The sequence below is a fragment of the Pimephales promelas genome, chromosome 2 (genome assembly GCF_988280905.1).
Source record: "Pimephales promelas chromosome 2, fPimPro1.hap1.1, whole genome shotgun sequence".
Classification (NCBI taxonomy): Eukaryota; Metazoa; Chordata; class Actinopteri; order Cypriniformes; family Leuciscidae; genus Pimephales; species Pimephales promelas.
Genome location: NC_142770.1, coordinates 23101436 through 23172533, shown reverse-complemented (window position 1 = coordinate 23172533; position 71098 = coordinate 23101436).

The window sequence follows — 71098 nt, the reverse complement described above, 5'->3', positions numbered from 1 at the left end:
TTAGTGGTGTTGTTCACACACTCTTAGCTCTTTTAGTGGTGTTGTTCACACACTCTTAGCTCTTTTAGTGGTGTTGTTCACACACTCTTAGCTCTTTTAGTGGTGTTGTTCACACACTCTTAGCTCTTTTAGTGGTGTTGTTCACACACTCTTAGCTCTTTTAGTGGTGTTGTTCACACACTCTTAGCTCTTTTAGTGGTGTTCACACACTCTTAGCTCTTTTAGTCGTGTTGTTCACACACTCTTAGCTCTTTTAGTGGTGTTGTTCACACACTCTTAGCTCTTTTAGTGGTGTTGTTCACACACTCTTAGCTCTTTTAGTGGTCTAGTTCACACACTCTTAGCTCTTTTAGTGGTGTTGTTCACACACTCTTAGCTCTTTTAGTGGTGTTGTTCACACACTCTTAGCTCTTTTAGTGGTCTAGTTCACACACTCTTAGCTCTTTTAGTGGTGTTGTTCACACACTCTTAGCTCTTTTAGTGGTCTAGTTCATACACTCTTAGCTCTTTTAGTGGTGTTGTTCACACACTCTTAGCTCTTTTAGTGGTGTTGTTCACACACTCTTAGCTCTTTTAGTGGTGTTGTTCACACACTCTTAGCTCTTTTAGTGGTGTTCACACACTCTTAGCTCTTTTAGTGGTGTTGTTCACACACTCTTAGCTCTTTTAGTGGTGTTGTTCACACACTCTTAGCTCTTTTAGTGGTCTAGTTCACACACTCTTAGCTCTTTTAGTGGTCTAGTTCACACACTCTTAGCTCTTTTAGTGGTCTAGTTCATACACTCTTAGCTCTTTTAGTGGTCTAGTTCACACACTCTTAGCTCTTTTAGTGGTGTTGTTCACACACTCTTAGCTCTTTTAGTGGTGTTGTTCACACACTCTTAGCTCTTTTAGTGGTGTTGTTCACACACTCTTAGCTCTTTTAGTGGTGTTGTTCACACACTCTTAGCTCTTTTAGTGGTGTTCACACACTCTTAGCTCTTTTAGTGGTGTTGTTCACACACTCTTAGCTCTTTTAGTGGTGTTGTTCACACACTCTTAGCTCTTTTAGTGGTGTTGTTCACACACTCTTAGCTCTTTTAGTGGTCTAGTTCACACACTCTTAGCTCTTTTAGTGGTGTTGTTCACACACTCTTAGCTCTTTTAGTGGTGTTGTTCACACACTCTTAGCTCTTTTAGTGGTCTAGTTCACACACTCTTAGCTCTTTTAGTGGTGTTGTTCACACACTCTTAGCTCTTTTAGTGGTGTTGTTCACACACTCTTAGCTCTTTTAGTGGTCTAGTTCACACACTCTTAGCTCTTTTAGTGGTGTTGTTCACACACTCTTAGCTCTTTTAGTGGTGTTGTTCACACACTCTTAGCTCTTTTAGTGGTGTTGTTCACACACTCTTAGCTCTTTTAGTGGTCTAGTTCACACACTCTTAGCTCTTTTAGTGGTGTTGTTCACACACTCTTAGCTCTTTTAGTGGTGTTGTTCACACACTCTTAGCTCTTTTAGTGGTCTAGTTCACACACTCTTAGCTCTTTTAGTGGTGTTGTTCACACACTCTTAGCTCTTTTAGTGGTGTTGTTCACACACTCTTAGCTCTTTTAGTGGTGTTGTTCACACACTCTTAGCTCTTTTAGTGGTCTAGTTCACACACTCTTAGCTCTTTTAGTGGTCTAGTTCATACACTCTTAGCTCTTTTAGTGGTCTAGTTCACACACTCTTAGCTCTTTTAGTGGTGTTGTTCACACACTCTTAGCTCTTTTAGTGGTGTTGTTCACACACTCTTAGCTCTTTTAGTGGTGTTGTTCACACACTCTTAGCTCTTTTAGTGGTGTTGTTCACACACTCTTAGCTCTTTTAGTGGTGTTGTTCACACACTCTTAGCTCTTTTAGTGGTGTTGTTCACACACTCTTAGCTCTTTTAGTGGTGTTGTTCACACACTCTTAGCTCTTTTAGTGGTGTTGTTCCCACACTCTTAGCTCTTTTAGTGGTCTAGTTCACACACTCTTAGCTCTTTTAGTGGTGTTGTTCACACACTCTTAGCTCTTTTAGTGGTGTTGTTCACACACTCTTAGCTCTTTTAGTGGTATTGTTCACACACTCTTAGCTCTTTTAGTGGTGTTGTTCACACACTCTTAGCTCTTTTAGTGGTCTAGTTCACACACTCTTAGCTCTTTTAGTGGTGTTCACACACTCTTAGCTCTTTTAGTGGTGTTGTTCCCACACTCTTAGCTCTTTTAGTGGTCTGGTTCACACACTCTTAGCTCTTTTAGTGGTCTAGTTCACACACTCTTAGCTCTTTTAGTGGTCTAGTTCATACACTCTTAGCTCTTTTAGTGGTCTAGTTCACACACTCTTAGCTCTTTTAGTGGTGTTGTTCACACACTCTTAGCTCTTTTAGTGGTGTTGTTCACACACTCTTAGCTCTTTTAGTGGTGTTGTTCACACACTCTTAGCTCTTTTAGTGGTGTTGTTCACACACTCTTAGCTCTTTTAGTGGTGTTGTTCACACACTCTTAGCTCTTTTAGTGGTGTTGTTCACACACTCTTAGCTCTTTTAGTGGTGTTCACACACTCTTAGCTCTTTTAGTCGTGTTGTTCACACACTCTTAGCTCTTTTAGTGGTGTTGTTCACACACTCTTAGCTCTTTTAGTGGTGTTGTTCACACACTCTTAGCTCTTTTAGTGGTCTAGTTCACACACTCTTAGCTCTTTTAGTGGTGTTGTTCACACACTCTTAGCTCTTTTAGTGGTGTTGTTCACACACTCTTAGCTCTTTTAGTGGTCTAGTTCACACACTCTTAGCTCTTTTAGTGGTGTTGTTCACACACTCTTAGCTCTTTTAGTGGTCTAGTTCATACACTCTTAGCTCTTTTAGTGGTGTTGTTCACACACTCTTAGCTCTTTTAGTGGTGTTGTTCACACACTCTTAGCTCTTTTAGTGGTGTTGTTCACACACTCTTAGCTCTTTTAGTGGTGTTCACACACTCTTAGCTCTTTTAGTGGTGTTGTTCACACACTCTTAGCTCTTTTAGTGGTGTTGTTCACACACTCTTAGCTCTTTTAGTGGTCTAGTTCACACACTCTTAGCTCTTTTAGTGGTCTAGTTCACACACTCTTAGCTCTTTTAGTGGTCTAGTTCATACACTCTTAGCTCTTTTAGTGGTCTAGTTCACACACTCTTAGCTCTTTTAGTGGTGTTGTTCACACACTCTTAGCTCTTTTAGTGGTGTTGTTCACACACTCTTAGCTCTTTTAGTGGTGTTGTTCACACACTCTTAGCTCTTTTAGTGGTGTTGTTCACACACTCTTAGCTCTTTTAGTGGTGTTCACACACTCTTAGCTCTTTTAGTGGTGTTGTTCACACACTCTTAGCTCTTTTAGTGGTGTTGTTCACACACTCTTAGCTCTTTTAGTGGTGTTGTTCACACACTCTTAGCTCTTTTAGTGGTCTAGTTCACACACTCTTAGCTCTTTTAGTGGTGTTGTTCACACACTCTTAGCTCTTTTAGTGGTGTTGTTCACACACTCTTAGCTCTTTTAGTGGTCTAGTTCACACACTCTTAGCTCTTTTAGTGGTGTTGTTCACACACTCTTAGCTCTTTTAGTGGTGTTGTTCACACACTCTTAGCTCTTTTAGTGGTCTAGTTCACACACTCTTAGCTCTTTTAGTGGTGTTGTTCACACACTCTTAGCTCTTTTAGTGGTGTTGTTCACACACTCTTAGCTCTTTTAGTGGTGTTGTTCACACACTCTTAGCTCTTTTAGTGGTCTAGTTCACACACTCTTAGCTCTTTTAGTGGTGTTGTTCACACACTCTTAGCTCTTTTAGTGGTGTTGTTCACACACTCTTAGCTCTTTTAGTGGTCTAGTTCACACACTCTTAGCTCTTTTAGTGGTGTTGTTCACACACTCTTAGCTCTTTTAGTGGTGTTGTTCACACACTCTTAGCTCTTTTAGTGGTCTAGTTCACACACTCTTAGCTCTTGTAGTGGTGTTGTTCACACACTCTTAGCTCTTTTAGTGGTCTAGTTCATACACTCTTAGCTCTTTTAGTGGTGTTGTTCACACACTCTTAGCTCTTTTAGTGGTGTTGTTCACACACTCTTAGCTCTTTTAGTGGTGTTGTTCACACACTCTTAGCTCTTTTAGTGGTGTTGTTCACACACTCTTAGCTCTTTTAGTGGTGTTCACACACTCTTAGCTCTTTTAGTGGTGTTGTTCACACACTCTTAGCTCTTTTAGTGGTGTTGTTCACACACTCTTAGCTCTTTTAGTGGTCTAGTTCACACACTCTTAGCTCTTTTAGTGGTGTTGTTCACACACTCTTAGCTCTTTTAGTGGTCTAGTTCATACACTCTTAGCTCTTTTAGTGGTGTTGTTCACACACTCTTAGCTCTTTTAGTGGTGTTGTTCACACACTCTTAGCTCTTTTAGTGGTGTTGTTCACACACTCTTAGCTCTTTTAGTGGTGTTGTTCACACACTCTTAGCTCTTTTACTGGTGTTGTTCACACACTCTTAGCTCTTTTAGTGGTGTTGGTCACACACTCTTAGCTCTTTTAGTGGTCTAGTTCACACACTCTTAGCTCTTTTAGTGGTGTTGTTCACACACTCTTAGCTCTTTTAGTGGTGTTGTTCACACACTCTTAGCTCTTTTAGTGGTGTTCACACACTCTTAGCTCTTTTAGTGGTCTAGTTCACACACTCTTAGCTCTTTTAGTGGTGTTGTTCACACACTCTTAGCTCTTTTAGTGGTGTTGTTCACACACTCTTAGCTCTTTTAGTGGTGTTCACACACTCTTAGCTCTTTTAGTGATGTTGTTCACACACTCTTAGCTCTTTTAGTGGTGTTGTTCACACACTCTTAGCTCTTTTAGTGGTCTAGTTCACACACTCTTAGCTCTTTTAGTGGTGTTGTTCATACACTCTTAGCTCTTTTAGTGGTCTAGTTCACACACTCTTAGCTCTTTTAGTGGTGTTGTTCACACACTCTTAGCTCTTTTAGTGGTCTAGTTCACACACTCTTAGCTCTTTTATTGGTGTTGTTCACACACTCTTAGCTCTTTTAGTGGTGTTGTTCACACACTCTTAGCTCTTTTAGTGGTCTAGTTCACACACTCTTAGCTCTTTTAGTGGTGTTGTTCACACACTCTTATCTCTTTTAGTGGTGTTGTTCACACACTCTTAGCTCTTTTAGTGGTGTTGTTCACACACTCTTAGCTCTTTTAGTGGTCTAGTTCACACACTCTTAGCTCTTTTAGTGGTGTTGTTCACACACTCTTAGCTCTTTTAGTGGTGTTCACACACTCTTAGCTCTTTTAGTGATGTTGTTCACACACTCTTAGCTCTTTTAGTGGTGTTGTTCACACACTCTTAGCTCTTTTAGTGGTCTAGTTCACACACTCTTAGCTCTTTTAGTGGTGTTGTTCATACACTCTTAGCTCTTTTAGTGGTCTAGTTCACACACTCTTAGCTCTTTTAGTGGTGTTGTTCACACACTCTTAGCTCTTTTAGTGGTCTAGTTCACACACTCTTAGCTCTTTTATTGGTGTTGTTCACACACTCTTAGCTCTTTTAGTGGTGTTGTTCCCACACTCTTAGCTCTTTTAGTGGTCTAGTTCACACACTCTTAGCTCTTTTAGTGGTGTTGTTCACACACTCTTATCTCTTTTAGTGGTGTTGTTCACACACTCTTAGCTCTTTTAGTGGTGTTGTTCACACACTCTTAGCTCTTTTAGTGGTCTAGTTCACACACTCTTAGCTCTTTTAGTGGTCTAGTTCATACACTCTTAGCTCTTTTAGTGGTCTAGTTCACACACTCTTAGCTCTTTTAGTGGTGTTGTTCACACACTCTTAGCTCTTTTAGTGGTGTTGTTCACACACTCTTAGCTCTTTTAGTGGTGTTGTTCACACACTCTTAGCTCTTTTAGTGGTGTTGTTCACACACTCTTAGCTCTTTTAGTGGTCTAGTTCACACACTCTTAGCTCTTTTAGTGGTCTAGTTCACACACTCTTAGCTCTTTTAGTGGTCTAGTTCATACACTCTTAGCTCTTTTAGTGGTCTAGTTCACACACTCTTAGCTCTTTTAGTGGTGTTGTTCACACACTCTTAGCTCTTTTAGTGGTGTTGTTCACACACTCTTAGCTCTTTTAGTGGTGTTGTTCACACACTCTTAGCTCTTTTAGTGGTGTTGTTCACACACTCTTAGCTCTTTTAGTGGTGTTGTTCACACACTCTTAGCTCTTTTAGTGGTGTTCACACACTCTTAGCTCTTTTAGTGGTGTTGTTCACACACTCTTAGCTCTTTTAGTGGTGTTGTTCACACACTCTTAGCTCTTTTAGTGGTGTTGTTCACACACTCTTAGCTCTTTTAGTGGTGTTGTTCACACACTCTTAGCTCTTTTAGTGGTCTAGTTCACACACTCTTAGCTCTTTTAGTGGTGTTGTTCACACACTCTTAGCTCTTTTAGTGGTGTTGTTCACACACTCTTAGCTCTTTTAGTGGTCTAGTTCACACACTCTTAGCTCTTTTAGTGGTGTTGTTGACACACTCTTAGCTCTTTTAGTGGTGTTGTTCACACACTCTTAGCTCTTTTAGTGGTCTAGTTCACACACTCTTAGCTCTTTTAGTGGTGTTGTTCACACACTCTTAGCTCTTTTAGTGGTCTAGTTCATACACTCTTAGCTCTTTTAGTGGTGTTGTTCACACACTCTTAGCTCTTTTAGTGGTGTTGTTCACACACTCTTAGCTCTTTTAGTGGTGTTGTTCACACACTCTTAGCTCTTTTAGTGGTGTTGTTCACACACTCTTAGCTCTTTTAGTGGTGTTGTTCACACACTCTTAGCTCTTTTAGTGGTGTTCACACACTCTTAGCTCTTTTAGTGGTGTTGTTCACACACTCTTAGCTCTTTTAGTGGTGTTGTTCACACACTCTTAGCTCTTTTAGTGGTCTAGTTCACACACTCAGCTCTTTTAGTGGTGTTGTTCACACACTCTTAGCTCTTTTAGTGGTCTAGTTCACACACTCTTAGCTCTTTTAGTGGTGTTGTTCACACACTCTTAGCTCTTTTAGTGGTCTAGTTCACACACTCTTAGCTCTTTTAGTGGTGTTGTTCACACACTCTTAGCTCTTTTAGTGGTCTAGTTCATACACTCTTAGCTCTTTTAGTGGTGTTGTTCACACACTCTTAGCTCTTTTAGTGGTGTTGTTCACACACTCTTAGCTCTTTTAGTGGTGTTGTTCACACACTCTTAGCTCTTTTAGTGGTGTTCACACACTCTTAGCTCTTTTAGTGGTGTTGTTCACACACTCTTAGCTCTTTTAGTGGTGTTGTTCACACACTCTTAGCTCTTTTAGTGGTCTAGTTCACACACTCTTAGCTCTTTTAGTGGTGTTGTTCACACACTCTTAGCTCTTTTAGTGGTGTTGTTCACACACTCTTAGCTCTTTTAGTGGTGTTCACACACTCTTAGCTCTTTTAGTGATGTTGTTCACACACTCTTAGCTCTTTTAGTGGTGTTGTTCACACACTCTTAGCTCTTTTAGTGGTCTAGTTCACACACTCTTAGCTCTTTTAGTGGTGTTGTTCACACACTCTTAGCTCTTTTAGTGGTGTTGTTCACACACTCTTAGCTCTTTTAGTGGTCTAGTTCACACACTCTTAGCTCTTTTAGTGGTGTTGTTCACACACTCTTAGCTCTTTTAGTGGTCTAGTTCATACACTCTTAGCTCTTTTAGTGGTGTTGTTCACACACTCTTAGCTCTTTTAGTGGTGTTGTTCACACACTCTTAGCTCTTTTAGTGGTGTTGTTCACACACTCTTAGCTCTTTTAGTGGTCTAGTTCACACACTCTTAGCTCTTTTAGTGGTGTTGTTCACACACTCTTAGCTCTTTTAGTGGTGTTGTTCCCACACTCTTAGCTCTTTTAGTGGTCTAGTTCACACACTCTTAGCTCTTTTAGTGGTGTTGTTCACACACTCTTAGCTCTTTTAGTGGTGTTGTTCACACACTCTTAGCTCTTTTAGTGGTGTTGTTCACACACTCTTAGCTCTTTTAGTGGTCTAGTTCACACACTCTTAGCTCTTTTAGTGGTGTTGTTCACACACTCTTAGCTCTTTTAGTGGTGTTGTTCACACACTCTTAGCTCTTTTAGTGGTGTTGTTCACACACTCTTAGCTCTTTTAGTGGTGTTGTTCACACACTCTTAGCTCTTTTAGTGGTCTAGTTCACACACTCTTAGCTCTTTTAGTGGTCTAGTTCACACACTCTTAGCTCTTTTAGTGGTGTTGTTCACACACTCTTAGCTCTTTTAGTGGTGTTGTTCACACACTCTTAGCTCTTTTAGTGGTGTTGTTCACACACTCTTAGCTCTTTTAGTGGTGTTGTTCACACACTCTTAGCTCTTTTAGTGGTGTTGTTCACACACTCTTAGCTCTTTTAGTGGTGTTGTTGACACACTCTTAGCTCTTTTAGTGGTGTTGTTCACACACTCTTAGCTCTTTTAGTGGTGTTGTTCACACACTCTTAGCTCTTTTAGTGGTGTTGTTCACACACTCTTAGCTCTTTTAGTGGTGTTGTTCACACACTCTTAGCTCTTTTAGTGGTGTTGTTGACACACTCTTAGCTCTTTTAGTGGTGTTGTTCACACACTCTTAGCTCTTTTAGTGGTCTAGTTCACACACTCTTAGCTCTTTTAGTGGTGTTGTTCACACACTCTTAGCTCTTTTAGTGGTCTAGTTCATACACTCTTAGCTCTTTTAGTGGTGTTGTTCACACACTCTTAGCTCTTTTAGTGGTGTTGTTCACACACTCTTAGCTCTTTTAGTGGTGTTGTTCACACACTCTTAGCTCTTTTAGTGGTGTTGTTCACACACTCTTAGCTCTTTTAGTGGTGTTGTTCACACACTCTTAGCTCTTTTAGTGGTGTTCACACACTCTTAGCTCTTTTAGTGGTGTTGTTCACACACTCTTAGCTCTTTTAGTGGTGTTGTTCACACACTCTTAGCTCTTTTAGTGGTGTTGTTCACACACTCTTAGCTCTTTTAGTGGTGTTGTTCACACACTCTTAGCTCTTTTAGTGGTGTTGTTCACACACTCTTAGCTCTTTTAGTGGTCTAGTTCACACACTCTTAGCTCTTTTAGTGGTGTTGTTCACACACTCTTAGCTCTTTTAGTGGTCTAGTTCACACACTCTTAGCTCTTTTAGTGGTGTTGTTCACACACTCTTAGCTCTTTTAGTGGTCTAGTTCATACACTCTTAGCTCTTTTAGTGGTGTTGTTCACACACTCTTAGCTCTTTTAGTGGTGTTGTTCACACACTCTTAGCTCTTTTAGTGGTGTTGTTCACACACTCTTAGCTCTTTTAGTGGTGTTCACACACTCTTAGCTCTTTTAGTGGTGTTGTTCACACACTCTTAGCTCTTTTAGTGGTGTTGTTCACACACTCTTAGCTCTTTTAGTGGTCTAGTTCACACACTCTTAGCTCTTTTAGTGGTGTTGTTCACACACTCTTAGCTCTTTTAGTGGTGTTGTTCACACACTCTTAGCTCTTTTAGTGGTCTAGTTCACACACTCTTAGCTCTTTTAGTGGTGTTGTTGACACACTCTTAGCTCTTTTAGTGGTGTTGTTCACACACTCTTAGCTCTTTTAGTGGTCTAGTTCACACACTCTTAGCTCTTTTAGTGGTGTTGTTCACACACTCTTAGCTCTTTTAGTGGTCTAGTTCATACACTCTTAGCTCTTTTAGTGGTGTTGTTCACACACTCTTAGCTCTTTTAGTGGTGTTGTTCACACACTCTTAGCTCTTTTAGTGGTGTTGTTCACACACTCTTAGCTCTTTTAGTGGTGTTGTTCACACACTCTTAGCTCTTTTAGTGGTGTTGTTCACACACTCTTAGCTCTTTTAGTGGTGTTCACACACTCTTAGCTCTTTTAGTGGTGTTGTTCACACACTCTTAGCTCTTTTAGTGGTGTTGTTCACACACTCTTAGCTCTTTTAGTGGTCTAGTTTACACACTCTTAGCTCTTTTAGTGGTGTTCACACACTCTTAGCTCTTTTAGTGGTGTTGTTCCCACACTCTTAGCTCTTTTAGTGGTCTAGTTCACACACTCTTAGCTCTTTTAGTGGTCTAGTTCACACACTCTTAGCTCTTTTAGTGGTCTAGTTCATACACTCTTAGCTCTTTTAGTGGTCTAGTTCACACACTCTTAGCTCTTTTAGTGGTGTTTTTCACACACTCTTAGCTCTTTTAGTGGTGTTGTTCACACACTCTTAGCTCTTTTAGTGGTGTTGTTCACACACTCTTAGCTCTTTTAGTGGTGTTGTTCACACACTCTTAGCTCTTTTAGTGGTGTTGTTCACACACTCTTAGCTCTTTTAGTGGTGTTCACACACTCTTAGCTCTTTTAGTCGTGTTGTTCACACACTCTTAGCTCTTTTAGTGGTGTTGTTCACACACTCTTAGCTCTTTTAGTGGTGTTGTTCACACACTCTTAGCTCTTTTAGTGGTCTAGTTCACACACTCTTAGCTCTTTTAGTGGTGTTGTTCACACACTCTTAGCTCTTTTAGTGGTGTTGTTCACACACTCTTAGCTCTTTTAGTGGTCTAGTTCACACACTCTTAGCTCTTTTAGTGGTGTTGTTCACACACTCTTAGCTCTTTTAGTGGTCTAGTTCATACACTCTTAGCTCTTTTAGTGGTGTTGTTCACACACTCTTAGCTCTTTTAGTGGTGTTGTTCACACACTCTTAGCTCTTTTAGTGGTGTTGTTCACACACTCTTAGCTCTTTTAGTGGTGTTCACACACTCTTAGCTCTTTTAGTGGTGTTGTTCACACACTCTTAGCTCTTTTAGTGGTGTTGTTCACACACTCTTAGCTCTTTTAGTGGTCTAGTTCACACACTCTTAGCTCTTTTAGTGGTCTAGTTCACACACTCTTAGCTCTTTTAGTGGTCTAGTTCATACACTCTTAGCTCTTTTAGTGGTCTAGTTCACACACTCTTAGCTCTTTTAGTGGTGTTGTTCACACACTCTTAGCTCTTTTAGTGGTGTTGTTCACACACTCTTAGCTCTTTTAGTGGTCTAGTTCATACACTCTTAGCTCTTTTAGTGGTGTTGTTCACACACTCTTAGCTCTTTTAGTGGTGTTGTTCACACACTCTTAGCTCTTTTAGTGGTGTTGTTCACACACTCTTAGCTCTTTTAGTGGTGTTGTTCACACACTCTTAGCTCTTTTAGTGGTGTTCACACACTCTTAGCTCTTTTAGTGGTGTTGTTCACACACTCTTAGCTCTTTTAGTGGTGTTGTTCACACACTCTTAGCTCTTTTAGTGGTGTTGTTCACACACTCTTAGCTCTTTTAGTGGTCTAGTTCACACACTCTTAGCTCTTTTAGTGGTGTTGTTCACACACTCTTAGCTCTTTTAGTGGTGTTGTTCACACACTCTTAGATCTTTTAGTGGTCTAGTTCACACACTCTTAGCTCTTTTAGTGGTGTTGTTCACACACTCTTAGCTCTTTTAGTGGTCTAGTTCATACACTCTTAGCTCTTTTAGTGGTGTTGTTCACACACTCTTAGCTCTTTTAGTGGTGTTGTTCACACACTCTTAGCTCTTTTAGTGGTGTTGTTCACACACTCTTAGCTCTTTTAGTGGTGTTGTTCACACACTCTTAGCTCTTTTAGTGGTGTTGTTCACACACTCTTAGCTCTTTTAGTGGTGTTGTTCACACACTCTTAGCTCTTTTAGTGGTCTAGTTCACACACTCTTAGCTCTTTTAGTGGTGTTGTTCACACACTCTTAGCTCTTTTAGTGGTCTAGTTCATACACTCTTAGCTCTTTTAGTGGTGTTGTTCACACACTCTTAGCTCTTTTAGTGGTCTAGTTCACACACTCTTAGCTCTTTTAGTGGTGTTGTTCACACACTCTTGGCTCTTTTAGTGGTGTTGTTCACACACTCTTAGCTCTTTTAGTGGTGTTGTTCACACACTCTTAGCTCTTTTAGTGGTGTTCACACACTCTTAGCTCTTTTAGTGGTGTTGTTCACACACTCTTAGCTCTTTTAGTGGTGTTGTTCACACACTCTTAGCTCTTTTAGTGGTGTTGTTCACACACTCTTAGCTCTTTTAGTGATCTAGTTCACACACTCTTAGCTCTTTTAGTGGTCTAGTTCACACACTCTTAGCTCTTTTAGTGGTGTTGTTCACACACTCTTAGCTCTTTTAGTGGTCTAGTTCACACACTCTTAGCTCTTTTAGTGGTGTTGTTCACACACTCTTAGCTCTTTTAGTGGTGTTGTTCCACTCTTAGCTCTTTTAGTGGTCTAGTTCACACACTCTTAGCTCTTTTAGTGGTGTTGTTCACACACTCTTAGCTCTTTTAGTGGTGTTGTTCACACACTCTTAGCTCTTTTAGTGGTGTTGTTCACACACTCTTAGCTCTTTTAGTGGTGTTGTTCACACACTCTTAGCTCTTTTAGTGGTCTAGTTCACACACTCTTAGCTCTTTTAGTGGTCTAGTTCACACACTCTTAGCTCTTTTAGTGGTGTTGTTCACACACTCTTAGCTCTTTTAGTGGTGTTGTTCACACACTCTTAGCTCTTTTAGTGGTGTTGTTCACACACTCTTAGCTCTTTTAGTGGTCTAGTTCACACACTCTTAGCTCTTTTAGTGGTCTAGTTCATACACTCTTAGCTCTTTTAGTGGTCTAGTTCACACACTCTTAGCTCTTTAGGTGGTGTTGTTCACACACTCTTAGCTCTTTTAGTGGTGTTGTTCCCACACTCTTAGCTCTTTTAGTGGTCTAGTTCACACACTCTTAGCTCTTTTAGTGGTGTTGTTCACACACTCTTAGCTCTTTTAGTGGTGTTGTTCACACACTCTTAGCTCTTTTAGTGGTGTTGTTCACACACTCTTAGCTCTTTTAGTGGTGTTGTTCACACACTCTTAGCTCTTTTAGTGGTCTAGTTCACACACTCTTAGCTCTTTTAGTGGTCTAGTTCATACACTCTTAGCTCTTTTAGTGGTCTAGTTCACACACTCTTAGCTCTTTTAGTGGTGTTGTTCACACACTCTTAGCTCTTTTAGTGGTGTTGTTCACACACTCTTAGCTCTTTTAGTGGTGTTGTTCACACACTCTTAGCTCTTTTAGTGGTGTTGTTCACACACTCTTAGCTCTTTTAGTGGTGTTGTTCACACACTCTTAGCTCTTTTAGTGGTGTTGTTCACACACTCTTAGCTCTTTTAGTGGTGTTGTTCCCACACTCTTAGCTCTTTTAGTGGTCTAGTTCACACACTCTTAGCTCTTTTAGTGGTGTTGTTCACACACTCTTAGCTCTTTTAGTGGTGTTGTTCACACACTCTTAGCTCTTTTAGTGGTATTGTTCACACACTCTTAGCTCTTTTAGTGGTGTTGTTCACACACTCTTAGCTCTTTTAGTGGTCTAGTTCACACACTCTTAGCTCTTTTAGTGGTGTTGTTCACACACTCTTAGCTCTTTTAGTGGTGTTGTTCACACACTCTTAGATCTTTTAGTGGTCTAGTTCACACACTCTTAGCTCTTTTAGTGGTGTTGTTCACACACTCTTAGCTCTTTTAGTGGTCTAGTTCATACACTCTTAGCTCTTTTAGTGGTCTAGTTCACACACTCTTAGCTCTTTTAGTGGTGTTGTTCACACACTCTTAGCTCTTTTAGTGGTGTTGTTCACACACTCTTAGCTCTTTTAGTGGTGTTGTTCACACACTCTTAGCTCTTTTAGTGGTGTTCACACACTCTTAGCTCTTTTAGTCGTGTTGTTCACACACTCTTAGCTCTTTTAGTGGTGTTGTTCACACACTCTTAGCTCTTTTAGTGGTGTTGTTCACACACTCTTAGCTCTTTTAGTGGTCTAGTTCACACACTCTTAGCTCTTTTAGTGGTGTTGTTCACACACTCTTAGCTCTTTTAGTGGTGTTGTTCACACACTCTTAGCTCTTTTAGTGGTCTAGTTCACACACTCTTAGCTCTTTTAGTGGTCTAGTTCACACACTCTTAGCTCTTTTAGTGGTCTAGTTCATACACTCTTAGCTCTTTTAGTGGTGTTGTTCACACACTCTTAGCTCTTTTAGTGGTGTTGTTCACACACTCTTAGCTCTTTTAGTGGTGTTGTTCACACACTCTTAGCTCTTTTAGTGGTGTTGTTCACACACTCTTAGCTCTTTTAGTGGTGTTGTTCACACACTCTTAGCTCTTTTAGTGGTCTAGTTCACACACTCTTAGCTCTTTTAGTGGTCTAGTTCACACACTCTTAGCTCTTTTAGTGGTCTAGTTCATACACTCTTAGCTCTTTTAGTGGTCTAGTTCACACACTCTTAGCTCTTTTAGTGGTGTTGTTCACACACTCTTAGCTCTTTTAGTGGTGTTGTTCACACACTCTTAGCTCTTTTAGTGGTGTTGTTCACACACTCTTAGCTCTTTTAGTGGTGTTGTTCACACACTCTTAGCTCTTTTAGTGGTGTTGTTCACACACTCTTAGCTCTTTTAGTGGTGTTCACACACTCTTAGCTCTTTTAGTGGTGTTGTTCACACACTCTTAGCTCTTTTAGTGGTGTTGTTCACACACTCTTAGCTCTTTTAGTGGTGTTGTTCACACACTCTTAGCTCTTTTAGTGGTCTAGTTCACACACTCTTAGCTCTTTTAGTGGTGTTGTTCACACACTCTTAGCTCTTTTAGTGGTGTTGTTCACACACTCTTAGCTCTTTTAGTGGTCTAGTTCACACACTCTTAGCTCTTTTAGTGGTGTTGTTGACACACTCTTAGCTCTTTTAGTGGTGTTGTTCACACACTCTTAGCTCTTTTAGTGGTCTAGTTCACACACTCTTAGCTCTTTTAGTGGTGTTGTTCACACACTCTTAGCTCTTTTAGTGGTCTAGTTCATACACTCTTAGCTCTTTTAGTGGTGTTGTTCACACACTCTTAGCTCTTTTAGTGGTGTTGTTCACACACTCTTAGCTCTTTTAGTGGTGTTGTTCACACACTCTTAGCTCTTTTAGTGGTGTTGTTCACACACTCTTAGCTCTTTTAGTGGTGTTGTTCACACACTCTTAGCTCTTTTAGTGGTGTTCACACACTCTTAGCTCTTTTAGTGGTGTTGTTCACACACTCTTAGCTCTTTTAGTGGTGTTGTTCACACACTCTTAGCTCTTTTAGTGGTCTAGTTCACACACTCTTAGCTCTTTTAGTGGTGTTGTTCACACACTCTTAGCTCTTTTAGTGGTCTAGTTCACACGCTCTTAACTCTTTTAGTGGTGTTGTTCACACACTCTTAGCTCTTTTAGTGGTCTAGTTCACACACTCTTAGCTCTTTTAGTGGTGTTGTTCACACACTCTTAGCTCTTTTAGTGGTCTAGTTCATACACTCTTAGCTCTTTTAGTGGTGTTGTTCACACACTCTTAGCTCTTTTAGTGGTGTTGTTCACACACTCTTAGCTCTTTTAGTGGTGTTGTTCACACACTCTTAGCTCTTTTAGTGGTGTTCACACACTCTTAGCTCTTTTAGTGGTGTTGTTCACACACTCTTAGCTCTTTTAGTGGTGTTGTTCACACACTCTTAGCTCTTTTAGTGGTCTAGTTCACACACTCTTAGCTCTTTTAGTGGTGTTGTTCACACACTCTTAGCTCTTTTAGTGGTGTTGTTCACACACTCTTAGCTCTTTTAGTGGTGTTCACACACTCTTAGCTCTTTTAGTGATGTTGTTCACACACTCTTAGCTCTTTTAGTGGTGTTGTTCACACACTCTTAGCTCTTTTAGTGGTCTAGTTCACACACTCTTAGCTCTTTTAGTGGTGTTGTTCACACACTCTTAGCTCTTTTAGTGGTGTTGTTCACACACTCTTAGCTCTTTTAGTGGTCTAGTTCACACACTCTTAGCTCTTTTAGTGGTGTTGTTCACACACTCTTAGCTCTTTTAGTGGTCTAGTTCATACACTCTTAGCTCTTTTAGTGGTGTTGTTCACACACTCTTAGCTCTTTTAGTGGTGTTGTTCACACACTCTTAGCTCTTTTAGTGGTGTTGTTCACACACTCTTAGCTCTTTTAGTGGTCTAGTTCACACACTCTTAGCTCTTTTAGTGGTCTAGTTCACACACTCTTAGCTCTTTTAGTGGTGTTGTTCACACACTCTTAGCTCTTTTAGTGGTGTTGTTCACACACTCTTAGCTCTTTTAGTGGTGTTGTTCACACATTCTTAGCTCTTTTAGTGGTCTAGTTCACACACTCTTAGCTCTTTTAGTGGTCTAGTTCATACACTCTTAGCTCTTTTAGTGGTCTAGTTCACACACTCTTAGCTCTTTTAGTGGTGTTGTTCACACACTCTTAGCTCTTTTAGTGGTGTTGTTCCCACACTCTTAGCTCTTTTAGTGGTCTAGTTCACACACTCTTAGCTCTTTTAGTGGTGTTGTTCACACACTCTTAGCTCTTTTAGTGGTGTTGTTCACACACTCTTAGCTCTTTTAGTGGTGTTGTTCACACACTCTTAGCTCTTTTAGTGGTCTAGTTCACACACTCTTAGCTCTTTTAGTGGTGTTGTTCACACACTCTTAGCTCTTTTAGTGGTGTTGTTCACACACTCTTAGCTCTTTTAGTGGTGTTGTTCACACACTCTTAGCTCTTTTAGTGGTGTTGTTCACACACTCTTAGCTCTTTTAGTGGTCTAGTTCACACACTCTTAGCTCTTTTAGTGGTGTTGTTCACACACTCTTAGCTCTTTTAGTGGTGTTGTTCACACACTCTTAGCTCTTTTAGTGGTGTTGTTGACACACTCTTAGCTCTTTTAGTGGTGTTGTTCACACACTCTTAGCTCTTTTAGTGGTGTTGTTCACACACTCTTAGCTCTTTTAGTGGTGTTGTTCACACACTCTTAGCTCTTTTAGTGGTGTTGTTCACACACTCTTAGCTCTTTTAGTGGTGTTGTTCACACACTCTTAGCTCTTTTAGTGGTGTTTGTTCACACACTCTTAGCTCTTTTAGTGGTCTAGTTCACACACTCTTAGCTCTTTTAGTGGTGTTGTTCACACACTCTTAGCTCTTTTAGTGGTCTAGTTCATACACTCTTAGCTCTTTTAGTGGTGTTGTTCACACACTCTTAGCTCTTTTAGTGGTGTTGTTCACACACTCTTAGCTCTTTTAGTGGTGTTGTTCACACACTCTTAGCTCTTTTAGTGGTGTTGTTCACACACTCTTAGCTCTTTTAGTGGTGTTCACACACTCTTAGCTCTTTTAGTGGTGTTGTTCACACACTCTTAGCTCTTTTAGTGGTGTTGTTCACACACTCTTAGCTCTTTTAGTGGTGTTGTTCACACACTCTTAGCTCTTTTAGTGGTCTAGTTCACACACTCTTAGCTCTTTTAGTGGTGTTGTTCACACACTCTTAGCTCTTTTAGTGGTCTAGTTCACACACTCTTAGCTCTTTTAGTGGTGTTGTTCACACACTCTTAGCTCTTTTAGTGGTCTAGTTCATACACTCTTAGCTCTTTTAGTGGTGTTGTTCACACACTCTTAGCTCTTTTAGTGGTGTTGTTCACACACTCTTAGCTCTTTTAGTGGTGTTGTTCACACACTCTTAGCTCTTTTAGTGGTGTTCACACACTCTTAGCTCTTTTAGTGGTGTTGTTCACACACTCTTAGCTCTTTTAGTGGTGTTGTTCACACACTCTTAGCTCTTTTAGTGGTCTAGTTCACACACTCTTAGCTCTTTTAGTGGTGTTGTTCACACACTCTTAGCTCTTTTAGTGGTGTTGTTCACACACTCTTAGCTCTTTTAGTGGTGTTCACACACTCTTAGCTCTTTTAGTGATGTTGTTCACACACTCTTAGCTCTTTTAGTGGTGTTGTTCACACACTCTTAGCTCTTTTAGTGGTCTAGTTCACACACTCTTAGCTCTTTTAGTGGTGTTGTTCACACACTCTTAGCTCTTTTAGTGGTGTTGTTCACACACTCTTAGCTCTTTTAGTGGTCTAGTTCACACACTCTTAGCTCTTTTAGTGGTGTTGTTCACACACTCTTAGCTCTTTTAGTGGTCTAGTTCATACACTCTTAGCTCTTTTAGTGGTGTTGTTCACACACTCTTAGCTCTTTTAGTGGTGTTGTTCACACACTCTTAGCTCTTTTAGTGGTGTTGTTCACACACTCTTAGCTCTTTTAGTGGTCTAGTTCACACACTCTTAGCTCTTTTAGTGGTCTAGTTCACACACTCTTAGCTCTTTTAGTGGTGTTGTTCACACACTCTTAGCTCTTTTAGTGGTGTTGTTCACACACTCTTAGCTCTTTTAGTGGTGTTGTTCACACATTCTTAGCTCTTTTAGTGGTCTAGTTCACACACTCTTAGCTCTTTTAGTGGTCTAGTTCATACACTCTTAGCTCTTTTAGTGGTCTAGTTCACACACTCTTAGCTCTTTTAGTGGTGTTGTTCACACACTCTTAGCTCTTTTAGTGGTGTTGTTCCCACACTCTTAGCTCTTTTAGTGGTCTAGTTCACACACTCTTAGCTCTTTTAGTGGTGTTGTTCACACACTCTTAGCTCTTTTAGTGGTGTTGTTCACACACTCTTAGCTCTTTTAGTGGTGTTGTTCCCACACTCTTAGCTCTTTTAGTGGTCTAGTTCACACACTCTTAGCTCTTTTAGTGGTGTTGTTCACACACTCTTAGCTCTTTTAGTGGTGTTGTTCACACACTCTTAGCTCTTTTAGTGGTCTAGTTCACACACTCTTAGCTCTTTTAGTGGTGTTGTTCACACACTCTTAGCTCTTTTAGTGGTGTTGTTCACACACTCTTAGCTCTTTTAGTGGTGTTGTTCACACACTCTTAGCTCTTTTAGTGGTCTAGTTCACACACTCTTAGCTCTTTTAGTGGTGTTGTTCACACACTCTTAGCTCTTTTAGTGGTGTTGTTCACACACTCTTAGCTCTTTTAGTGGTCTAGTTCACACACTCTTAGCTCTTTTAGTGGTGTTGTTCACACACTCTTAGCTCTTTTAGTGGTGTTGTTCACACACTCTTAGCTCTTTTAGTGGTGTTGTTCACACACTCTTAGCTCTTTTAGTGGTGTTGTTCCCACACTCTTAGCTCTTTTAGTGGTCTAGTTCACACACTCTTAGCTCTTTTAGTGGTGTTGTTCACACACTCTTAGCTCTTTTAGTGGTGTTGTTCACACACTCTTAGCTCTTTTAGTGGTATTGTTCACACACTCTTAGCTCTTTTAGTGGTGTTGTTCACACACTCTTAGCTCTTTTAGTGGTCTAGTTCACACACTCTTAGCTCTTTTAGTGGTGTTCACACACTCTTAGCTCTTTTAGTGGTGTTGTTCCCACACTCTTAGCTCTTTTAGTGGTCTAGTTCACACACTCTTAGCTCTTTTAGTGGTCTAGTTCACACACTCTTAGCTCTTTTAGTGGTCTAGTTCATACACTCTTAGCTCTTTTAGTGGTCTAGTTCACACACTCTTAGCTCTTTTAGTGGTGTTGTTCACACACTCTTAGCTCTTTTAGTGGTGTTGTTCACACACTCTTAGCTCTTTTAGTGGTGTTGTTCACACACTCTTAGCTCTTTTAGTGGTGTTCACACACTCTTAGCTCTTTTAGTCGTGTTGTTCACACACTCTTAGCTCTTTTAGTGGTGTTGTTCACACACTCTTAGCTCTTTTAGTGGTGTTGTTCACACACTCTTAGCTCTTTTAGTGGTCTAGTTCACACACTCTTAGCTCTTTTAGTGGTGTTGTTCACACACTCTTAGCTCTTTTAGTGGTGTTGTTCACACACTCTTAGCTCTTTTAGTGGTCTAGTTCACACACTCTTAGCTCTTTTAGTGGTGTTGTTCACACACTCTTAGCTCTTTTAGTGGTCTAGTTCATACACTCTTAGCTCTTTTAGTGGTGTTGTTCACACACTCTTAGCTCTTTTAGTGGTGTTGTTCACACACTCTTAGCTCTTTTAGTGGTGTTGTTCACACACTCTTAGCTCTTTTAGTGGTGTTCACACACTCTTAGCTCTTTTAGTGGTGTTGTTCACACACTCTTAGCTCTTTTAGTGGTGTTGTTCACACACTCTTAGCTCTTTTAGTGGTCTAGTTCACACACTCTTAGCTCTTTTAGTGGTCTAGTTCACACACTCTTAGCTCTTTTAGTGGTCTAGTTCATACACTCTTAGCTCTTTTAGTGGTCTAGTTCACACACTCTTAGCTCTTTTAGTGGTGTTGTTCACACACTCTTAGCTCTTTTAGTGGTGTTGTTCACACACTCTTAGCTCTTTTAGTGGTGTTGTTCACACACTCTTAGCTCTTTTAGTGGTGTTGTTCACACACTCTTAGCTCTTTTAGTGGTGTTGTTCACACACTCTTAGCTCATTTAGTGGTGTTCACACACTCTTAGCTCTTTTAGTGGTGTTGTTCACACACTCTTAGCTCTTTTAGTGGTGTTGTTCACACACTCTTAGCTCTTTTAGTGGTGTTGTTCACACACTCTTAGCTCTTTTAGTGGTCTAGTTCACACACTCTTAGCTCTTTTAGTGGTGTTGTTCACACACTCTTAGCTCTTTTAGTGGTGTTGTTCACACACTCTTAGCTCTTTTAGTGGTCTAGTTCACACAGTCTTAGCTCTTTTAGTGGTGTTGTTGACACACTCTTAGCTCTTTTAGTGGTGTTGTTCACACACTCTTAGCTCTTTTAGTGGTCTAGTTCACACAGTCTTAGCTCTTTTAGTGGTGTTGTTGACACACTCTTAGCTCTTTTAGTGGTGTTCACACACTCTTAGCTCTTTTAGTGGTCTAGTTCACACACTCTTAGCTCTTTTAGTGGTGTTGTTCACACACTCTTAGCTCTTTTAGTGGTCTAGTTCATACACTCTTAGCTCTTTTAGTGGTGTTGTTCACACACTCTTAGCTCTTTTAGTGGTGTTGTTCACACACTCTTAGCTCTTTTAGTGGTGTTGTTCACACACTCTTAGCTCTTTTAGTGGTGTTGTTCACACACTCTTAGCTCTTTTAGTGGTGTTGTTCACACACTCTTAGCTCTTTTAGTGGTGTTCACACACTCTTAGCTCTTTTAGTGGTGTTGTTCACACACTCTTAGCTCTTTTAGTGGTGTTGTTCACACACTCTTAGCTCTTTTAGTGGTCTAGTTCACACACTCTTAGCTCTTTTAGTGGTGTTGTTCACACACTCTTAGCTCTTTTAGTGGTCTAGTTCACACACTCTTAGCTCTTTTAGTGGTGTTGTTCACACACTCTTAGCTCTTTTAGTGGTCTAGTTCACACACTCTTAGCTCTTTTAGTGGTGTTGTTCACACACTCTTAGCTCTTTTAGTGGTCTAGTTCATACACTCTTAGCTCTTTTAGTGGTGTTGTTCACACACTCTTAGCTCTTTTAGTGGTGTTGTTCACACACTCTTAGCTCTTTTAGTGGTGTTGTTCACACACTCTTAGCTCTTTTAGTGGTGTTCACACACTCTTAGCTCTTTTAGTGGTGTTGTTCACACACTCTTAGCTCTTTTAGTGGTGTTGTTCACACACTCTTAGCTCTTTTAGTGGTCTAGTTCACACACTCTTAGCTCTTTTAGTGGTGTTGTTCACACACTCTTAGCTCTTTTAGTGGTGTTGTTCACACACTCTTAGCTCTTTTAGTGGTGTTCACACACTCTTAGCTCTTTTAGTGATGTTGTTCACACACTCTTAGCTCTTTTAGTGGTGTTGTTCACACACTCTTAGCTCTTTTAGTGGTCTAGTTCACACACTCTTAGCTCTTTTAGTGGTGTTGTTCACACACTCTTAGCTCTTTTAGTGGTGTTGTTCACACACTCTTAGCTCTTTTAGTGGTCTAGTTCACACACTCTTAGCTCTTTTAGTGGTGTTGTTCACACACTCTTAGCTCTTTTAGTGGTCTAGTTCATACACTCTTAGCTCTTTTAGTGGTGTTGTTCACACACTCTTAGCTCTTTTAGTGGTGTTGTTCACACACTCTTAGCTCTTTTAGTGGTGTTGTTCACACACTCTTAGCTCTTTTAGTGGTCTAGTTCACACACTCTTAGCTCTTTTAGTGGTCTAGTTCACACACTCTTAGCTCTTTTAGTGGTGTTGTTCACACACTCTTAGCTCTTTTAGTGGTGTTGTTCACACACTCTTAGCTCTTTTAGTGGTGTTGTTCACACATTCTTAGCTCTTTTAGTGGTCTAGTTCACACACTCTTAGCTCTTTTAGTGGTCTAGTTCATACACTCTTAGCTCTTTTAGTGGTCTAGTTCACACACTCTTAGCTCTTTTAGTGGTGTTGTTCACACACTCTTAGCTCTTTTAGTGGTGTTGTTCCCACACTCTTAGCTCTTTTAGTGGTCTAGTTCACACACTCTTAGCTCTTTTAGTGGTGTTGTTCACACACTCTTAGCTCTTTTAGTGGTGTTGTTCACACACTCTTAGCTCTTTTAGTGGTGTTGTTCACACACTCTTAGCTCTTTTAGTGGTCTAGTTCACACACTCTTAGCTCTTTTAGTGGTGTTGTTCACACACTCTTAGCTCTTTTAGTGGTGTTGTTCACACACTCTTAGCTCTTTTAGTGGTGTTGTTCACACACTCTTAGCTCTTTTAGTGGTGTTGTTCACACACTCTTAGCTCTTTTAGTGGTCTAGTTCACACACTCTTAGCTCTTTTAGTGGTCTAGTTCACACACTCTTAGCTCTTTTAGTGGTGTTGTTCACACACTCTTAGCTCTTTTAGTGGTGTTGTTCACACACTCTTAGCTCTTTTAGTGGTGTTGTTCACACACTCTTAGCTCTTTTAGTGGTGTTGTTCACACACTCTTAGCTCTTTTAGTGGTGTTGTTCACACACTCTTAGCTCTTTTAGTGGTGTTGTTGACACACTCTTAGCTCTTTTAGTGGTGTTGTTCACACACTCTTAGCTCTTTTAGTGGTGTTGTTCACACACTCTTAGCTCTTTTAGTGGTGTTGTTCACACACTCTTAGCTCTTTTAGTGGTGTTGTTCACACACTCTTAGCTCTTTTAGTGGTGTTGTTGACACACTCTTAGCTCTTTTAGTGGTGTTGTTCACACACTCTTAGCTCTTTTAGTGGTCTAGTTCACACACTCTTAGCTCTTTTAGTGGTGTTGTTCACACACTCTTAGCTCTTTTAGTGGTCTAGTTCATACACTCTTAGCTCTTTTAGTGGTGTTGTTCACACACTCTTAGCTCTTTTAGTGGTGTTGTTCACACACTCTTAGCTCTTTTAGTGGTGTTGTTCACACACTCTTAGCTCTTTTAGTGGTGTTGTTCACACACTCTTAGCTCTTTTAGTGGTGTTGTTCACACACTCTTAGCTCTTTTAGTGGTGTTCACACACTCTTAGCTCTTTTAGTGGTGTTGTTCACACACTCTTAGCTCTTTTAGTGGTGTTGTTCACACACTCTTAGCTCTTTTAGTGGTGTTGTTCACACACTCTTAGCTCTTTTAGTGGTCTAGTTCACACACTCTTAGCTCTTTTAGTGGTGTTGTTCACACACTCTTAGCTCTTTTAGTGGTCTAGTTCACACACTCTTAGCTCTTTTAGTGGTGTTGTTCACACACTCTTAGCTCTTTTAGTGGTCTAGTTCATACACTCTTAGCTCTTTTAGTGGTGTTGTTCACACACTCTTAGCTCTTTTAGTGGTGTTGTTCACACACTCTTAGCTCTTTTAGTGGTGTTGTTCACACACTCTTAGCTCTTTTAGTGGTGTTCACACACTCTTAGCTCTTTTAGTGGTGTTGTTCACACACTCTTAGCTCTTTTAGTGGTGTTGTTCACACACTCTTAGCTCTTTTAGTGGTCTAGTTCACACACTCTTAGCTCTTTTAGTGGTGTTGTTCACACACTCTTAGCTCTTTTAGTGGTGTTGTTCACACACTCTTAGCTCTTTTAGTGGTGTTCACACACTCTTAGCTCTTTTAGTGATGTTGTTCACACACTCTTAGCTCTTTTAGTGGTGTTGTTCACACACTCTTAGCTCTTTTAGTGGTCTAGTTCACACACTCTTAGCTCTTTTAGTGGTGTTGTTCACACACTCTTAGCTCTTTTAGTGGTGTTGTTCACACACTCTTAGCTCTTTTAGTGGTCTAGTTCACACACTCTTAGCTCTTTTAGTGGTGTTGTTCACACACTCTTAGCTCTTTTAGTGGTCTAGTTCATACACTCTTAGCTCTTTTAGTGGTGTTGTTCACACACTCTTAGCTCTTTTAGTGGTGTTGTTCACACACTCTTAGCTCTTTTAGTGGTGTTGTTCACACACTCTTAGCTCTTTTAGTGGTCTAGTTCACACACTCTTAGCTCTTTTAGTGGTCTAGTTCACACACTCTTAGCTCTTTTAGTGGTGTTGTTCACACACTCTTAGCTCTTTTAGTGGTGTTGTTCACACACTCTTAGCTCTTTTAGTGGTGTTGTTCACACATTCTTAGCTCTTTTAGTGGTCTAGTTCACACACTCTTAGCTCTTTTAGTGGTCTAGTTCATACACTCTTAGCTCTTTTAGTGGTCTAGTTCACACACTCTTAGCTCTTTTAGTGGTGTTGTTCACACACTCTTAGCTCTTTTAGTGGTGTTGTTCCCACACTCTTAGCTCTTTTAGTGGTCTAGTTCACACACTCTTAGCTCTTTTAGTGGTGTTGTTCACACACTCTTAGCTCTTTTAGTGGTGTTGTTCACACACTCTTAGCTCTTTTAGTGGTGTTGTTCCCACACTCTTAGCTCTTTTAGTGGTGTTGTTCACACACTCTTAGCTCTTTTAGTGGTGTTGTTCACACACTCTTAGCTCTTTTAGTGGTGTTGTTCACACACTCTTAGCTCTTTTAGTGGTCTAGTTCACACACTCTTAGCTCTTTTAGTGGTGTTGTTCACACACTCTTAGCTCTTTTAGTGGTGTTGTTCACACACTCTTAGCTCTTTTAGTGGTGTTGTTCACACACTCTTAGCTCTTTTAGTGGTGTTGTTCACACACTCTTAGCTCTTTTAGTGGTCTAGTTCACACACTCTTAGCTCTTTTAGTGGTCTAGTTCACACACTCTTAGCTCTTTTAGTGGTGTTGTTCACACACTCTTAGCTCTTTTAGTGGTGTTGTTCACACACTCTTAGCTCTTTTAGTGGTGTTGTTCACACACTCTTAGCTCTTTTAGTGGTGTTGTTCACACACTCTTAGCTCTTTTAGTGGTGTTGTTCACACACTCTTAGCTCTTTTAGTGGTGTTGTTCACACACTCTTAGCTCTTTTAGTGGTGTTGTTCCCACACTCTTAGCTCTTTTAGTGGTCTAGTTCACACACTCTTAGCTCTTTTAGTGGTGTTGTTCACACACTCTTAGCTCTTTTAGTGGTGTTGTTCACACACTCTTAGCTCTTTTAGTGGTATTGTTCACACACTCTTAGCTCTTTTAGTGGTGTTGTTCACACACTCTTAGCTCTTTTAGTGGTCTAGTTCACACACTCTTAGCTCTTTTAGTGGTGTCCACACACTCTTAGCTCTTTTAGTGGTGTTGTTCCCACACTCTTAGCTCTTTTAGTGGTCTAGTTCACACACTCTTAGCCCTTTTAGTGGTCTAGTTCACACACTCTTAGCTCTTTTAGTGGTCTAGTTCATACACTCTTAGCTCTTTTAGTGGTCTAGTTCACACACTCTTAGCTCTTTTAGTGGTGTTGTTCACACACTCTTAGCTCTTTTAGTGGTGTTGTTCACACACTCTTAGCTCTTTTAGTGGTGTTGTTCACACACTCTTAGCTCTTTTAGTGGTGTTGTTCACACACTCTTAGCTCTTTTAGTGGTGTTGTTCACACACTCTTAGCTCTTTTAGTGGTGTTGTTCACACACTCTTAGCTCTTTTAGTGGTGTTCACACACTCTTAGCTCTTTTAGTGGTCTAGTTCATACACTCTTAGCTCTTTTAGTGGTCTAGTTCACACACTCTTAGCTCTTTTAGTGGTGTTGTTCACACACTCTTAGCTCTTTTAGTGGTGTTGTTCACACACTCTTAGCTCTTTTAGTGGTGTTGTTCACACACTCTTAGCTCTTTTAGTGGTGTTCACACACTCTTAGCTCTTTTAGTCGTGTTGTTCACACACTCTTAGCTCTTTTAGTGGTGTTGTTCACACACTCTTAGCTCTTTTAGTGGTGTTGTTCACACACTCTTAGCTCTTTTAGTGGTCTAGTTCACACACTCTTAGCTCTTTTAGTGGTGTTGTTCACACACTCTTAGCTCTTTTAGTGGTGTTGTTCACACACTCTTAGCTCTTTTAGTGGTCTAGTTCACACACTCTTAGCTCTTTTAGTGGTGTTGTTCACACACTCTTAGCTCTTTTAGTGGTCTAGTTCACACACTCTTAGCTCTTTTAGTGGTCTAGTTCATACACTCTTAGCTCTTTTAGTGGTGTTGTTCACACACTCTTAGCTCTTTTAGTGGTGTTGTTCACACACTCTTAGCTCTTTTAGTGGTGTTGTTCACACACTCTTAGCTCTTTTAGTGGTGTTCACACACTCTTAGCTCTTTTAGTGGTGTTGTTCACACACTCTTAGCTCTTTTAGTGGTGTTGTTCACACACTCTTAGCTCTTTTAGTGGTCTAGTTCACACACTCTTAGCTCTTTTAGTGGTCTAGTTCACACACTCTTAGCTCTTTTAGTGGTCTAGTTCATACACTCTTAGCTCTTTTAGTGGTCTAGTTCACACACTCTTAGCTCTTTTAGTGGTGTTGTTCACACACTCTTAGCTCTTTTAGTGGTGTTGTTCACACACTCTTAGCTCTTTTAGTGGTGTTGTTCACACACTCTTAGCTCTTTTAGTGGTGTTGTTCACACACTCTTAGCTCTTTTAGTGGTGTTGTTCACACACTCTTAGCTCTTTTAGTGGTGTTCACACACTCTTAGCTCTTTTAGTGGTGTTGTTCACACACTCTTAGCTCTTTTAGTGGTGTTGTTCACACACTCTTAGCTCTTTTAGTGGTGTTGTTCACACACTCTTAGCTCTTTTAGTGGTCTAGTTCACACACTCTTAGCTCTTTTAGTGGTGTTGTTCACACACTCTTAGCTCTTTTAGTGGTGTTGTTCACACACTCTTAGCTCTTTTAGTGGTCTAGTTCACACACTCTTAGCTCTTTTAGTGGTGTTGTTGACACACTCTTAGCTCTTTTAGTGGTGTTGTTCACACACTCTTAGCTCTTTTAGTGGTCTAGTTCACACACTCTTAGCTCTTTTAGTGGTGTTGTTCACACACTCTTAGCTCTTTTAGTGGTCTAGTTCATACACTCTTAGCTCTTTTAGTGGTGTTGTTCACACACTCTTAGCTCTTTTAGTGGTGTTGTTCACACACTCTTAGCTCTTTTAGTGGTGTTGTTCACACACTCTTAGCTCTTTTAGTGGTGTTGTTCACACACTCTTAGCTCTTTTAGTGGTGTTGTTCACACACTCTTAGCTCTTTTAGTGGTGTTCACACACTCTTAGCTCTTTTAGTGGTGTTGTTCACACACTCTTAGCTCTTTTAGTGGTGTTGTTCACACACTCTTAGCTCTTTTAGTGGTCTAGTTCACACACTCTTAGCTCTTTTAGTGGTGTTGTTCACACACTCTTAGCTCTTTTAGTGGTCTAGTTCACACACTCTTAGCTCTTTTAGTGGTGTTGTTCACACACTCTTAGCTCTTTTAGTGGTCTAGTTCACACACTCTTAGCTCTTTTAGTGGTGTTGTTCACACACTCTTAGCTCTTTTAGTGGTCTAGTTCATACACTCTTAGCTCTTTTAGTGGTGTTGTTCACACACTCTTAGCTCTTTTAGTGGTGTTGTTCACACACTCTTAGCTCTTTTAGTGGTGTTGTTCACACACTCTTAGCTCTTTTAGTGGTGTTCACACACTCTTAGCTCTTTTAGTGGTGTTGTTCACACACTCTTAGCTCTTTTAGTGGTGTTGTTCACACACTCTTAGCTCTTTTAGTGGTCTAGTTCACACACTCTTAGCTCTTTTAGTGGTGTTGTTCACACACTCTTAGCTCTTTTAGTGGTGTTGTTCACACACTCTTAGCTCTTTTAGTGGTGTTCACACACTCTTAGCTCTTTTAGTGATGTTGTTCACACACTCTTAGCTCTTTTAGTGGTGTTGTTCACACACTCTTAGCTCTTTTAGTGGTCTAGTTCACACACTCTTAGCTCTTTTAGTGGTGTTGTTCACACACTCTTAGCTCTTTTAGTGGTGTTGTTCACACACTCTTAGCTCTTTTAGTGGTGTTGTTCACACACTCTTAGCTCTTTTAGTGGTGTTCACACACTCTTAGCTCTTTTAGTGGTGTTGTTCACACACTCTTAGCTCTTTTAGTGGTGTTGTTCACACACTCTTAGCTCTTTTAGTGGTCTAGTTCACACACTCTTAGCTCTTTTAGTGGTGTTGTTCACACACTCTTAGCTCTTTTAGTGGTGTTGTTCACACACTCTTAGCTCTTTTAGTGGTGTTCACACACTCTTAGCTCTTTTAGTGATGTTGTTCACACACTCTTAGCTCTTTTAGTGGTGTTGTTCACACACTCTTAGCTCTTTTAGTGGTCTAGTTCACACACTCTTAGCTCTTTTAGTGGTGTTGTTCACACACTCTTAGCTCTTTTAGTGGTGTTGTTCACACACTCTTAGCTCTTTTAGTGGTCTAGTTCACACACTCTTAGCTCTTTTAGTGGTGTTGTTCACACACTCTTAGCTCTTTTAGTGGTCTAGTTCATACACTCTTAGCTCTTTTAGTGGTGTTGTTCACACACTCTTAGCTCTTTTAGTGGTGTTGTTCACACACTCTTAGCTCTTTTAGTGGTGTTGTTCACACACTCTTAGCTCTTTTAGTGGTCTAGTTCACACACTCTTAGCTCTTTTAGTGGTCTAGTTCACACACTCTTAGCTCTTTTAGTGGTGTTGTTCACACACTCTTAGCTCTTTTAGTGGTGTTGTTCACACACTCTTAGCTCTTTTAGTGGTGTTGTTCACACATTCTTAGCTCTTTTAGTGGTCTAGTTCACACACTCTTAGCTCTTTTAGTGGTCTAGTTCATACACTCTTAGCTCTTTTAGTGGTCTAGTTCACACACTCTTAGCTCTTTTAGTGGTGTTGTTCACACACTCTTAGCTCTTTTAGTGGTGTTGTTCCCACACTCTTAGCTCTTTTAGTGGTCTAGTTCACACACTCTTAGCTCTTTTAGTGGTGTTGTTCACACACTCTTAGCTCTTTTAGTGGTGTTGTTCACACACTCTTAGCTCTTTTAGTGGTGTTGTTCCCACACTCTTAGCTCTTTTAGTGGTCTAGTTCACACACTCTTAGCTCTTTTAGTGGTGTTGTTCACACACTCTTAGCTCTTTTAGTGGTGTTGTTCACACACTCTTAGCTCTTTTAGTGGTCTAGTTCACACACTCTTAGCTCTTTTAGTGGTGTTGTTCACACACTCTTAGCTCTTTTAGTGGTGTTGTTCACACACTCTTAGCTCTTTTAGTGGTGTTGTTCACACACTCTTAGCTCTTTTAGTGGTCTAGTTCACACACTCTTAGCTCTTTTAGTGGTGTTGTTCACACACTCTTAGCTCTTTTAGTGGTGTTGTTCACACACTCTTAGCTCTTTTAGTGGTCTAGTTCACACACTCTTAGCTCTTTTAGTGGTGTTGTTCACACACTCTTAGCTCTTTTAGTGGTGTTGTTCACACACTCTTAGCTCTTTTAGTGGTGTTGTTCACACACTCTTAGCTCTTTTAGTGGTGTTGTTCCCACACTCTTAGCTCTTTTAGTGGTCTAGTTCACACACTCTTAGCTCTTTTAGTGGTGTTGTTCACACACTCTTAGCTCTTTTAGTGGTGTTGTTCACACACTCTTAGCTCTTTTAGTGGTATTGTTCACACACTCTTAGCTCTTTTAGTGGTGTTGTTCACACACTCTTAGCTCTTTTAGTGGTCTAGTTCACACACTCTTAGCTCTTTTAGTGGTGTTCACACACTCTTAGCTCTTTTAGTGGTGTTGTTCCCACACTCTTAGCTCTTTTAGTGGTCTAGTTCACACACTCTTAGCTCTTTTAGTGGTCTAGTTCACACACTCTTAGCTCTTTTAGTGGTCTAGTTCATACACTCTTAGCTCTTTTAGTGGTCTAGTTCACACACTCTTAGCTCTTTTAGTGGTGTTGTTCACACACTCTTAGCTCTTTTAGTGGTGTTGTTCACACACTCTTAGCTCTTTTAGTGGTGTTGTTCACACACTCTTAGCTCTTTTAGTGGTGTTCACACACTCTTAGCTCTTTTAGTCGTGTTGTTCACACACTCTTAGCTCTTTTAGTGGTGTTGTTCACACACTCTTAGCTCTTTTAGTGGTGTTGTTCACACACTCTTAGCTCTTTTAGTGGTCTAGTTCACACACTCTTAGCTCTTTTAGTGGTGTTGTTCACACACTCTTAGCTCTTTTAGTGGTGTTGTTCACACACTCTTAGCTCTTTTAGTGGTCTAGTTCACACACTCTTAGCTCTTTTAGTGGTGTTGTTCACACACTCTTAGCTCTTTTAGTGGTCTAGTTCATACACTCTTAGCTCTTTTAGTGGTGTTGTTCACACACTCTTAGCTCTTTTAGTGGTGTTGTTCACACACTCTTAGCTCTTTTAGTGGTGTTGTTCACACACTCTTAGCTCTTTTAGTGGTGTTCACACACTCTTAGCTCTTTTAGTGGTGTTGTTCACACACTCTTAGCTCTTTTAGTGGTGTTGTTCACACACTCTTAGCTCTTTTAGTGGTCTAGTTCACACACTCTTAGCTCTTTTAGTGGTCTAGTTCACACACTCTTAGCTCTTTTAGTGGTCTAGTTCATACACTCTTAGCTCTTTTAGTGGTCTAGTTCACACACTCTTAGCTCTTTTAGTGGTGTTGTTCACACACTCTTAGCTCTTTTAGTGGTGTTGTTCACACACTCTTAGCTCTTTTAGTGGTGTTGTTCACACACTCTTAGCTCTTTTAGTGGTGTTGTTCACACACTCTTAGCTCTTTTAGTGGTGTTGTTCACACACTCTTAGCTCTTTTAGTGGTGTTCACACACTCTTAGCTCTTTTAGTGGTGTTGTTCACACACTCTTAGCTCTTTTAGTGGTGTTGTTCACACACTCTTAGCTCTTTTAGTGGTGTTGTTCACACACTCTTAGCTCTTTTAGTGGTCTAGTTCACACACTCTTAGCTCTTTTAGTGGTGTTGTTCACACACTCTTAGCTCTTTTAGTGGTGTTGTTCACACACTCTTAGCTCTTTTAGTGGTCTAGTTCACACAGTCTTAGCTCTTTTAGTGGTGTTGTTGACACACTCTTAGCTCTTTTAGTGGTGTTGTTCACACACTCTTAGCTCTTTTAGTGGTCTAGTTCACACACTCTTAGCTCTTTTAGTGGTGTTGTTCACACACTCTTAGCTCTTTTAGTGGTCTAGTTCATACACTCTTAGCTCTTTTAGTGGTGTTGTTCACACACTCTTAGCTCTTTTAGTGGTGTTGTTCACACACTCTTAGCTCTTTTAGTGGTGTTGTTCACACACTCTTAGCTCTTTTAGTGGTGTTGTTCACACACTCTTAGCTCTTTTAGTGGTGTTCACACACTCTTAGCTCTTTTAGTGGTGTTGTTCACACACTCTTAGCTCTTTTAGTGGTGTTGTTCACACACTCTTAGCTCTTTTAGTGGTCTAGTTCACACACTCTTAGCTCTTTTAGTGGTGTTGTTCACACACTCTTAGCTCTTTTAGTGGTCTAGTTCACACACTCTTAGCTCTTTTAGTGGTGTTGTTCACACACTCTTAGCTCTTTTAGTGGTCTAGTTCACACACTCTTAGCTCTTTTAGTGGTGTTGTTCACACACTCTTAGCTCTTTTAGTGGTCTAGTTCATACACTCTTAGCTCTTTTAGTGGTGTTGTTCACACACTCTTAGCTCTTTTAGTGGTGTTGTTCACACACTCTTAGCTCTTTTAGTGGTGTTGTTCACACACTCTTAGCTCTTTTAGTGGTGTTCACACACTCTTAGCTCTTTTAGTGGTGTTGTTCACACACTCTTAGCTCTTTTAGTGGTGTTGTTCACACACTCTTAGCTCTTTTAGTGGTCTAGTTCACACACTCTTAGCTCTTTTAGTGGTGTTGTTCACACACTCTTAGCTCTTTTAGTGGTGTTGTTCACACACTCTTAGCTCTTTTAGTGGTGTTCACACACTCTTAGCTCTTTTAGTGATGTTGTTCACACACTCTTAGCTCTTTTAGTGGTGTTGTTCACACACTCTTAGCTCTTTTAGTGGTCTAGTTCACACACTCTTAGCTCTTTTAGTGGTGTTGTTCACACACTCTTAGCTCTTTTAGTGGTGTTGTTCACACACTCTTAGCTCTTTTAGTGGTCTAGTTCACACACTCTTAGCTCTTTTAGTGGTGTTGTTCACACACTCTTAGCTCTTTTAGTGGTCTAGTTCATACACTCTTAGCTCTTTTAGTGGTGTTGTTCACACACTCTTAGCTCTTTTAGTGGTGTTGTTCACACACTCTTAGCTCTTTTAGTGGTGTTGTTCACACACTCTTAGCTCTTTTAGTGGTCTAGTTCACACACTCTTAGCTCTTTTAGTGGTCTAGTTCACACACTCTTAGCTCTTTTAGTGGTGTTGTTCACACACTCTTAGCTCTTTTAGTGGTGTTGTTCACACACTCTTAGCTCTTTTAGTGGTGTTGTTCACACATTCTTAGCTCTTTTAGTGGTCTAGTTCACACACTCTTAGCTCTTTTAGTGGTCTAGTTCATACACTCTTAGCTCTTTTAGTGGTCTAGTTCACACACTCTTAGCTCTTTTAGTGGTGTTGTTCACACACTCTTAGCTCTTTTAGTGGTGTTGTTCCCACACTCTTAGCTCTTTTAGTGGTCTAGTTCACACACTCTTAGCTCTTTTAGTGGTGTTGTTCACACACTCTTAGCTCTTTTAGTGGTGTTGTTCACACACTCTTAGCTCTTTTAGTGGTGTTGTTCACACACTCTTAGCTCTTTTAGTGGTCTAGTTCACACACTCTTAGCTCTTTTAGTGGTGTTGTTCACACACTCTTAGCTCTTTTAGTGGTGTTGTTCACACACTCTTAGCTCTTTTAGTGGTGTTGTTCACACACTCTTAGCTCTTTTAGTGGTCTAGTTCACACACTCTTAGCTCTTTTAGTGGTGTTGTTCACACACTCTTAGCTCTTTTAGTGGTGTTGTTCACACACTCTTAGCTCTTTTAGTGGTGTTGTTCACACACTCTTAGCTCTTTTAGTGGTGTTGTTCACACACTCTTAGCTCTTTTAGTGGTGTTGTTCACACACTCTTAGCTCTTTTAGTGGTGTTGTTCACACACTCTTAGCTCTTTTAGTGGTGTTGTTGACACACTCTTAGCTCTTTTAGTGGTGTTGTTCACACACTCTTAGCTCTTTTAGTGGTGTTGTTCACACACTCTTAGCTCTTTTAGTGGTGTTGTTCACACACTCTTAGCTCTTTTAGTGGTGTTGTTCACACACTCTTAGCTCTTTTAGTGGTGTTGTTGACACACTCTTAGCTCTTTTAGTGGTGTTGTTCACACACTCTTAGCTCTTTTAGTGGTCTAGTTCACACACTCTTAGCTCTTTTAGTGGTGTTGTTCACACACTCTTAGCTCTTTTAGTGGTCTAGTTCATACACTCTTAGCTCTTTTAGTGGTGTTGTTCACACACTCTTAGCTCTTTTAGTGGTGTTGTTCACACACTCTTAGCTCTTTTAGTGGTGTTGTTCACACACTCTTAGCTCTTTTAGTGGTGTTGTTCACACACTCTTAGCTCTTTTAGTGGTGTTGTTCACACACTCTTAGCTCTTTTAGTGGTCTAGTTCACACACTCTTAGCTCTTTTAGTGGTGTTGTTCACACACTCTTAGCTCTTTTAGTGGTCTAGTTCATACACTCTTAGCTCTTTTAGTGGTGTTGTTCACACACTCTTAGCTCTTTTAGTGGTCTAGTTCATACACTCTTAGCTCTTTTAGTGGTGTTGTTCACACACTCTTAGCTCTTTTAGTGGTGTTGTTCACACACTCTTAGCTCTTTTAGTGGTGTTGTTCACACACTCTTAGCTCTTTTAGTGGTGTTGTTCACACACTCTTAGCTCTTTTAGTGGTGTTGTTCACACACTCTTAGCTCTTTTAGTGGTGTTGTTGACACACTCTTAGCTCTTTTAGTGGTGTTGTTCACACACTCTTAGCTCTTTTAGTGGTCTAGTTCACACACTCTTAGCTCTTTTAGTGGTGTTGTTCACACACTCTTAGCTCTTTTAGTGGTCTAGTTCATACACTCTTAGCTCTTTTAGTGGTGTTGTTCACACACTCTTAGCTCTTTTAGTGGTGTTCACACACTCTTAGCTCTTTTAGTGGTGTTGTTCACACACTCTTAGCTCTTTTAGTGGTGTTGTTCACACACTCTTAGCTCTTTTAGTGGTGTTGTTCACACACTCTTAGCTCTTTTAGTGGTCTAGTTCACACACTCTTAGCTCTTTTAGTGGTGTTGTTCACACACTCTTAGCTCTTTTAGTGGTCTAGTTCACACACTCTTAGCTCTTTTAGTGGTGTTGTTCACACACTCTTAGCTCTTTTAGTGGTCTAGTTCATACACTCTTAGCTCTTTTAGTGGTGTTGTTCAAACACTCTTAGCTCTTTTAGTGGTGTTGTTCACACACTCTTAGCTCTTTTAGTGGTGTTGTTCACACACTCTTAGCTCTTTTAGTGGTGTTCACACACTCTTAGCTCTTTTAGTGGTGTTGTTCACACACTCTTAGCTCTTTTAGTGGTGTTGTTCACACACTCTTAGCTCTTTTAGTGGTCTAGTTCACACACTCTTAGCTCTTTTAGTGGTGTTGTTCACACACTCTTAGCTCTTTTAGTGGTGTTGTTCACACACTCTTAGCTCTTTTAGTGGTGTTCACACACTCTTAGCTCTTTTAGTGATGTTGTTCACACACTCTTAGCTCTTTTAGTGGTGTTGTTCACACACTCTTAGCTCTTTTAGTGGTCTAGTTCACACACTCTTAGCTCTTTTAGTGGTGTTGTTCACACACTCTTAGCTCTTTTAGTGGTGTTGTTCACACACTCTTAGCTCTTTTAGTGGTCTAGTTCACACACTCTTAGCTCTTTTAGTGGTGTTGTTCACACACTCTTAGCTCTTTTAGTGGTCTAGTTCATACACTCTTAGCTCTTTTAGTGGTGTTGTTCACACACTCTTAGCTCTTTTAGTGGTGTTGTTCACACACTCTTAGCTCTTTTAGTGGTGTTGTTCACACACTCTTAGCTCTTTTAGTGGTCTAGTTCACACACTCTTAGCTCTTTTAGTGGTCTAGTTCACACACTCTTAGCTCTTTTAGTGGTGTTGTTCACACACTCTTAGCTCTTTTAGTGGTGTTGTTCACACACTCTTAGCTCTTTTAGTGGTGTTGTTCACACACTCTTAGCTCTTTTAGTGGTCTAGTTCACACACTCTTAGCTCTTTTAGTGGTGTTGTTCACACACTCTTAGCTCTTTTAGTGGTGTTGTTCACACACTCTTAGCTCTTTTAGTGGTGTTGTTCACACACTCTTAGCTCTTTTAGTGGTGTTGTTCACACACTCTTAGCTCTTTTAGTGGTGTTGTTCACACACTCTTAGCTCTTTTAGTGGTGTTGTTCACACACTCTTAGCTCTTTTAGTGGTGTTGTTGACACACTCTTAGCTCTTTTAGTGGTGTTGTTCACACACTCTTAGCTCTTTTAGTGGTGTTGTTCACACACTCTTAGCTCTTTTAGTGGTGTTGTTCACACACTCTTAGCTCTTTTAGTGGTGTTGTTCACACACTCTTAGCTCTTTTAGTGGTGTTGTTGACACACTCTTAGCTCTTTTAGTGGTGTTGTTCACACACTCTTAGCTCTTTTAGTGGTCTAGTTCACACACTCTTAGCTCTTTTAGTGGTGTTGTTCACACACTCTTAGCTCTTTTAGTGGTCTAGTTCATACACTCTTAGCTCTTTTAGTGGTGTTGTTCACACACTCTTAGCTCTTTTAGTGGTGTTGTTCACACACTCTTAGCTCTTTTAGTGGTGTTGTTCACACACTCTTAGCTCTTTTAGTGGTGTTGTTCACACACTCTTAGCTCTTTTAGTGGTGTTGTTCACACACTCTTAGCTCTTTTAGTGGTCTAGTTCACACACTCTTAGCTCTTTTAGTGGTGTTGTTCACACACTCTTAGCTCTTTTAGTGGTCTAGTTCATACACTCTTAGCTCTTTTAGTGGTGTTGTTCACACACTCTTAGCTCTTTTAGTGGTCTAGTTCATACACTCTTAGCTCTTTTAGTGGTGTTGTTCACACACTCTTAGCTCTTTTAGTGGTGTTGTTCACACACTCTTAGCTCTTTTAGTGGTGTTGTTCACACACTCTTAGCTCTTTTAGTGGTGTTGTTCACACACTCTTAGCTCTTTTAGTGGTGTTGTTCACACACTCTTAGCTCTTTTAGTGGTGTTGTTCACACACTCTTAGCTCTTTTAGTGGTGTTGTTCACACACTCTTAGCTCTTTTAGTGGTGTTGTTCACACACTCTTAGCTCTTTTAGTGGTGTTGTTCACACACTCTTAGCTCTTTTAGTGGTGTTGTTCACACACTCTTAGCTCTTTTAGTGGTCTAGTTCACACACTCTTAGCTCTTTTAGTGGTGTTGTTCACACACTCTTAGCTCTTTTAGTGGTCTAGTTCATACACTCTTAGCTCTTTTAGTGGTGTTGTTCACACACTCTTAGCTCTTTTAGTGGTCTAGTTCATACACTCTTAGCTCTTTTAGTGGTGTTGTTCACACACTCTTAGCTCTTTTAGTGGTGTTGTTCACACACTCTTAGCTCTTTTAGTGGTGTTGTTCACACACTCTTAGCTCTTTTAGTGGTGTTGTTCACACACTCTTAGCTCTTTTAGTGGTGTTGTTCACACACTCTTAGCTCTTTTAGTGGTGTTGTTCACACACTCTTAGCTCTTTTAGTGGTGTTGTTCACACACTCTTAGCTCTTTTAGTGGTGTTGTTCACACACTCTTAGCTCTTTTAGTGGTGTTGTTCACACACTCTTAGCTCTTTTAGTGGTGTTGTTCACACACTCTTAGCTCTTTTAGTGGTGTTGTTGACACACTCTTAGCTCTTTTAGTGGTGTTGTTCACACACTCTTAGCTCTTTTAGTGGTGTTGTTCACACACTCTTAGCTCTTTTAGTGGTGTTCACACACTCTTAGCTCTTTTAGTGGTGTTGTTCACACACTCTTAGCTCTTTTAGTGGTGTTGTTCACACACTCTTAGCTCTTTTAGTGGTCTAGTTCACACACTCTTAGCTCTTTTAGTGGTGTTGTTCACACACTCTTAGCTCTTTTAGTGGTGTTGTTCACACACTCTTAGCTCTTTTAGTGGTGTTCACACACTCTTAGCTCTTTTAGTGATGTTGTTCACACACTCTTAGCTCTTTTAGTGGTGTTGTTCACACACTCTTAGCTCTTTTAGTGGTCTAGTTCACACACTCTTAGCTCTTTTAGTGGTGTTGTTCACACACTCTTAGCTCTTTTAGTGGTGTTGTTCACACACTCTTAGCTCTTTTAGTGGTCTAGTTCACACACTCTTAGCTCTTTTAGTGGTGTTGTTCACACACTCTTAGCTCTTTTAGTGGTCTAGTTCATACACTCTTAGCTCTTTTAGTGGTGTTGTTCACACACTCTTAGCTCTTTTAGTGGTGTTGTTCACACACTCTTAGCTCTTTTAGTGGTGTTGTTCACACACTCTTAGCTCTTTTAGTGGTCTAGTTCACACACTCTTAGCTCTTTTAGTGGTCTAGTTCACACACTCTTAGCTCTTTTAGTGGTGTTGTTCACACACTCTTAGCTCTTTTAGTGGTGTTGTTCACACACTCTTAGCTCTTTTAGTGGTGTTGTTCACACATTCTTAGCTCTTTTAGTGGTCTAGTTCACACACTCTTAGCTCTTTTAGTGGTCTAGTTCATACACTCTTAGCTCTTTTAGTGGTCTAGTTCACACACTCTTAGCTCTTTTAGTGGTGTTGTTCACACACTCTTAGCTCTTTTAGTGGTGTTGTTCACACACTCTTAGCTCTTTTAGTGGTGTTGTTCCCACACTCTTAGCTCTTTTAGTGGTCTAGTTCACACACTCTTAGCTCTTTTAGTGGTGTTGTTCACACACTCTTAGCTCTTTTAGTGGTGTTGTTCACACACTCTTAGCTCTTTTAGTGGTGTTGTTCACACACTCTTAGCTCTTTTAGTGGTGTTGTTCACACACTCTTAGCTCTTTTAGTGGTCTAGTTCACACACTCTTAGCTCTTTTATTGGTCTAGTTCACACACTCTTAGCTCTTTTAGTGGTGTTGTTCACACACTCTTAGCTCTTTTAGTGGTGTTGTTCACACACTCTTAGCTCTTTTAGTGGTGTTGTTCACACACTCTTAGCTCTTTTAGTGGTGTTGTTCACACACTCTTAGCTCTTTTAGTGGTGTTGTTCACACACTCTTAGCTCTTTTAGTGGTGTTGTTCACACACTCTTAGCTCTTTTAGTGGTGTTGTTCCCACACTCTTAGCTCTTTTAGTGGTGTTGTTCCCACACTCTTAGCTCTTTTAGTGGTCTAGTTCACACACTCTTAGCTCTTTTAGTGGTGTTGTTCACACACTCTTAGCTCTTTTAGTGGTGTTGTTCACACACTCTTAGCTCTTTTAGTGGTATTGTTCACACACTCTTAGCTCTTTTAGTGGTGTTGTTCACACACTCTTAGCTCTTTTAGTGGTCTAGTTCACACACTCTTAGCTCTTTTAGTGGTGTCCACACACTCTTAGCTCTTTTAGTGGTGTTGTTCCCACACTCTTAGCTCTTTTAGTGGTCTAGTTCACACACTCTTAGCCCTTTTAGTGGTCTAGTTCACACACTCTTAGCTCTTTTAGTGGTCTAGTTCATACACTCTTAGCTCTTTTAGTGGTCTAGTTCACACACTCTTAGCTCTTTTAGTGGTGTTGTTCACACACTCTTAGCTCTTTTAGTGGTGTTGTTCACACACTCTTAGCTCTTTTAGTGGTGTTGTTCACACACTCTTAGCTCTTTTAGTGGTGTTGTTCACACACTCTTAGCTCTTTTAGTGGTGTTGTTCACACACTCTTAGCTCTTTTAGTGGTGTTGTTCACACACTCTTAGCTCTTTTAGTGGTGTTGTTCACACACTCTTAGCTCTTTTAGTGGTGTTCACACACTCTTAGCTCTTTTAGTGGTCTAGTTCCCACACTCTTAGCTCTTTTAGTGGTCTAGTTCACACACTCTTAGCTCTTTTAGTGGTCTAGTTCACACACTCTTAGCTCTTTTAGTGGTGTTGTTCACACACTCTTAGCTCTTTTAGTGGTCTAGTTCACACACTCTTAGCTCTTTTAGTGGTGTTGTTCACACACTCTTAGCTCTTTTAGTGGTGTTGTTCACACACTCTTAGCTCTTTTAGTGGTGTTGTTCACACACTCTTAGCTCTTTTAGTGGTCTAGTTCACACACTCTTAGCTCTTTTAGTGGTGTTCACACACTCTTAGCTCTTTTAGTGGTGTTGTTCCCACACTCTTAGCTCTTTTAGTGGTCTAGTTCACACACTCTTAGCTCTTTTAGTGGTGTTGTTCACACACTCTTAGCTCTTTTAGTGGTGTTGTTCACACACTCTTAGCTCTTTTAGTGGTCTAGTTCACACACTCTTAGCTCTTTTAGTGGTGTTCACACACTCTTAGCTCTTTTAGTGGTGTTTTTCACACACTCTTAGCTCTTTTAGTGGTCTAGTTCACACACTCTTAGCTCTTTTAGTGGTGTTCACACACTCTTGGCTCTTTTAGTGGTGTTGTTCCCACACTCTTAGCTCTTTTAGTGGTGTTGTTCACACACTCTTAGCTCTTTTAGTGGTGTTGTTCACACACTCTTAGCTCTTTTAGTGGTCTAGTTCACACACTCTTAGCTCTTTTAGTGGTCTAGTTCACACACTCTTAGCTCTTTTAGTGGTGTTGTTCACACACTCTTAGCTCTTTTAGTGGTGTTGTTCACACACTCTTAGCTCTTTTAGTGGTCTAGTTCACACACTCTTAGCTCTTTTAGTGGTGTTGTTCACACACTCTTAGCTCTTTTAGTGGTCTAGTTCACACACTCTTAGCTCTTTTAGTGGTGTTGTTCACACACTCTTAGCTCTTTTAGTGGTGTTGTTCACACACTCTTATCTCTTTTAGTGGTGTTGTTCACACACTCTTAGCTCTTTTAGTGGTCTAGTTCACACACTCTTAGCTCTTTTAGTGGTGTTCACACACTCTTAGCTCTTTTAGTGGTGTTGTTCCCACACTCTTAGCTCTTTTAGTGGTGTTCACACACTCTTAGCTCTTTTAGTGGTGTTGTTCACACAATCTTAGCTCTTTTAGTGGTCTAGTTCATACACTCTTAGCTCTTTTAGTGGTGTTGTTCACACACTCTTAGCTCTTTTAGTGGTGTTCACACACTCTTAGCTCTTTTAGTGGTGTTGTTCACACACTCTTAGCTCTTTTAGTGGTCTAGTTCACACACTCTTAGCTCTTTTAGTGGTGTTCACACACTCTTAGCTCTTTTAGTGGTGTTGTTCCCACACTCTTAGCTCTTTTAGTGGTCTAGTTCACACACTCTTAGCTCTTTTAGTGGTGTTGTTCACACACTCTTAGCTCTTTTACTGGTGTTGTTCACACACTCTTAGCTCTTTTAGTGGTGTTGTTCACACACTCTTAGCTCTTTTAGTGGTGTTGTTCACACACTCTTAGCTCTTTTAGTGGTCTAGTTCACACACTCTTAGCTCTTTTAGTGGTCTAGTTCACACACTCTTAGCTCTTTTAGTGGTGTTGTTCACACACTCTTAGCTCTTTTAGTGGTCTAGTTCACACACTCTTAGCTCTTTTAGTGGTCTAGTTCATACACTCTTAGCTCTTTTAGTGGTCTAGTTCACACACTCTTAGCTCTTTTAGTGGTGTTGTTCACACACTCTTAGCTCTTTTAGTGGTGTTGTTCCCACACTCTTAGCTCTTTTAGTGGTCTAGTTCACACACTCTTAGCTCTTTTAGTGGTGTTGTTCACACACTCTTAGCTCTTTTAGTGGTGTTGTTCACACACTCTTAGCTCTTTTAGTGGTGTTGTTCACACACTCTTAGCTCTTTTAGTGGTCTAGTTCACACACTCTTAGCTCTTTTAGTGGTCTAGTTCACACACTCTTAGCTCTTTTAGTGGTGTTGTTCACACACTCTTAGCTCTTTTAGTGGTGTTGTTCACACACTCTTAGCTCTTTTAGTGGTGTTGTTCACACACTCTTAGCTCTTTTAGTGGTGTTGTTCACACACTCTTAGCTCTTTTAGTGGTGTTGTTCACACACTCTTAGCTCTTTTAGTGGTGTTGTTCACACACTCTTAGCTCTTTTAGTGGTCTAGTTCATACACTCTTAGCTCTTTTAGTGGTGTTGTTCACACACTCTTAGCTCTTTTAGTGGTGTTGTTCACACACTCTTAGCTCTTTTAGTGGTGTTGTTCACACACTCTTAGCTCTTTTAGTGGTGTTGTTCACACACTCTTAGCTCTTTTAGTGGTGTTCACACACTCTTAGCTCTTTTAGTGGTGTTGTTCACACACTCTTAGCTCTTTTAGTGGTGTTCACACACTCTTAGCTCTTTTAGTGGTGTTGTTCACACACTCTTAGCTCTTTTAGTGGTGTTGTTCACACACTCTTAGCTCTTTTAGTGGTGTTGTTCACACACTCTTAGCTCTTTTAGTGGTCTAGTTCACACACTCTTAGCTCTTTTAGTGGTGTTGTTCACACACTCTTCGCTCTTTTAGTGGTGTTGTTCACACACTCTTAGCTCTTTTAGTGGTCTAGTTCACACACTCTTAGCTCTTTTAGTGGTGTTGTTCACACACTCTTAGCTCTTTTAGTGGTCTAGTTCACACACTCTTAGCTCTTTTAGTGGTCTAGTTCACACACTCTTAGCTCTTTTAGTGGTGTTGTTCACACACTCTTAGCTCTTTTAGTGGTGTTGTTCACACACTCTTAGCTCTTTTAGTGGTGTTGTTCACACACTCTTAGCTCTTTTAGTGGTCTAGTTCACACACTCTTAGCTCTTTTAGTGGTCTAGTTCACACACTCTTAGCTCTTTTAGTGGTGTTGTTCACACACTCTTAGCTCTTTTAGTGGTGTTGTTCCCACACTCTTAGCTCTTTTAGTGGTCTAGTTCACACACTCTTAGCTCTTTTAGTGGTGTTGTTCACACACTCTTAGCTCTTTTAGTGGTGTTGTTCACACACTCTTAGCTCTTTTAGTGGTGTTGTTCACACACTCTTAGCTCTTTTAGTGGTGTTGTTCACACACTCTTAGCTCTTTTAGTGGTCTAGTTCACACACTCTTAGCTCTTTTAGTGGTCTAGTTCATACACTCTTAGCTCTTTTAGTGGTCTAGTTCACACACTCTTAGCTCTTTTAGTGGTGTTGTTCACACACTCTTAGCTCTTTTAGTGGTGTTGTTCACACACTCTTAGCTCTTTTAGTGGTGCTGTTCACACACTCTTAGCTCCTTTAGTGGTGTTGTTCACACACTCTTAGCTCTTTTAGTGGTGTTGTTCACACACTCTTAGCTCTTTTAGTGGTGTTGTTCCCACACTCTTAGCTCTTTTAGTGGTCTAGTTCATACACTCTTAGCTCTTTTAGTGGTCTAGTTCACACACTCTTAGCTCTTTTAGTGGTGTTGTTCACACACTCTTAGCTCTTTTAGTGGTGTTGTTCACACACTCTTAGCTCTTTTAGTGGTCTAGTTCATACACTCTTAGCTCTTTTAGTGGTCTAGTTCACACACTCTTAGCTCTTTTAGTGGTGTTGTTCACACACTCTTAGCTCTTTTAGTGGTGTTGTTCACACACTCTTAGCTCTTTTAGTGGTGTTGTTCACACACTCTTAGCTCTTTTAGTGGTGTTGTTCACACACTCTTAGCTCTTTTAGTGGTGTTGTTCACACACTCTTAGCTCTTTTAGTGGTGTTGTTCCCACACTCTTAGCTCTTTTAGTGGTCTAGTTCACACACTCTTAGCTCTTTTAGTGGTGTTGTTCACACACTCTTAGCTCTTTTAGTGGTGTTGTTCACACACTCTTAGCTCTTTTAGTGGTATTGTTCACACACTCTTAGCTCTTTTAGTGGTGTTGTTCACACACTCTTAGCTCTTTTAGTGGTCTAGTTCACACACTCTTAGCTCTTTTAGTGGTGTTCACACACTCTTAGCTCTTTTAGTGGTGTTGTTCCCACACTCTTAGCTCTTTTAGTGGTCTAGTTCACACACTCTTAGCTCTTTTAGTGGTGTTGTTCCCACACTCTTAGCTCTTTTAGTGGTCTAGTTCACACACTCTTAGCTCTTTTAGTGGTGTTGTTCACACACTCTTAGCTCTTTTAGTGGTGTTGTTCACACACTCTTAGCTCTTTTAGTGGTATTGTTCACACACTCTTAGCTCTTTTAGTGGTGTTGTTCACACACTCTTAGCTCTTTTAGTGGTCTAGTTCACACACTCTTAGCTCTTTTAGTGGTGTTCACACACTCTTAGCTCTTTTAGTGGTGTTGTTCCCACACTCTTAGCTCTTTTAGTGGTCTAGTTCACACACTCTTAGCTCTTTTAGTGGTGTTGTTCCCACACTCTTAGCTCTTTTAGTGGTCTAGTTCACACACTCTTAGCTCTTTTAGTGGTGTTGTTCACACACTCTTAGCTCTTTTAGTGGTGTTGTTCACACACTCTTAGCTCTTTTAGTGGTATTGTTCACACACTCTTAGCTCTTTTAGTGGTGTTGTTCACACACTCTTAGCTCTTTTAGTGGTCTAGTTCACACACTCTTAGCTCTTTTAGTGGTGTTGTTCACACACTCTTAGCTCTTTTAGTGGTCTAGTTCATACACTCTTAGCTCTTTTAGTGGTCTAGTTCACACACTCTTAGCTCTTTTAGTGGTGTTGTTCACACACTCTTAGCTCTTTTAGTGGTGTTGTTCACACACTCTTAGCTCTTTTAGTGGTGTTGTTCACACACTCTTAGCTCTTTTAGTGGTGTTGTTCACACACTCTTAGCTCTTTTAGTGGTATTGTTCACACACTCTTAGCTCTTTTAGTGGTGTTGTTCACACACTCTTAGCTCTTTTAGTGGTCTAGTTCACACACTCTTAGCTCTTTTAGTGGTGTTGTTCACACACTCTTAGCTCTTTTAGTGGTCTAGTTCATACACTCTTAGCTCTTTTAGTGGTCTAGTTCACACACTCTTAGCTCTTTTAGTGGTGTTGTTCACACACTCTTAGCTCTTTTAGTGGTGTTGTTCACACACTCTTAGCTCTTTTAGTGGTGTTGTTCCCACACTCTTAGCTCTTTTAGTGGTCTAGTTCACACACTCTTAGCTCTTTTAGTGGTGTTGTTCACACACTCTTAGCTCTTTTAGTGGTGTTGTTCACACACTCTTAGCTCTTTTAGTGGTATTGTTCACACACTCTTAGCTCTTTTAGTGGTGTTGTTCACACACTCTTAGCTCTTTTAGTGGTCTAGTTCACACACTCTTAGCTCTTTTAGTGGTGTTCACACACTCTTAGCTCTTTTAGTGGTGTTGTTCCCACACTCTTAGCTCTTTTAGTGGTCTAGTTCACACACTCTTAGCTCTTTTAGTGGTCTAGTTCACACACTCTTAGCTCTTTTAGTGGTCTAGTTCATACACTCTTAGCTCTTTTAGTGGTGTTCACACACTCTTAGCTCTTTTAGTCGTGTTGTTCACACACTCTTAGCTCTTTTAGTGGTCTAGTTCATACACTCTTAGCTCTTTTAGTGGTCTAGTTCACACACTCTTAGCTCTTTTAGTGGTGTTCACACACTCTTAGCTCTTTTAGTCGTGTTGTTCCCACACTCTTAGCTCTTTTAGTGGTCTAGTTCATACACTCTTAGCTCTTTTAGTGGTCTAGTTCACACACTCTTAGCTCTTTTAGTGGTGTTGTTCACACACTCTTAGCTCTTTTAGTGGTGTTGTTCACACACTCTTAGCTCTTTTAGTGGTCTAGTTCATACACTCTTAGCTCTTTTAGTGGTGTTGTTCACACACTCTTAGCTCTTTTAGTGGTGTTGTTCACACACTCTTAGCTCTTTTAGTGGTGTTGTTCACACACTCTTAGCTCTTTTAGTGGTGTTGTTCATACACTCTTAGCTCTTTTAGTGGTGTTCACACACTCTTAGCTCTTTTAGTGGTGTTGTTCACACACTCTTAGCTCTTTTAGTGGTGTTGTTCACACACTCTTAGCTCTTTTAGTGGTGTTGTTCACACACTCTTAGCTCTTTTAGTGGTGTTGTTCACACACTCTTAGCTCTTTTAGTGGTGTTGTTCACACACTCTTAGCTCTTTTAGTGGTCTAGTTCACACACTCTTAGCTCTTTTAGTGGTGTTGTTCACACACTCTTAGCTCTTTTAGTGGTCTAGTTCATACACTCTTAGCTCTTTTAGTGGTGTTGTTCACACACTCTTAGCTCTTTTAGCGGTGTTGTTCACACACTCTTAGCTCTTTTAGTGGTGTTGTTCACACACTCTTAGCTCTTTTAGTGGTCTAGTTCACACACTCTTAGCTCTTTTAGTGGTGTTGTTCACACACTCTTAGCTCTTTTAGTGGTGTTGTTCACACACTCTTAGCTCTTTTAGTGGTCTAGTTCACACACTCTTAGCTCTTTTAGTGGTGTTGTTCACACACTCTTAGCTCTTTTAGTGGTCTAGTTCACACACTCTTAGCTCTTTTAGTGGTGTTGTTCACACACTCTTAGCTCTTTTAGTGGTGTTGTTCACACACTCTTATCTCTTTTAGTGGTGTTGTTCACACACTCTTAGCTCTTTTAGTGGTCTAGTTCACACACTCTTAGCTCTTTTAGTGGTGTTCACACACTCTTAGCTCTTTTAGTGGTGTTGTTCCCACACTCTTAGCTCTTTTAGTGGTGTTGTTCACACACTCTTAGCTCTTTTAGTGGTGTTGTTCACACAATCTTAGCTCTTTTAGTGGTCTAGTTCATACACTCTTAGCTCTTTTAGTGGTGTTGTTCACACACTCTTAGCTCTTTTAGTGGTGTTCACACACTCTTAGCTCTTTAGTGGTGTTGTTCACACACTCTTAGCTCTTTTAGTGGTCTAGTTCACACACTCTTAGCTCTTTTAGTGGTGTTCACACACTCTTAGCTCTTTTAGTGGTGTTGTTCCCACACTCTTAGCTCTTTTAGTGGTCTAGTTCACACACTCTTAGCTCTTTTAGTGGTGTTGTTCACACACTCTTAGCTCTTTTACTGGTGTTGTTCACACACTCTTAGCTCTTTTAGTGGTGTTGTTCACACACTCTTAGCTCTTTTAGTGGTGTTGTTCACACACTCTTAGCTCTTTTAGTGGTCTAGTTCACACACTCTTAGCTCTTTTAGTGGTCTAGTTCACACACTCTTAGCTCTTTTAGTGGTGTTGTTCACACACTCTTAGCTCTTTTAGTGGTCTAGTTCACACACTCTTAGCTCTTTTAGTGGTCTAGTTCATACACTCTTAGCTCTTTTAGTGGTCTAGTTCACACACTCTTAGCTCTTTTAGTGGTGTTGTTCACACACTCTTAGCTCTTTTAGTGGTGTTGTTCCCACACTCTTAGCTCTTTTAGTGGTCTAGTTCACACACTCTTAGCTCTTTTAGTGGTGTTGTTCACACACTCTTAGCTCTTTTAGTGGTCTAGTTCACACACTCTTAGCTCTTTTAGTGGTGTTGTTCCCACACTCTTAGCTCTTTTAGTGGTCTAGTTCACACACTCTTAGCTCTTTTAGTGGTGTTGTTCACACACTCTTAGCTCTTTTAGTGGTGTTGTTCACACACTCTTAGCTCTTTTAGTGGTATTGTTCACACACTCTTAGCTCTTTTAGTGGTGTTGTTCACACACTCTTAGCTCTTTTAGTGGTCTAGTTCACACACTCTTAGCTCTTTTAGTGGTGTTCACACACTCTTAGCTCTTTTAGTGGTGTTGTTCCCACACTCTTAGCTCTTTTAGTGGTCTAGTTCACACACTCTTAGCTCTTTTAGTGGTGTTGTTCCCACACTCTTAGCTCTTTTAGTGGTCTAGTTCACACACTCTTAGCTCTTTTAGTGGTGTTGTTCACACACTCTTAGCTCTTTTAGTGGTGTTGTTCACACACTCTTAGCTCTTTTAGTGGTATTGTTCACACACTCTTAGCTCTTTTAGTGGTGTTGTTCACACACTCTTAGCTCTTTTAGTGGTCTAGTTCACACACTCTTAGCTCTTTTAGTGGTGTTGTTCACACACTCTTAGCTCTTTTAGTGGTCTAGTTCATACACTCTTAGCTCTTTTAGTGGTCTAGTTCACACACTCTTAGCTCTTTTAGTGGTGTTGTTCACACACTCTTAGCTCTTTTAGTGGTGTTGTTCACACACTCTTAGCTCTTTTAGTGGTGTTGTTCACACACTCTTAGCTCTTTTAGTGGTGTTGTTCACACACTCTTAGCTCTTTTAGTGGTATTGTTCACACACTCTTAGCTCTTTTAGTGGTGTTGTTCACACACTCTTAGCTCTTTTAGTGGTCTAGTTCACACACTCTTAGCTCTTTTAGTGGTGTTGTTCACACACTCTTAGCTCTTTTAGTGGTCTAGTTCATACACTCTTAGCTCTTTTAGTGGTCTAGTTCACACACTCTTAGCTCTTTTAGTGGTGTTGTTCACACACTCTTAGCTCTTTTAGTGGTGTTGTTCACACACTCTTAGCTCTTTTAGTGGTGTTGTTCCCACACTCTTAGCTCTTTTAGTGGTCTAGTTCACACACTCTTAGCTCTTTTAGTGGTGTTGTTCACACACTCTTAGCTCTTTTAGTGGTATTGTTCACACACTCTTAGCTCTTTTAGTGGTGTTGTTCACACACTCTTAGCTCTTTTAGTGGTCTAGTTCACACACTCTTAGCTCTTTTAGTGGTGTTCACACACTCTTAGCTCTTTTAGTGGTGTTGTTCCCACACTCTTAGCTCTTTTAGTGGTCTAGTTCACACACTCTTAGCTCTTTTAGTGGTCTAGTTCACACACTCTTAGCTCTTTTAGTGGTCTAGTTCATACACTCTTAGCTCTTTTAGTGGTGTTCACACACTCTTAGCTCTTTTAGTCGTGTTGTTCACACACTCTTAGCTCTTTTAGTGGTCTAGTTCATACACTCTTAGCTCTTTTAGTGGTCTAGTTCACACACTCTTAGCTCTTTTAGTGGTGTTCACACACTCTTAGCTCTTTTAGTCGTGTTGTTCCCACACTCTTAGCTCTTTTAGTGGTCTAGTTCATACACTCTTAGCTCTTTTAGTGGTCTAGTTCACACACTCTTAGCTCTTTTAGTGGTGTTGTTCACACACTCTTAGCTCTTTTAGTGGTGTTGTTCACACACTCTTAGCTCTTTTAGTGGTCTAGTTCATACACTCTTAGCTCTTTTAGTGGTGTTGTTCACACACTCTTAGCTCTTTTAGTGGTGTTGTTCACACACTCTTAGCTCTTTTAGTGGTGTTGTTCACACACTCTTAGCTCTTTTAGTGGTGTTGTTCATACACTCTTAGCTCTTTTAGTGGTGTTCACACACTCTTAGCTCTTTTAGTGGTGTTGTTCACACACTCTTAGCTCTTTTAGTGGTGTTGTTCACACACTCTTAGCTCTTTTAGTGGTGTTGTTCACACACTCTTAGCTCTTTTAGTGGTGTTGTTCACACACTCTTAGCTCTTTTAGTGGTGTTGTTCACACACTCTTAGCTCTTTTAGTGGTCTAGTTCACACACTCTTAGCTCTTTTAGTGGTGTTGTTCACACACTCTTAGCTCTTTTAGTGGTCTAGTTCATACACTCTTAGCTCTTTTAGTGGTGTTGTTCACACACTCTTAGCTCTTTTAGCGGTGTTGTTCACACACTCTTAGCTCTTTTAGTGGTGTTGTTCACACACTCTTAGCTCTTTTAGTGGTCTAGTTCACACACTCTTAGCTCTTTTAGTGGTGTTGTTCACACACTCTTAGCTCTTTTAGTGGTGTTGTTCACACACTCTTAGCTCTTTTAGTGGTCTAGTTCACACACTCTTAGCTCTTTTAGTGGTGTTGTTCACACACTCTTAGCTCTTTTAGTGGTCTAGTTCACACACTCTTAGCTCTTTTAGTGGTGTTGTTCACACACTCTTAGCTCTTTTAGTGGTGTTGTTCACACACTCTTATCTCTTTTAGTGGTGTTGTTCACACACTCTTAGCTCTTTTAGTGGTCTAGTTCACACACTCTTAGCTCTTTTAGTGGTGTTCACACACTCTTAGCTCTTTTAGTGGTGTTGTTCCCACACTCTTAGCTCTTTTAGTGGTGTTGTTCACACACTCTTAGCTCTTTTAGTGGTGTTGTTCACACAATCTTAGCTCTTTTAGTGGTCTAGTTCATACACTCTTAGCTCTTTTAGTGGTGTTGTTCACACACTCTTAGCTCTTTTAGTGGTGTTCACACACTCTTAGCTCTTTAGTGGTGTTGTTCACACACTCTTAGCTCTTTTAGTGGTCTAGTTCACACACTCTTAGCTCTTTTAGTGGTGTTCACACACTCTTAGCTCTTTTAGTGGTGTTGTTCCCACACTCTTAGCTCTTTTAGTGGTCTAGTTCACACACTCTTAGCTCTTTTAGTGGTGTTGTTCACACACTCTTAGCTCTTTTACTGGTGTTGTTCACACACTCTTAGCTCTTTTAGTGGTGTTGTTCACACACTCTTAGCTCTTTTAGTGGTGTTGTTCACACACTCTTAGCTCTTTTAGTGGTCTAGTTCACACACTCTTAGCTCTTTTAGTGGTCTAGTTCACACACTCTTAGCTCTTTTAGTGGTGTTGTTCACACACTCTTAGCTCTTTTAGTGGTCTAGTTCACACACTCTTAGCTCTTTTAGTGGTCTAGTTCATACACTCTTAGCTCTTTTAGTGGTCTAGTTCACACACTCTTAGCTCTTTTAGTGGTGTTGTTCACACACTCTTAGCTCTTTTAGTGGTGTTGTTCCCACACTCTTAGCTCTTTTAGTGGTCTAGTTCACACACTCTTAGCTCTTTTAGTGGTGTTGTTCACACACTCTTAGCTCTTTTAGTGGTGTTGTTCACACACTCTTAGCTCTTTTAGTGGTGTTGTTCACACACTCTTAGCTCTTTTAGTGGTGTTGTTCACACACTCTTAGCTCTTTTAGTGGTCTAGTTCACACACTCTTAGCTCTTTTAGTGGTCTAGTTCACACACTCTTAGCTCTTTTAGTGGTGTTGTTCACACACTCTTAGCTCTTTTAGTGGTGTTGTTCACACACTCTTAGCTCTTTTAGTGGTGTTGTTCACACACTCTTAGCTCTTTTAGTGGTGTTGTTCACACACTCTTAGCTCTTTTAGTGGTGTTGTTCACACACTCTTAGCTCTTTTAGTGGTGTTGTTCACACACTCTTAGCTCTTTTAGTGGTGTTGTTCACACACTCTTAGCTCTTTTAGTGGTCTAGTTCACACACTCTTAGCTCTTTTAGTGGTGTTCACACACTCTTAGCTCTTTTAGTGGTGTTGTTCCCACACTCTTAGCTCTTTTAGTGGTCTAGTTCACACACTCTTAGCTCTTTTAGTGGTGTTGTTCACACACTCTTAGCTCTTTTACTGGTGTTGTTCACACACTCTTAGCTCTTTTAGTGGTGTTGTTCACACACTCTTAGCTCTTTTAGTGGTGTTGTTCACACACTCTTAGCTCTTTTAGTGGTCTAGTTCACACACTCTTAGCTCTTTTAGTGGTCTAGTTCACACACTCTTAGCTCTTTTAGTGGTGTTGTTCACACACTCTTAGCTCTTTTAGTGGTCTAGTTCACACACTCTTAGCTCTTTTAGTGGTCTAGTTCATACACTCTTAGCTCTTTTAGTGGTCTAGTTCACACACTCTTAGCTCTTTTAGTGGTGTTGTTCACACACTCTTAGCTCTTTTAGTGGTGTTGTTCACACACTCTTAGCTCTTTTAGTGGTATTGTTCACACACTCTTAGCTCTTTTAGTGGTGTTGTTCACACACTCTTAGCTCTTTTAGTGGTCTAGTTCACACACTCTTAGCTCTTTTAGTGGTGTTGTTCACACACTCTTAGCTCTTTTAGTGGTCTAGTTCATACACTCTTAGCTCTTTTAGTGGTCTAGTTCACACACTCTTAGCTCTTTTAGTGGTGTTGTTCACACACTCTTAGCTCTTTTAGTGGTGTTGTTCACACACTCTTAGCTCTTTTAGTGGTGTTGTTCCCACACTCTTAGCTCTTTTAGTGGTCTAGTTCACACACTCTTAGCTCTTTTAGTGGTGTTGTTCACACACTCTTAGCTCTTTTAGTGGTGTTGTTCACACACTCTTAGCTCTTTTAGTGGTATTGTTCACACACTCTTAGCTCTTTTAGTGGTGTTGTTCACACACTCTTAGCTCTTTTAGTGGTCTAGTTCACACACTCTTAGCTCTTTTAGTGGTGTTCACACACTCTTAGCTCTTTTAGTGGTGTTGTTCCCACACTCTTAGCTCTTTTAGTGGTCTAGTTCACACACTCTTAGCTCTTTTAGTGGTCTAGTTCACACACTCTTAGCTCTTTTAGTGGTCTAGTTCATACACTCTTAGCTCTTTTAGTGGTGTTCACACACTCTTAGCTCTTTTAGTCGTGTTGTTCACACACTCTTAGCTCTTTTAGTGGTCTAGTTCATACACTCTTAGCTCTTTTAGTGGTCTAGTTCACACACTCTTAGCTCTTTTAGTGGTGTTCACACACTCTTAGCTCTTTTAGTCGTGTTGTTCCCACACTCTTAGCTCTTTTAGTGGTCTAGTTCATACACTCTTAGCTCTTTTAGTGGTCTAGTTCACACACTCTTAGCTCTTTTAGTGGTGTTGTTCACACACTCTTAGCTCTTTTAGTGGTGTTGTTCACACACTCTTAGCTCTTTTAGTGGTCTAGTTCATACACTCTTAGCTCTTTTAGTGGTGTTGTTCACACACTCTTAGCTCTTTTAGTGGTGTTGTTCACACACTCTTAGCTCTTTTAGTGGTGTTGTTCACACACTCTTAGCTCTTTTAGTGGTGTTGTTCATACACTCTTAGCTCTTTTAGTGGTGTTCACACACTCTTAGCTCTTTTAGTGGTGTTGTTCACACACTCTTAGCTCTTTTAGTGGTGTTGTTCACACACTCTTAGCTCTTTTAGTGGTGTTGTTCACACACTCTTAGCTCTTTTAGTGGTGTTGTTCACACACTCTTAGCTCTTTTAGTGGTGTTGTTCACACACTCTTAGCTCTTTTAGTGGTCTAGTTCACACACTCTTAGCTCTTTTAGTGGTGTTGTTCACACACTCTTAGCTCTTTTAGTGGTGTTGTTCACACACTCTTAGCTCTTTTAGTGGTCTAGTTCACACACTCTTAGCTCTTTTAGTGGTGTTGTTCACACACTCTTAGCTCTTTTAGTGGTCTAGTTCACACACTCTTAGCTCTTTTAGTGGTGTTGTTCACACACTCTTAGCTCTTTTAGTGGTGTTGTTCACACACTCTTATCTCTTTTAGTGGTGTTGTTCACACACTCTTAGCTCTTTTAGTGGTCTAGTTCACACACTCTTAGCTCTTTTAGTGGTGTTCACACACTCTTAGCTCTTTTAGTGGTGTTGTTCCCACACTCTTAGCTCTTTTAGTGGTGTTGTTCACACACTCTTAGCTCTTTTAGTGGTGTTGTTCACACAATCTTAGCTCTTTTAGTGGTCTAGTTCATACACTCTTAGCTCTTTTAGTGGTGTTGTTCACACACTCTTAGCTCTTTTAGTGGTGTTCACACACTCTTAGCTCTTTAGTGGTGTTGTTCACACACTCTTAGCTCTTTTAGTGGTCTAGTTCACACACTCTTAGCTCTTTTAGTGGTGTTCACACACTCTTAGCTCTTTTAGTGGTGTTGTTCCCACACTCTTAGCTCTTTTAGTGGTCTAGTTCACACACTCTTAGCTCTTTTAGTGGTGTTGTTCACACACTCTTAGCTCTTTTACTGGTGTTGTTCACACACTCTTAGCTCTTTTAGTGGTGTTGTTCACACACTCTTAGCTCTTTTAGTGGTGTTGTTCACACACTCTTAGCTCTTTTAGTGGTCTAGTTCACACACTCTTAGCTCTTTTAGTGGTCTAGTTCACACACTCTTAGCTCTTTTAGTGGTGTTGTTCACACACTCTTAGCTCTTTTAGTGGTCTAGTTCACACACTCTTAGCTCTTTTAGTGGTCTAGTTCATACACTCTTAGCTCTTTTAGTGGTCTAGTTCACACACTCTTAGCTCTTTTAGTGGTGTTGTTCACACACTCTTAGCTCTTTTAGTGGTGTTGTTCCCACACTCTTAGCTCTTTTAGTGGTCTAGTTCACACACTCTTAGCTCTTTTAGTGGTGTTGTTCACACACTCTTAGCTCTTTTAGTGGTGTTGTTCACACACTCTTAGCTCTTTTAGTGGTGTTGTTCACACACTCTTAGCTCTTTTAGTGGTGTTGTTCACACACTCTTAGCTCTTTTAGTGGTCTAGTTCACACACTCTTAGCTCTTTTAGTGGTCTAGTTCACACACTCTTAGCTCTTTTAGTGGTGTTGTTCACACACTCTTAGCTCTTTTAGTGGTGTTGTTCACACACTCTTAGCTCTTTTAGTGGTGTTGTTCACACACTCTTAGCTCTTTTAGTGGTGTTGTTCACACACTCTTAGCTCTTTTAGTGGTGTTGTTCACACACTCTTAGCTCTTTTAGTGGTGTTGTTCACACACTCTTAGCTCTTTTAGTGGTGTTGTTCACACACTCTTAGCTCTTTTAGTGGTCTAGTTCACACACTCTTAGCTCTTTTAGTGGTGTTCACACACTCTTAGCTCTTTTAGTGGTGTTGTTCCCACACTCTTAGCTCTTTTAGTGGTCTAGTTCACACACTCTTAGCTCTTTTAGTGGTGTTGTTCACACACTCTTAGCTCTTTTACTGGTGTTGTTCACACACTCTTAGCTCTTTTAGTGGTGTTGTTCACACACTCTTAGCTCTTTTAGTGGTGTTGTTCACACACTCTTAGCTCTTTTAGTGGTCTAGTTCACACACTCTTAGCTCTTTTAGTGGTCTAGTTCACACACTCTTAGCTCTTTTAGTGGTGTTGTTCACACACTCTTAGCTCTTTTAGTGGTCTAGTTCACACACTCTTAGCTCTTTTAGTGGTCTAGTTCATACACTCTTAGCTCTTTTAGTGGTCTAGTTCACACACTCTTAGCTCTTTTAGTGGTGTTGTTCACACACTCTTAGCTCTTTTAGTGGTGTTGTTCACACACTCTTAGCTCTTTTAGTGGTGTTGTTCACACACTCTTAGCTGTTTTAGTGGTGTTGTTCACACACTCTTAGCACTTTTAGTGGTCTAGTTCACACACTCTTAGCTCTTTTAGTGGTCTAGTTCACACACTCTTAGCTCTTTTAGTGGTGTTGTTCACACACTCTTAGCTCTTTTAGTGGTGTTGTTCACACACTCTTAGCTCTTTTAGTGGTGTTGTTCACACACTCTTAGCTCTTTTAGTGGTCTAGTTCACACACTCTTAGCTCTTTTAGTGGTCTAGTTCATACACTCTTAGCTCTTTTAGTGGTCTAGTTCACACACTCTTAGCTCTTTTAGTGGTGTTGTTCACACACTCTTAGCTCTTTTAGTGGTGTTGTTCACACACTCTTAGCTCTTTTAGTGGTGTTGTTCACACACTCTTAGCTCTTTTAGTGGTCTAGTTCACACACTCTTAGCTCTTTTAGTGGTGTTGTTCACACACTCTTAGCTCTTAGTGGTGTTCACACACTCTTAGCTCTTTTAGTGGTGTTGTTCACACACTCTTAGCTCTTTTAGTGGTCTAGTTCACACACTCTTAGCTCTTTTAGTGGTGTTCACACACTCTTAGCTCTTTTAGTGGTGTTGTTCCCACACTCTTAGCTCTTTTAGTGGTCTAGTTCACACACTCTTAGCTCTTTTAGTGGTGTTGTTCACACACTCTTAGCTCTTTTAGTGGTGTTGTTCACACACTCTTAGCTCTTTTAGTGGTCTAGTTCACACACTCTTAGCTCTTTTAGTGGTGTTGTTCACACACTCTTAGCTCTTTTAGTGGTGTTGTTCACACACTCTTAGCTCTTTTAGTGGTCTAGTTCACACACTCTTAGCTCTTTTAGTGGTGTTGTTCACACACTCTTAGCTCTTTTAGTGGTCTAGTTCATACACTCTTAGCTCTTTTAGTGGTGTTGTTCACACACTCTTAGCTCTTTTAGTGGTGTTGTTCACACACTCTTAGCTCTTTTAGTGGTGTTGTTCACACACTCTTAGCTCTTTTAGTGGTGTTGTTCACACACTCTTAGCTCTTTTAGTGGTGTTGTTCACACACTCTTAGCTCTTTTAGTGGTCTAGTTCACACACTCTTAGCTCTTTTAGTGGTCTAGTTCACACACTCTTAGCTCTTTTAGTGGTGTTGTTCACACACTCTTAGCTCTTTTAGTGGTGTTGTTCACACACTCTTAGCTCTTTTAGTGGTGTTCACACACTCTTAGCTCTTTTAGTGGTGTTGTTCCCACACTCTTAGCTCTTTTAGTGGTCTAGTTCACACACTCTTAGCTCTTTTAGTGGTGTTGTTCACACACTCTTAGCTCTTTTAGTGGTGTTGTTCACACACTCTTAGCTCTTTTAGTGGTCTAGTTCACACACTCTTAGCTCTTTTAGTGGTGTTGTTCACACACTCTTAGCTCTTTTAGTGGTGTTGTTCACACACTCTTAGCTCTTTTAGTGGTGTTGTTCACACACTCTTAGCTCTTTTAGTGGTCTAGTTCACACACTCTTAGCTCTTTTAGTGGTGTTGTTCACACACTCTTAGCTCTTTTAGTGGTGTTGTTCACACACTCTTAGCTCTTTTAGTGGTCTAGTTCCCACACTCTTAGCTCTTTTAGTGGTCTAGTTCACACACTCTTAGCTCTTTTAGTGGTCTAGTTCACACACTCTTAGCTCTTTTAGTGGTGTTGTTCACACACTCTTAGCTCTTTTAGTGGTCTAGTTCACACACTCTTAGCTCTTTTAGTGGTGTTGTTCACACACTCTTAGCTCTTTTAGTGGTGTTGTTCACACACTCTTAGCTCTTTTAGTGGTCTAGTTCACACACTCTTAGCTCTTTTAGTGGTGTTGTTCACACACTCTTAGCTCTTTTAGTGGTGTTGTTCACACACTCTTAGCTCTTTTAGTGGTCTAGTTCACACACTCTTAGCTCTTTTAGTGGTCTAGTTCACACACTCTTAGCTCTTTTAGTGGTGTTGTTCACACACTCTTAGCTCTTTTAGTGGTGTTGTTCACACACTCTTAGCTCTTTTAGTGGTGTTGTTCACACACTCTTAGCTCTTTTAGTGGTCTAGTTCACACACTCTTAGCTCTTTTAGTGGTGTTGTTCACACACTCTTAGCTCTTTTAGTGGTGTTGTTCACACACTCTTAGCTCTTTTAGTGGTCTAGTTCACACACTCTTAGCTCTTTTAGTGGTGTTGTTCACACACTCTTAGCTCTTTTAGTGGTGTTCACACACTCTTAGCTCTTTTAGTGGTGTTGTTCACACACTCTTAGCTCTTTTAGTGGTGTTGTTCACACACTCTTAGCTCTTTTAGTGGTGTTGTTCACACACTCTTAGCTCTTTTAGTGGTCTAGTTCACACACTCTTAGCTCTTTTAGTGGTGTTGTTCACACACTCTTAGCTCTTTTAGTGGTGTTGTTCACACACTCTTAGCTCTTTTAGTGGTGTTGTTCACACACTCTTAGCTCTTTTAGTGGTGTTGTTCACACACTCTTAGCTCTTTTAGTGGTCTAGTTCACACACTCTTAGCTCTTTTAGTGGTGTTGTTCACACACTCTTAGCTCTTTTAGTGGTGTTGTTCACACACTCTTAGCTCTTTTAGTGGTCTAGTTCACACACTCTTAGCTCTTTTAGTGGTCTAGTTCACACACTCTTAGCTCTTTTAGTGGTGTTGTTCACACACTCTTAGCTCTTTTAGTGGTGTTCACACACTCTTAGCTCTTTTAGTGATGTTGTTCACACACTCTTAGCTCTTTTAGTGGTGTTGTTCACACACTCTTAGCTCTTTTAGTGGTCTAGTTCACACACTCTTAGCTCTTTTAGTGGTGTTGTTCACACACTCTTAGCTCTTTTAGTGGTGTTGTTCACACACTCTTAGCTCTTTTAGTGGTCTAGTTCACACACTCTTAGCTCTTTTAGTGGTGTTGTTCACACACTCTTAGCTCTTTTAGTGGTCTAGTTCATACACTCTTAGCTCTTTTAGTGGTGTTGTTCACACACTCTTAGCTCTTTTAGTGGTGTTGTTCACACACTCTTAGCTCTTTTAGTGGTGTTCACACACTCTTAGCTCTTTTAGTGGTGTTGTTCACACACTCTTAGCTCTTTTAGTGGTGTTGTTCACACACTCTTAGCTCTTTTAGTGGTCTAGTTCACACACTCTTAGCTCTTTTAGTGGTGTTGTTCACACACTCTTAGCTCTTTTAGTGGTGTTGTTCACACACTCTTAGCTCTTTTAGTGGTGTTCACACACTCTTAGCTCTTTTAGTGATGTTGTTCACACACTCTTAGCTCTTTTAGTGGTGTTGTTCACACACTCTTAGCTCTTTTAGTGGTCTAGTTCACACACTCTTAGCTCTTTTAGTGGTGTTGTTCACACACTCTTAGCTCTTTTAGTGGTGTTGTTCACACACTCTTAGCTCTTTTAGTGGTCTAGTTCACACACTCTTAGCTCTTTTAGTGGTGTTGTTCACACACTCTTAGCTCTTTTAGTGGTCTAGTTCATACACTCTTAGCTCTTTTAGTGGTGTTGTTCACACACTCTTAGCTCTTTTAGTGGTGTTGTTCACACACTCTTAGCTCTTTTAGTGGTGTTGTTCACACACTCTTAGCTCTTTTAGTGGTCTAGTTCACACACTCTTAGCTCTTTTAGTGGTCTAGTTCACACACTCTTAGCTCTTTTAGTGGTGTTGTTCACACACTCTTAGCTCTTTTAGTGGTGTTGTTCACACACTCTTAGCTCTTTTAGTGGTGTTGTTCCCACACTCTTAGCTCTTTTAGTGGTCTAGTTCACACACTCTTAGCTCTTTTAGTGGTGTTGTTCACACACTCTTAGCTCTTTTAGTGGTGTTGTTCACACACTCTTAGCTCTTTTAGTGGTGTTGTTCCCACACTCTTAGCTCTTTTAGTGGTCTAGTTCACACACTCTTAGCTCTTTTAGTGGTGTTGTTCACACACTCTTAGCTCTTTTAGTGGTGTTGTTCACACACTCTTAGCTCTTTTAGTGGTGTTGTTCACACACTCTTAGCTCTTTTAGTGGTGTTGTTCACACACTCTTAGCTCTTTTAGTGGTCTAGTTCACACACTCTTAGCTCTTTTAGTGGTCTAGTTCACACACTCTTAGCTCTTTTAGTGGTGTTGTTCACACACTCTTAGCTCTTTTAGTGGTGTTGTTCACACACTCTTAGCTCTTTTAGTGGTGTTGTTCACACACTCTTAGCTCTTTTAGTGGTGTTGTTCACACACTCTTAGCTCTTTTAGTGGTGTTGTTCACACACTCTTAGCTCTTTTAGTGGTGTTGTTCACACACTCTTAGCTCTTTTAGTGGTGTTGTTCCCACACTCTTAGCTCTTTTAGTGGTCTAGTTCACACACTCTTAGCTCTTTTAGTGGTGTTGTTCACACACTCTTAGCTCTTTTAGTGGTGTTGTTCACACACTCTTAGCTCTTTTAGTGGTATTGTTCACACACTCTTAGCTCTTTTAGTGGTGTTGTTCACACACTCTTAGCTCTTTTAGTGGTCTAGTTCACACACTCTTAGCTCTTTTAGTGGTGTCCACACACTCTTAGCTCTTTTAGTGGTGTTGTTCCCACACTCTTAGCTCTTTTAGTGGTCTAGTTCACACACTCTTAGCCCTTTTAGTGGTCTAGTTCACACACTCTTAGCTCTTTTAGTGGTCTAGTTCATACACTCTTAGCTCTTTTAGTGGTCTAGTTCACACACTCTTAGCTCTTTTAGTGGTGTTGTTCACACACTCTTAGCTCTTTTAGTGGTGTTGTTCACACACTCTTAGCTCTTTTAGTGGTGTTGTTCACACACTCTTAGCTCTTTTAGTGGTGTTGTTCACACACTCTTAGCTCTTTTAGTGGTGTTGTTCACACACTCTTAGCTCTTTTAGTGGTGTTGTTCACACACTCTTAGCTCTTTTAGTGGTGTTGTTCACACACTCTTAGCTCTTTTAGTGGTGTTCACACACTCTTAGCTCTTTTAGTGGTCTAGTTCCCACACTCTTAGCTCTTTTAGTGGTCTAGTTCACACACTCTTAGCTCTTTTAGTGGTCTAGTTCACACACTCTTAGCTCTTTTAGTGGTGTTGTTCACACACTCTTAGCTCTTTTAGTGGTCTAGTTCACACACTCTTAGCTCTTTTAGTGGTGTTGTTCACACACTCTTAGCTCTTTTAGTGGTGTTGTTCACACACTCTTAGCTCTTTTAGTGGTGTTGTTCACACACTCTTAGCTCTTTTAGTGGTCTAGTTCACACACTCTTAGCTCTTTTAGTGGTGTTCACACACTCTTAGCTCTTTTAGTGGTGTTGTTCCCACACTCTTAGCTCTTTTAGTGGTCTAGTTCACACACTCTTAGCTCTTTTAGTGGTGTTGTTCACACACTCTTAGCTCTTTTAGTGGTGTTGTTCACACACTCTTAGCTCTTTTAGTGGTCTAGTTCACACACTCTTAGCTCTTTTAGTGGTGTTGTTCACACACTCTTAGCTCTTTTAGTGGTGTTCACACACTCTTAGCTCTTTTAGTGGTGTTTTTCACACACTCTTAGCTCTTTTAGTGGTCTAGTTCACACACTCTTAGCTCTTTTAGTGGTGTTCACACACTCTTGGCTCTTTTAGTGGTGTTGTTCCCACACTCTTAGCTCTTTTAGTGGTGTTGTTCACACACTCTTAGCTCTTTTAGTGGTGTTGTTCACACACTCTTAGCTCTTTTAGTGGTCTAGTTCACACACTCTTAGCTCTTTTAGTGGTCTAGTTCACACACTCTTAGCTCTTTTAGTGGTGTTGTTCACACACTCTTAGCTCTTTTAGTGGTGTTGTTCACACACTCTTAGCTCTTTTAGTGGTCTAGTTCACACACTCTTAGCTCTTTTAGTGGTGTTGTTCACACACTCTTAGCTCTTTTAGTGGTCTAGTTCACACACTCTTAGCTCTTTTAGTGGTGTTGTTCACACACTCTTAGCTCTTTTAGTGGTGTTGTTCACACACTCTTATCTCTTTTAGTGGTGTTGTTCACACACTCTTAGCTCTTTTAGTGGTCTAGTTCACACACTCTTAGCTCTTTTAGTGGTGTTCACACACTCTTAGCTCTTTTAGTGGTGTTGTTCCCACACTCTTAGCTCTTTTAGTTGTGTTGTTCACACACTCTTAGCTCTTTTAGTTGTGTTGTTCACACAATCTTAGCTCTTTTAGTGGTCTAGTTCATACACTCTTAGCTCTTTTAGTGGTGTTGTTCACACACTCTTAGCTCTTTTAGTGGTGTTCACACACTCTTAGCTCTTTTAGTGGTGTTGTTCACACACTCTTAGCTCTTTTAGTGGTCTAGTTCACACACTCTTAGCTCTTTTAGTGGTGTTCACACACTCTTAGCTCTTTTAGTGGTGTTGTTCCCACACTCTTAGCTCTTTTAGTGGTCTAGTTCACACACTCTTAGCTCTTTTAGTGGTGTTGTTCACACACTCTTAGCTCTTTTACTGGTGTTGTTCACACACTCTTAGCTCTTTTAGTGGTGTTGTTCACACACTCTTAGCTCTTTTAGTGGTGTTGTTCACACACTCTTAGCTCTTTTAGTGGTCTAGTTCACACACTCTTAGCTCTTTTAGTGGTCTAGTTCACACACTCTTAGCTCTTTTAGTGGTGTTGTTCACACACTCTTAGCTCTTTTAGTGGTCTAGTTCACACACTCTTAGCTCTTTTAGTGGTCTAGTTCATACACTCTTAGCTCTTTTAGTGGTCTAGTTCACACACTCTTAGCTCTTTTAGTGGTGTTGTTCACACACTCTTAGCTCTTTTAGTGGTGTTGTTCCCACACTCTTAGCTCTTTTAGTGGTCTAGTTCACACACTCTTAGCTCTTTTAGTGGTGTTGTTCACACACTCTTAGCTCTTTTAGTGGTGTTGTTCACACACTCTTAGCTCTTTTAGTGGTGTTGTTCACACACTCTTAGCTCTTTTAGTGGTGTTGTTCACACACTCTTAGCTCTTTTAGTGGTCTAGTTCACACACTCTTAGCTCTTTTAGTGGTCTAGTTCACACACTCTTAGCTCTTTTAGTGGTGTTGTTCACACACTCTTAGCTCTTTTAGTGGTGTTGTTCACACACTCTTAGCTCTTTTAGTGGTGTTGTTCACACACTCTTAGCTCTTTTAGTGGTGTTGTTCACACACTCTTAGCTCTTTTAGTGGTGTTGTTCACACACTCTTAGCTCTTTTAGTGGTGTTGTTCACACACTCTTAGCTCTTTTAGTGGTGTTGTTCACACACTCTTAGCTCTTTTAGTGGTGTTGTTCACACACTCTTAGCTCTTTTAGTGGTCTAGTTCATACACTCTTAGCTCTTTTAGTGGTGTTGTTCACACACTCTTAGCTCTTTTAGTGGTGTTGTTCACACACTCTTAGCTCTTTTAGTGGTGTTGTTCACACACTCTTAGCTCTTTTAGTGGTGTTGTTCACACACTCTTAGCTCTTTTAGTGGTGTTCACACACTCTTAGCTCTTTTAGTGGTGTTGTTCACACACTCTTAGCTCTTTTAGTGGTGTTGTTCACACACTCTTAGCTCTTTTAGTGGTGTTGTTCACACACTCTTAGCTCTTTTAGTGGTCTAGTTCACACACTCTTAGCTCTTTTAGTGGTGTTGTTCACACACTCTTAGCTCTTTTAGTGGTGTTGTTCCCACACTCTTAGCTCTTTTAGTGGTCTAGTTCACACACTCTTAGCTCTTTTAGTGGTGTTGTTCACACACTCTTAGCTCTTTTAGTGGTGTTGTTCACACACTCTTAGCTCTTTTAGTGGTATTGTTCACACACTCTTAGCTCTTTTAGTGGTGTTGTTCACACACTCTTAGCTCTTTTAGTGGTCTAGTTCACACACTCTTAGCTCTTTTAGTGGTGTCCACACACTCTTAGCTCTTTTAGTGGTGTTGTTCCCACACTCTTAGCTCTTTTAGTGGTCTAGTTCACACACTCTTAGCCCTTTTAGTGGTCTAGTTCACACACTCTTAGCTCTTTTAGTGGTCTAGTTCATACACTCTTAGCTCTTTTAGTGGTCTAGTTCACACACTCTTAGCTCTTTTAGTGGTGTTGTTCACACACTCTTAGCTCTTTTAGTGGTGTTGTTCACACACTCTTAGCTCTTTTAGTGGTGTTGTTCACACACTCTTAGCTCTTTTAGTGGTGTTGTTCACACACTCTTAGCTCTTTTAGTGGTGTTGTTCACACACTCTTAGCTCTTTTAGTGGTGTTGTTCACACACTCTTAGCTCTTTTAGTGGTGTTGTTCACACACTCTTAGCTCTTTTAGTGGTGTTCACACACTCTTAGCTCTTTTAGTGGTCTAGTTCCCACACTCTTAGCTCTTTTAGTGGTCTAGTTCACACACTCTTAGCTCTTTTAGTGGTCTAGTTCACACACTCTTAGCTCTTTTAGTGGTGTTGTTCACACACTCTTAGCTCTTTTAGTGGTCTAGTTCACACACTCTTAGCTCTTTTAGTGGTGTTGTTCACACACTCTTAGCTCTTTTAGTGGTGTTGTTCACACACTCTTAGCTCTTTTAGTGGTGTTGTTCACACACTCTTAGCTCTTTTAGTGGTCTAGTTCACACACTCTTAGCTCTTTTAGTGGTGTTCACACACTCTTAGCTCTTTTAGTGGTGTTGTTCCCACACTCTTAGCTCTTTTAGTGGTCTAGTTCACACACTCTTAGCTCTTTTAGTGGTGTTGTTCACACACTCTTAGCTCTTTTAGTGGTGTTGTTCACACACTCTTAGCTCTTTTAGTGGTCTAGTTCACACACTCTTAGCTCTTTTAGTGGTGTTGTTCACACACTCTTAGCTCTTTTAGTGGTGTTCACACACTCTTAGCTCTTTTAGTGGTGTTTTTCACACACTCTTAGCTCTTTTAGTGGTCTAGTTCACACACTCTTAGCTCTTTTAGTGGTGTTCACACACTCTTGGCTCTTTTAGTGGTGTTGTTCCCACACTCTTAGCTCTTTTAGTGGTGTTGTTCACACACTCTTAGCTCTTTTAGTGGTGTTGTTCACACACTCTTAGCTCTTTTAGTGGTCTAGTTCACACACTCTTAGCTCTTTTAGTGGTCTAGTTCACACACTCTTAGCTCTTTTAGTGGTGTTGTTCACACACTCTTAGCTCTTTTAGTGGTGTTGTTCACACACTCTTAGCTCTTTTAGTGGTCTAGTTCACACACTCTTAGCTCTTTTAGTGGTGTTGTTCACACACTCTTAGCTCTTTTAGTGGTCTAGTTCACACACTCTTAGCTCTTTTAGTGGTGTTGTTCACACACTCTTAGCTCTTTTAGTGGTGTTGTTCACACACTCTTATCTCTTTTAGTGGTGTTGTTCACACACTCTTAGCTCTTTTAGTGGTCTAGTTCACACACTCTTAGCTCTTTTAGTGGTGTTCACACACTCTTAGCTCTTTTAGTGGTGTTGTTCCCACACTCTTAGCTCTTTTAGTTGTGTTGTTCACACACTCTTAGCTCTTTTAGTTGTGTTGTTCACACAATCTTAGCTCTTTTAGTGGTCTAGTTCATACACTCTTAGCTCTTTTAGTGGTGTTGTTCACACACTCTTAGCTCTTTTAGTGGTGTTCACACACTCTTAGCTCTTTTAGTGGTGTTGTTCACACACTCTTAGCTCTTTTAGTGGTCTAGTTCACACACTCTTAGCTCTTTTAGTGGTGTTCACACACTCTTAGCTCTTTTAGTGGTGTTGTTCCCACACTCTTAGCTCTTTTAGTGGTCTAGTTCACACACTCTTAGCTCTTTTAGTGGTGTTGTTCACACACTCTTAGCTCTTTTACTGGTGTTGTTCACACACTCTTAGCTCTTTTAGTGGTGTTGTTCACACACTCTTAGCTCTTTTAGTGGTGTTGTTCACACACTCTTAGCTCTTTTAGTGGTCTAGTTCACACACTCTTAGCTCTTTTAGTGGTCTAGTTCACACACTCTTAGCTCTTTTAGTGGTGTTGTTCACACACTCTTAGCTCTTTTAGTGGTCTAGTTCACACACTCTTAGCTCTTTTAGTGGTCTAGTTCATACACTCTTAGCTCTTTTAGTGGTCTAGTTCACACACTCTTAGCTCTTTTAGTGGTGTTGTTCACACACTCTTAGCTCTTTTAGTGGTGTTGTTCCCACACTCTTAGCTCTTTTAGTGGTCTAGTTCACACACTCTTAGCTCTTTTAGTGGTGTTGTTCACACACTCTTAGCTCTTTTAGTGGTGTTGTTCACACACTCTTAGCTCTTTTAGTGGTGTTGTTCACACACTCTTAGCTCTTTTAGTGGTGTTGTTCACACACTCTTAGCTCTTTTAGTGGTCTAGTTCACACACTCTTAGCTCTTTTAGTGGTCTAGTTCACACACTCTTAGCTCTTTTAGTGGTGTTGTTCACACACTCTTAGCTCTTTTAGTGGTGTTGTTCACACACTCTTAGCTCTTTTAGTGGTGTTGTTCACACACTCTTAGCTCTTTTAGTGGTGTTGTTCACACACTCTTAGCTCTTTTAGTGGTGTTGTTCACACACTCTTAGCTCTTTTAGTGGTGTTGTTCACACACTCTTAGCTCTTTTAGTGGTGTTGTTCACACACTCTTAGCTCTTTTAGTGGTGTTGTTCACACACTCTTAGCTCTTTTAGTGGTCTAGTTCATACACTCTTAGCTCTTTTAGTGGTGTTGTTCACACACTCTTAGCTCTTTTAGTGGTGTTGTTCACACACTCTTAGCTCTTTTAGTGGTGTTGTTCACACACTCTTAGCTCTTTTAGTGGTGTTGTTCACACACTCTTAGCTCTTTTAGTGGTGTTCACACACTCTTAGCTCTTTTAGTGGTGTTGTTCACACACTCTTAGCTCTTTTAGTGGTGTTGTTCACACACTCTTAGCTCTTTTAGTGGTGTTGTTCACACACTCTTAGCTCTTTTAGTGGTCTAGTTCACACACTCTTAGCTCTTTTAGTGGTGTTGTTCACACACTCTTAGCTCTTTTAGTGGTGTTGTTCACACACTCTTAGCTCTTTTAGTGGTCTAGTTCACACACTCTTAGCTCTTTTAGTGGTGTTGTTCACACACTCTTAGCTCTTTTAGTGGTCTAGTTCACACACTCTTAGCTCTTTTAGTGGTCTAGTTCACACACTCTTAGCTCTTTTAGTGGTGTTGTTCACACACTCTTAGCTCTTTTAGTGGTGTTGTTCACACACTCTTAGCTCTTTTAGTGGTGTTGTTCACACACTCTTAGCTCTTTTAGTGGTCTAGTTCACACACTCTTAGCTCTTTTAGTGGTCTAGTTCATACACTCTTAGCTCTTTTAGTGGTCTAGTTCACACACTCTTAGCTCTTTTAGTGGTGTTGTTCACACACTCTTAGCTCTTTTAGTGGTGTTGTTCCCACACTCTTAGCTCTTTTAGTGGTCTAGTTCACACACTCTTAGCTCTTTTAGTGGTGTTGTTCACACACTCTTAGCTCTTTTAGTGGTGTTGTTCACACACTCTTAGCTCTTTTAGTGGTGTTGTTCACACACTCTTAGCTCTTTTAGTGGTGTTGTTCACACACTCTTAGCTCTTTTAGTGGTCTAGTTCACACACTCTTAGCTCTTTTAGTGGTCTAGTTCATACACTCTTAGCTCTTTTAGTGGTCTAGTTCACACACTCTTAGCTCTTTTAGTGGTGTTGTTCACACACTCTTAGCTCTTTTAGTGGTGTTGTTCACACACTCTTAGCTCTTTTAGTGGTGCTGTTCACACACTCTTAGCTCCTTTAGTGGTGTTGTTCACACACTCTTAGCTCTTTTAGTGGTGTTGTTCACACACTCTTAGCTCTTTTAGTGGTGTTGTTCCCACACTCTTAGCTCTTTTAGTGGTCTAGTTCATACACTCTTAGCTCTTTTAGTGGTCTAGTTCACACACTCTTAGCTCTTTTAGTGGTGTTGTTCACACACTCTTAGCTCTTTTAGTGGTGTTGTTCACACACTCTTAGCTCTTTTAGTGGTCTAGTTCATACACTCTTAGCTCTTTTAGTGGTCTAGTTCACACACTCTTAGCTCTTTTAGTGGTGTTGTTCACACACTCTTAGCTCTTTTAGTGGTGTTGTTCACACACTCTTAGCTCTTTTAGTGGTGTTGTTCACACACTCTTAGCTCTTTTAGTGGTGTTGTTCACACACTCTTAGCTCTTTTAGTGGTGTTGTTCACACACTCTTAGCTCTTTTAGTGGTGTTGTTCCCACACTCTTAGCTCTTTTAGTGGTCTAGTTCACACACTCTTAGCTCTTTTAGTGGTGTTGTTCACACACTCTTAGCTCTTTTAGTGGTGTTGTTCACACACTCTTAGCTCTTTTAGTGGTGTTGTTCACACACTCTTAGCTCTTTTAGTGGTCTAGTTCACACACTCTTAGCTCTTTTAGTGGTGTTCACACACTCTTAGCTCTTTTAGTGGTGTTGTTCCCACACTCTTAGCTCTTTTAGTGGTCTAGTTCACACACTCTTAGCTCTTTTAGTGGTGTTGTTCCCACACTCTTAGCTCTTTTAGTGGTCTAGTTCACACACTCTTAGCTCTTTTAGTGGTGTTGTTCACACACTCTTAGCTCTTTTAGTGGTGTTGTTCACACACTCTTAGCTCTTTTAGTGGTATTGTTCACACACTCTTAGCTCTTTTAGTGGTGTTGTTCACACACTCTTAGCTCTTTTAGTGGTCTAGTTCACACACTCTTAGCTCTTTTAGTGGTGTTCACACACTCTTAGCTCTTTTAGTGGTGTTGTTCCCACACTCTTAGCTCTTTTAGTGGTCTAGTTCACACACTCTTAGCTCTTTTAGTGGTGTTGTTCCCACACTCTTAGCTCTTTTAGTGGTCTAGTTCACACACTCTTAGCTCTTTTAGTGGTGTTGTTCACACACTCTTAGCTCTTTTAGTGGTGTTGTTCACACACTCTTAGCTCTTTTAGTGGAATTGTTCACACACTCTTAGCTCTTTTAGTGGTGTTGTTCACACACTCTTAGCTCTTTTAGTGGTCTAGTTCACACACTCTTAGCTCTTTTAGTGGTCTAGTTCACACACTCTTAGCTCTTTTAGTGGTATTGTTCACACACTCTTAGCTCTTTTAGTGGTCTAGTTCATACACTCTTAGCTCTTTTAGTGGTCTAGTTCACACACTCTTAGCTCTTTTAGTGGTGTTGTTCACACACTCTTAGCTCTTTTAGTGGTGTTGTTCACACACTCTTAGCTCTTTTAGTGGTGTTGTTCACACACTCTTAGCTCTTTTAGTGGTGTTGTTCACACACTCTTAGCTCTTTTAGTGGTATTGTTCACACACTCTTAGCTCTTTTAGTGGTGTTGTTCACACACTCTTAGCTCTTTTAGTGGTCTAGTTCACACACTCTTAGCTCTTTTAGTGGTGTTGTTCACACACTCTTAGCTCTTTTAGTGGTCTAGTTCATACACTCTTAGCTCTTTTAGTGGTCTAGTTCACACACTCTTAGCTCTTTTAGTGGTGTTGTTCACACACTCTTAGCTCTTTTAGTGGTGTTGTTCACACACTCTTAGCTCTTTTAGTGGTGTTGTTCCCACACTCTTAGCTCTTTTAGTGGTCTAGTTCACACACTCTTAGCTCTTTTAGTGGTGTTGTTCACACACTCTTAGCTCTTTTAGTGGTGTTGTTCACACACTCTTAGCTCTTTTAGTGGTATTGTTCACACACTCTTAGCTCTTTTAGTGGTGTTGTTCACACACTCTTAGCTCTTTTAGTGGTCTAGTTCACACACTCTTAGCTCTTTTAGTGGTGTTCACACACTCTTAGCTCTTTTAGTGGTGTTGTTCCCACACTCTTAGCTCTTTTAGTGGTCTAGTTCACACACTCTTAGCTCTTTTAGTGGTCTAGTTCACACACTCTTAGCTCTTTTAGTGGTCTAGTTCATACACTCTTAGCTCTTTTAGTGGTGTTCACACACTCTTAGCTCTTTTAGTCGTGTTGTTCACACACTCTTAGCTCTTTTAGTGGTCTAGTTCATACACTCTTAGCTCTTTTAGTGGTCTAGTTCACACACTCTTAGCTCTTTTAGTGGTGTTCACACACTCTTAGCTCTTTTAGTGGTCTAGTTCATACACTCTTAGCTCTTTTAGTGGTCTAGTTCATACACTCTTAGCTCTTTTAGTGGTCTAGTTCACACACTCTTAGCTCTTTTAGTGGTGTTGTTCACACACTCTTAGCTCTTTTAGTGGTGTTGTTCACACACTCTTAGCTCTTTTAGTGGTCTAGTTCATACACTCTTAGCTCTTTTAGTGGTGTTGTTCACACACTCTTAGCTCTTTTAGTGGTGTTGTTCACACACTCTTAGCTCTTTTAGTGGTGTTGTTCACACACTCTTAGCTCTTTTAGTGGTGTTGTTCATACACTCTTAGCTCTTTTAGTGGTGTTCACACACTCTTAGCTCTTTTAGTGGTGTTGTTCACACACTCTTAGCTCTTTTAGTGGTGTTGTTCACACACTCTTAGCTCTTTTAGTGGTGTTGTTCACACACTCTTAGCTCTTTTAGTGGTGTTGTTCACACACTCTTAGCTCTTTTAGTGGTGTTGTTCACACACTCTTAGCTCTTTTAGTGGTCTAGTTCACACACTCTTAGCTCTTTTAGTGGTGTTGTTCACACACTCTTAGCTCTTTTAGTGGTCTAGTTCATACACTCTTAGCTCTTTTAGTGGTGTTGTTCACACACTCTTAGCTCTTTTAGCGGTGTTGTTCACACACTCTTAGCTCTTTTAGTGGTGTTGTTCACACACTCTTAGCTCTTTTAGTGGTCTAGTTCACACACTCTTAGCTCTTTTAGTGGTGTTGTTCACACACTCTTAGCTCTTTTAGTGGTGTTGTTCACACACTCTTAGCTCTTTTAGTGGTCTAGTTCACACACTCTTAGCTCTTTTAGTGGTGTTGTTCACACACTCTTAGCTCTTTTAGTGGTCTAGTTCACACACTCTTAGCTCTTTTAGTGGTGTTGTTCACACACTCTTAGCTCTTTTAGTGGTGTTGTTCACACACTCTTATCTCTTTTAGTGGTGTTGTTCACACACTCTTAGCTCTTTTAGTGGTCTAGTTCACACACTCTTAGCTCTTTTAGTGGTGTTCACACACTCTTAGCTCTTTTAGTGGTGTTGTTCCCACACTCTTAGCTCTTTTAGTGGTGTTGTTCACACACTCTTAGCTCTTTTAGTGGTGTTGTTCACACAATCTTAGCTCTTTTAGTGGTCTAGTTCATACACTCTTAGCTCTTTTAGTGGTGTTGTTCACACACTCTTAGCTCTTTTAGTGGTGTTCACACACTCTTAGCTCTTTTAGTGGTGTTGTTCACACACTCTTAGCTCTTTTAGTGGTCTAGTTCACACACTCTTAGCTCTTTTAGTGGTGTTCACACACTCTTAGCTCTTTTAGTGGTGTTGTTCCCACACTCTTAGCTCTTTTAGTGGTCTAGTTCACACACTCTTAGCTCTTTTAGTGGTGTTGTTCACACACTCTTAGCTCTTTTACTGGTGTTGTTCACACACTCTTAGCTCTTTTAGTGGTGTTGTTCACACACTCTTAGCTCTTTTAGTGGTGTTGTTCACACACTCTTAGCTCTTTTAGTGGTCTAGTTCACACACTCTTAGCTCTTTTAGTGGTCTAGTTCACACACTCTTAGCTCTTTTAGTGGTGTTGTTCACACACTCTTAGCTCTTTTAGTGGTCTAGTTCACACACTCTTAGCTCTTTTAGTGGTCTAGTTCATACACTCTTAGCTCTTTTAGTGGTCTAGTTCCCACACTCTTAGCTCTTTTAGTGGTGTTGTTCACACACTCTTAGCTCTTTTAGTGGTGTTGTTCCCACACTCTTAGCTCTTTTAGTGGTCTAGTTCACACACTCTTAGCTCTTTTAGTGGTGTTGTTCACACACTCTTAGCTCTTTTAGTGGTGTTGTTCACACACTCTTAGCTCTTTTAGTGGTGTTGTTCACACACTCTTAGCTCTTTTAGTGGTGTTGTTCACACACTCTTAGCTCTTTTAGTGGTCTAGTTCACACACTCTTAGCTCTTTTAGTGGTCTAGTTCACACACTCTTAGCTCTTTTAGTGGTGTTGTTCACACACTCTTAGCTCTTTTAGTGGTGTTGTTCACACACTCTTAGCTCTTTTAGTGGTGTTGTTCACACACTCTTAGCTCTTTTAGTGGTGTTGTTCACACACTCTTAGCTCTTTTAGTGGTGTTGTTCACACACTCTTAGCTCTTTTAGTGGTGTTGTTCACACACTCTTAGCTCTTTTAGTGGTGTTGTTCACACACTCTTAGCTCTTTTAGTGGTCTAGTTCACACACTCTTAGCTCTTTTAGTGGTGTTCACACACTCTTAGCTCTTTTAGTGGTGTTGTTCCCACACTCTTAGCTCTTTTAGTGGTCTAGTTCACACACTCTTAGCTCTTTTAGTGGTGTTGTTCACACACTCTTAGCTCTTTTACTGGTGTTGTTCACACACTCTTAGCTCTTTTAGTGGTGTTGTTCACACACTCTTAGCTCTTTTAGTGGTGTTGTTCACACACTCTTAGCTCTTTTAGTGGTCTAGTTCACACACTCTTAGCTCTTTTAGTGGTCTAGTTCACACACTCTTAGCTCTTTTAGTGGTGTTGTTCACACACTCTTAGCTCTTTTAGTGGTGTTGTTCACACACTCTTAGCTCTTTTAGTGGTGTTGTTCACACACTCTTAG